Source organism: Papaver somniferum, chromosome 9 (assembly GCF_003573695.1).
Source record: "Papaver somniferum cultivar HN1 chromosome 9, ASM357369v1, whole genome shotgun sequence".
Lineage (NCBI taxonomy): Eukaryota > Viridiplantae > Streptophyta > Magnoliopsida > Ranunculales > Papaveraceae > Papaver > Papaver somniferum.
The window spans coordinates 42,850,460-42,922,548 of NC_039366.1; the positions used below are offsets into that span (position 1 = coordinate 42,850,460).

General features: G+C 37.0%; 2 protein-coding genes, 1 long non-coding RNA gene, 2 other non-coding genes and 1 pseudogene across 5 annotated transcripts; all 6 read right to left on the minus strand.

The window, feature by feature from the left end:
* Positions 1-7,996: 7,996 nt before the first annotated feature.
* Positions 7,997-9,527, minus strand: LOC113311878 (probable inactive receptor kinase At4g23740). Its single transcript, XM_026560672.1, has 4 exons — positions 9,434-9,527; positions 9,079-9,273; positions 8,172-8,736; positions 7,997-8,078 (listed from the first exon to the last, which is right to left on the minus strand). The coding sequence occupies exons 1-4, from the start codon at positions 9,525-9,527 to the stop codon at positions 7,997-7,999; spliced, it is 936 nt and encodes a 311-aa protein (XP_026416457.1).
* Positions 9,528-28,870: 19,343 nt separating this feature from the next.
* TRNAP-UGG lies at positions 28,871-28,942 on the minus strand. The gene has a single exon. It is a non-coding gene; the product is annotated as a tRNA-Pro (tRNA).
* A 1,689-nt stretch (positions 28,943-30,631) lies between these two features.
* TRNAP-UGG lies at positions 30,632-30,703 on the minus strand. The gene has a single exon. It is a non-coding gene; the product is annotated as a tRNA-Pro (tRNA).
* Positions 30,704-42,880: 12,177 nt separating this feature from the next.
* Positions 42,881-44,305, minus strand: LOC113311879 (zinc finger MYM-type protein 1-like). Its single transcript, XM_026560673.1, has one exon. The coding sequence runs from the start codon at positions 44,303-44,305 to the stop codon at positions 42,881-42,883; it is 1,425 nt and encodes a 474-aa protein (XP_026416458.1).
* A 23-nt stretch (positions 44,306-44,328) lies between these two features.
* LOC113309483 lies at positions 44,329-45,294 on the minus strand. Its single transcript, XR_003340622.1, has 3 exons — positions 45,199-45,294; positions 44,675-44,803; positions 44,329-44,527 (listed from the first exon to the last, which is right to left on the minus strand). It is a non-coding gene; the product is annotated as an uncharacterized LOC113309483 (long non-coding RNA).
* An 846-nt stretch (positions 45,295-46,140) lies between these two features.
* LOC113311880 lies at positions 46,141-55,119 on the minus strand (annotated as a pseudogene).
* Positions 55,120-72,089: the final 16,970 nt, after the last annotated feature.

Here is a 72,089-nt window from a genome sequence, read left to right on the forward strand (position 1 = left end):
ACTAAATCGAGCAACTATTCTTCAATTATTCAACACCAGGAAAAAGGGAAACATTTATTCAACATGATCGAGGTACGAAATGAACTTACAAGGTCTGGTTTGATAGGAATGGTCATCAGGGAGAACTCCATGACATTTCAATTGCACTTTAAGCAGAAGTTAGCAGCCTTTACAAGAAACAGAGAAATCGAGGCTATCAAGCAAGTGGATTTGTACTTCATTTTCAGAAATAATACCATTATCTCATTCTCCTCTTTCCATTTTGAGGAGTTCTTCTTTTTGAAAGATCAGAGAAGTGATAGAAATTCCTGAGACTAAAAACTAGTTTAATTTGCTTTTCTAACTCTTGATTAGGTCCAGAGATTTGAATTCTAAGAGAGAAATATGACTTCGGAATCAGTGGTTAGGATTTCTACTTTAAATTTCAACCAAAACTCAAAGTTAGGATCTTTCTACTTTCGTCGTCGAGGTTGAGGACTTGAAAAATTTGAGTTCAAGCTTCTGAATCAGTTGTTGGTTTTTACTTTAACTTTCCAAGAAACCCAAAGTTTTATTACTGTCTAAATCTAGGGCATGTTTGTTTTTCCACTCAATAAGTTTTTTTTTTTTTTAACTAAAATAAATTTTATGACCACTATCCTCCTCCACTATATTCCTCAAAGTACTGTCAAAACTTCTTGGGTCTACTTCTACAAAACTGGCACTAGGATGAATGCTTGCCAGATGATCAGCTTCCCTGTTAGTCTCTCGAAAAACATAAGAATATCTGATTGCCTCAAAGATCAACCTTAAGTGAACAAAACGTCTCCATATGTGAAGAACATTCCAGGCAGGGGAAGGCTTCTGAGCGGAGAGTAACTTATAAACCACCATTGAATCTGTACTAACATGGAGAGGTTTACATCGTTTAAACTTTGCAAGTTTAAAACCTAACTCTGCAACCTGAAGTTCATGAGCCGTCACAATAGAAGGAACTGAACCTCCACAAGCTGCAACAATAGTGATGCCTGAGTGATTCCTGATAATAGCACCACTGCCACCTGAAGCTTCCTTTCTTGAGCCATCTATATTGATCATAACTTCATCCTCACTGGGAGATAGCCAAGAACATGGAACAATTTTCTTTAAATGAAAAGTGCAATTTATCCCCCATCCATCCATCAGTTCCCTTACCTGAGGTTTGTTTAATTCTATAAAATTTGCAGAGAGGCATTTCAACCTGACATCATTAACAATGATGTAGCTAACTCCATCTGCACTGGTACTTTGATTGGAAAAAATTCTCTTGTTTATTTCCCCCTAGATGTGATAGACAAAACTATTAAGGCAAAGTTTGCGCATACAAGACACATCTCCATCCCCTATAAAAGTTGCAATACACCACTGAAGCTCTGCCTCCCAATTTATTTCTGGTTCTCATATACACCCCATTTTGATTAAAAGCCCATTCCAAATAGATTTGGAGAAAGGACAATCAAAGAATAAGTGGTCTTCATCTTCAATGCCAGTTTCACAAAGCACACAACTAGCATTTTCAATCAAACCCCACCTTTGTAATTTATATCTAGTTTTCAATCTTCTCAAAATAGCTACCCAGAAAATAAAGGAATGCCTAGGGATTCTGATCTTGAACCAGACAATTTTATGCCAAGTTACCTCAGCAGAATTTCCAGAAAGGGCTTTCTAAGTGTGATGCATTGAAATTCACCATTAATACTTGCTTTCCATATAGGGAGATTAGCATCTCTACTATCAAATTCCTCTCCCAGCAGCTGAGAAGAACTAGGGCAATCCACATTGTGTCTGCATTTAGAAAAATTCCAGTATTCATCCTCCATACAATCAGCAAGAGTCATCTGAGCATCATCACACATATCTTGTATACATTCTGCAGGCAACCAATCACAGAGTCTTCCTTTTTGGTGCCAAAATCCATGAAGAAGACTGGTTGTGTCTCTCCATTGCCAATGCATACTCCTATGAATCGTTGTGCATAATGTCTACACTCAAGAATTGTTCTCCAACTCCAAGAACAGTCTTGGGGTACATTTAAAGACCAAAAATCTCTGCCCTTGATAAGATTTGCATGAATCCAAGTTGTCCAGATTGTCTCTTTACCAGAAGTAATGTCCCAGATATGGCGTAAATTTGCAGCAACATTTGTAACTTCCAAATTCTTGACTCCAAGGCCACCCTGTGCAAATCTGAGTCCAACTTACTGGATTATGTTTCTTCCCTAAATCAGAGCCTGCAGACCAAAGAAATTTTTAAAAAATAGTATTTAGCTCTTTTATGACTCTCTTAGGTAGAACAAAACATGTGAACCAGAAGTATACCATGCCACTTAAAACATGTCTAATCAACATTAATCTGCCAGCAAAAGCTAAATGTTTAGCTTTCCAGGATTTAACCCTTTTAGTTACCTTATCAATGAGAGGAATGCAATCCATATAAGAGAGTTTTGTGGATATTAAAGGAACTCCTAAGTATCTCACTGGAAGGTTTGCTTTTGAGCAAGATAAGCACTTAATAATAATATTCAGAGACCTCTCACCAACAGCAGAAGCAAAAATAGAAGTCTTCTTTTCATTAATGACTAAACCTGAGAACTTACTGAACTTTGTAAGTACATTGGCAAGAACCTGAGCAGACTGCACATTGCCTTTAAAGAAAACTAGAACATCATCTGCAAAACAGAGATGTGTCAGTTGAGTGAATTTGCACTTGGGGTGAAGACCATAAGAACAAGTAGAAACTTGCTTCTTCAATAAGACACTAAGAACTTCCATCACCATCACAAACAAATAGGGAGATAATGGGCATCATTGTCTTATTCCTCTATTAGCACAAAAATACCATAAGGAACACCATTCACCATGAGAAAAAATCTTGAGGATGAAATGCAAACCATAATCCAATCAATAAATTTACTTGGAAACCCAAATTTCTTCATCACAGCTCTTATAGCCTCCCAACTTACAGTGTCATAAGCCTTTTGAAGGTTTATTTTCAAAGCACGTATAGGAGTCCCTTTAGACTTATGATAATTCCTTACAATCTCATGAGCAAGTAGAATATTGTCTTGAATTGATCTTCCAGAAATAAAAGCAGATTGATTTGAGCTGACTAAACCTATAAGACAAACTTCATTCTTGTAGCAATAATCTTTGTAATGCATTTATATATAACATTACAACAAGAGACGATGGGTCTAAAATCAGAAATTGAAGTAGGATTTTCGCATTTAGCTATTAATGTAAGAAAAGTATTGTGTACCTCCTTCAGTAATTTGCCTGATTTGAAGAAATTCATAATTGCTGCCAAAAGTCATCTCCAACCACAGACCAAGCTGTTTTAAAGAAATAACTTTTAAATCCATCAGCCCCAAGAGCCTTAGAGGAATGAATATGGAGAGAGAGCAGCAACAATCTCATCTCTAGAAACAGGTCTATCTAACTCATTAACATCATCAAAAGAAACCAATTTCTAAAACTCAATATTTGCTATAGTATCCTCAGACTCAGCTGAATAAGTGTCTTCATTAAATAAGTACTTGAAGAAATCAACACACTCACCCCCAATGTCTCTATCATCTTCTAGTCTAAAATTATCTCTAGAATTGAGAATTAAAACACTATTTCTAGACCTTCTTTCTTTTAGAGAAGAATGGAAAAAATTTGTGTTAGAATCTCCCACTGCCATCCATTTAACTTTAGATTTCTCTTTTAGAATAGATTCTTCATATCAGAATAATTTTGCATAAGATTGAACAACCATCTTCTCTTTCTTTGCAATATCTCTATTAAAAGGAAAAGATTGAAGTTGAGTTTGAAGGTTATTCATCTGAACTTTAGCAAGCTCAACCTGCTTAGAAAATCTTCTAAATCTCTCATTCTTCCAAGCTATCAACACCTTTTTAAGTCTCTTTAATTTATTAACTAGAACCATCATAGGGTTACCATGAATAGGATCTTTCCAAGAATTCTTGACAACTTCTAAGAAATCAGGTTCATTAGCCCAAAAACTACAAAATTTATAAGGGGGAGGACCATGAAACCTTCCTTCAAAAATGCTGACAATGGATGGGCTATGATCTGAGATATCAGGATTAAGAAATTCTGCACTTGATTCAGTAAAACAATCCAACCATTCTAAATTTACCATTACTCTATCAATTTTAGAAGAAATTTTAGTTTGACCCTCCTGCTTGTTGCTCCAAGAGTAAAAAAAAACCACTATATCTAAGATCAGAAATATGACAATCCTGTGCACAATCTCTAAAATCAGAATAATGAGAAGGAGTAGTAGCAGTACCACTAATTCGATGTATAACCTCCAACATAGAGTTAAAATCTCCTAAGAGTATCCAGGGTTTCCCATTAACACTTCCAAAACCCCTCAAATCATTCCAGAGAATTATTCTTTGAATATTATCATTACTACCATAAATGAAAGTGGCTATAAAATTCTTATTTTGAAAAGTTGTGATATCAAGAAAAATAGCCTGCGAAGAAGTATGAATAACTGTTACAAACATAACTTCCTTATTCCATCCTACCCAAATTCTTCCAGAGGAATCACAAGAGTAATTATCCACAAAAGTCCAAGAGTGACACAAATTATTCCTTATTCTACTTTTATTTACTTCCTGAACATGAGTTTCGACAATGCCTACCATAGCTAACTTATTATTATGAATAAGATTACTAACCTCCACCTGCTTTAAGGGGTCATTTAAACCCCTTATATTCCACATTCCTAATTTTATCATATTAACCATGGGGAGGATTAACTTTCTTAATCTTCCCAGTCTTCTTTTCAGAAGCCTTCACATTTAACAAGTTCTTACCTTGAATTGAAGATTTAGGCAGAAAATGAGCTTTTGCACATGTCATCTCCCCTTCTTGCTGAACCACATCAAGTTTATCAACTTGGGCTTGCACAAAACCAGGACCTTCAGTTAAATCCATAACAGACTTACCATCAGTTCCATGAACTCCATTTGATGTTGTCTGTGTAGGTTTAAGCCCAGTACCATTGTCTAAAATAATAGGAGTAAGCACATTATTAGTTTCCTTAACTCCAAACTGCATTACCACTTCCATATTGTCTCATGCACCATCCTCTCCCAACTGATTAAACTTATTCTGAGTTGATAAAGTATTTTCCTTCATATTAGAAGTTCCACTACTAGAAGCACCTCCTATATTTTGAGCAATATTCTCTTTATTGAAAATTTTACCCCTTCCTATTTTCAAGTTCTTTACCATCCAACCATCACCACCATTATTCTTACTTTTTTCCAGATTTGAAGCAATAAGTCTAGCTGCAGCTTCATTAGCAGCTATGGTAGCAGCAACAGCTACACACTTATCTTGTGAGTGCCCAAAGACTGCACAATGAGAACACTTCTGTGGTTTCCATGTATATTCAACAAAGACTTTAATTTTAGTGTTACCTACTAAAGCATCAATATGACTGGGCAAATCAGAATCCACAGTAACTTCTACACAAACCCTAGCATAAGCCATACGAGATCTAGTAGCAGTCTGTTTATCTAACAACAATGGAACACAAATAAAGCTCGCAAGCTTACCTAGCCCTTTAGCTTTCCACAAGTGCAAAGGAACATTCCTCATGTTGATCCAAATTGGAATAGTCTTCAACTCAGCTAATTCCTGCTCAATCAACAATGACCATGGTCTAACAACAAAAGGCTGACCAGCAATGAATAAAAAACCATGTTGTAAAGAAGCAGACCTATCTTCACCTGAATCAAATTCAAACACAAACACTGAATCTCCATGAAAGGTCATTTTCATATCCCCTTTTAATTTCCAAACCCTTTAAACAAAATTCTTCACCATTAAGAACGACAATCTCTTACCAATAAAACACCCAACAACTAAATCTTCACATCGATTTACTTCCTCCGCAATTTTTTCATCAGAAAATACAGTAACCTTAGCACCATTAACTACACCAGGAGGTGTATAGGAAAGATTCTCCTGAATAACATCATCCTTTTGAGAACCCAACATTTCATACCATTTAGGAATACCATAACTCTTAGGAATAGTCCCAAAAATCAATTCAGATTGATTATTAACCCTATCGCCACCGACCGTCGGAAGAACAACATCATTCTGCTTACCACCCATAATTAGATCGAGAAAAAAGAAAGAAGAACACCAAATGAAAGAGAGAAAAGAACTATAAACCACCAATCATTGAAACAGTGAAGCAAAAGGAAGAAGAAATCTCAAAGAAGAAACTCAGATCTTGAAGAAATTAGGAGCTTGACTGCGGTCAACGTAGCCAGAAAAATCGCCTGCACTACCCTTGACTTTCTCTCTCTCACTTCACTCAATAAGGTGTTAGATGATGGATAAGTATGAAATAACTTTTGATTAAATTAAGTCAAAATAACAAAAGTTAGTATGACTATTTTGGCTTAATCCAGCAAGTATTCGGAAAAACTTAAGTTAGAAGTAAAAATAGTTTGCTTTACAAAAAATGAATTTGTTTATTTCTAATAATTGTTTTGAAATTTACCCAAACTTGCATTTTGACTTTTAGAGACCAAAAAATTGCTTCTAGAAATGTAATCAATATAAAAAACAAATCCGGAGTTATTCAAATTTGCTCTTCACAATTTCGTCTATTAAGTGATCTGGTTTTCAAGTCAAATGAATTGAAAATTTTCGAAATTAACAAATGATTATATAATCTTAGACTTTTTGCAGCGATCAAAATAAAAGCAATATATCAAAACACATAGAAAAGGATACCCACTACCCGTACCGAAATACAAAACCAAGGTTTTTGCAAAGATATATGATATAAAGGCTACATCATTTTAACATGTGTATAAAAGTTCTTTTTGAAAGCATATATACCATATTGGTCTTCCAATGAATCCAATCTTTTGCTGACCAGTGATCGTTGTCTTTACTTAATCTCATAATCACATTAGTGACCCAGGATGTATGAGTTTGTCCACTTTTCAATTTTCTCCAATATCTTAAGACATGCAGATAATGAGAAAACAGGGAATGCTCAAGAAGTTATGAAATATCCTTATTAATATAAGATGATATATCCATTCATTCCTCTCTCTGTCTTTCTTTGAAATGAGAAGCCAATTTATTTAACGGAAAATGGGTCATTTGTCCAAATATTTTTAAATCACGGTTCAAATAGACGAGTAAAAAATAGTTTGGGTGAAATGGCCAAAAAAAATAGCAAGGATGAAACTGGATTCATCCTAGCTTAAATTTAAAAAATAGCAAGGATGAAACTGGATACATCCTGTGTAAATTAAAGATAAGAAAAAATATTTGAAAATGGGCACGATGAAACTGGTTAAATCCTGCCTATTTTTACATTTTTGTCCATTTAAACAATATCAAAATCTAACTGTCCATTTCACCCAGGAATTGTTGATTTTGGTCTTTTTAACCAATTTTGTGTTTATTTAACTTATGATGTCTTAGATGCGATTAGTTACACATTCTGGAGAGTTAGTATGATCGACAACACATTTCTTGTGCCTCATAAAATAAATATTCATAACAAATTGCATGATGAAATATACTTAGTCGGAGACAGCCGCATGGGAGATTGAGCTTCGGTCTTCAAGAGATATGGGAAGAAGAAGTATTGGATACTAGTACCAACCTGCAGAACACCTGGTTAGATATTACTTCCTCCATTTCTAAAAGATAAGTAAGGTTATGTCAAAGGAAATTGGCTTGTTCCATAAAAAGGAAATCAAATGTTTTAAGATTACTAGTTTGCACATATAAGGGCACTGACGGACTTACAGCTGGGCTAACCTGGGGTTTAGCAAAATGTAAAAAATTCCATGGACAAGCAAAATGTAAGGACAACCAAGTTTAGTGGTTTTATAGAATTCCTTCCATTCATGACAAAAATCCAATCCCTCTTCCTCCAATACCCGTATATTCCCCTGAGGACAAGTCTTGCATTCAAATCATTTATACACTAAATTGTATCTATCATGCTCAAACAGATGCAGTAGATTGGTCACATGAGACTGGCCCAACTTTAGTTGGCTGTAAAAGACATTACAGAAAAACATGGAAATCTAGTTATACAACCTCTAGCGTATAATGTGATCAAATAAGATTGTGGAATGATCAACTTACACATCTTGGACTGGATGTAGAAATTCGAGCGAGAGTTCTAATTGTCCAATACCCTCCAACCTTTCCACCACATCACCCATCCCCCGTGTGGGAAATGTAACACAATCCCATGCTATCCATAGCATCTCTATCAGCTGTCCTTTAAGTTCTCCATAATGCTTTACTAATTCAGGGTCCAATAGTTGAAAACAATGCTCTTCTTGATTTATTTTCTCACGACGAATGAAGTACTCAACCTTACTACCTAATTGGTTCCTGCTACCAATACATGTCTTAAAGTTTTCCCCGATGCCATATTCTGGATATTTCCCAGTTACTAGTTCAAGAAGTACATCTGATTCTTGGAGGCTTCCCCTCCTACTCTTCACGTAAGGTTCTCTATGTCCGGTAATGCATTTTCCAAGTTCTGAAATGCAACCATAGTTTCCAGCATTGAGGAAAATATTCTCGGATTTTATACCTCCTTGGAAAAAAGTTCCGTTGTCTTGTCTGTGTATAAAAGCAATTCCTCTTGCTACTCCAATTGCAACCCTTAGGCGAGTATCCCAGTCAACCTTCACTTTTCCTACAAATATTCACCAAATCACAGAAATTAGACACGCTTTAAGTTACATAAATATGATGGTTTCTTCTAAACAAACAAACAAACAGAAAATTTTGATTATTGATCATTGCAGAAAATTTTCTAGATTTCAGGTGTTGACGAAGCTAGAAGAGTGTTTAGCTAGTGTCTAAACAAACCTAATTTCTTTGATTCTAGGATTTGGAATATTCAGGGGTGCGGATCCCAGTAACCAGATGCATAGATAGTGCTATGGTTAAAGTAGAAAGACAGGTAACATCAGGGCATGACAATGCCGACCTGACACATGTAACTAGCAACTAACTACAGAGAGAGAGAGACTACCATGCAACATCTTATGAACACTATCCTTTTTGTAGTAATCATACACAAGAATAATCTCCACTTTCAGGAAAACCAGTTGATCATTTGGAGGAGCATGATAATAATATGCCCTAAGCGGAACCACGTTTTCGTGCACTCTGAACCAATTCCATGTGTCGGTGATGTTGCCTATTAACTCTATCACAAATGAAATTGCTAGGCAGCAAGTAAATGTTATGACTTGTTAGTACAACCAGCTGAGCAGCCTTGCAAAGAATCACGGTCCTAGTTGGGCTTGAGATATTCCAATGATGCTCATATCCATTTTTCCTCGATGAATTTAGCTTAATCTCTTCGGAATCACAATTGAGCAAACACATCAAATTTAATCTATCTGATAAACTTGTCCTTGCAACTCCACCAAAAGATTCACCATACCGTGCAACACTATCATCATGCCGAAAAGACATCACCCCCGATGCAGCAACAGCACCATCAGTGCTAGGTGTACGTGCAGTATGTTAATATATATCCTTATTTAAGGATAATATATTGTTTTCTAGTATATAGGATCTTTGCTTTATCATAATATATTGGGCTCTATATATATTCATGAGCTGTGTAACCAGAATTGATAAGATTATCATAATAAGAATTATCTTCTTCTTGATCCTATATTTGTGAAGATGGTATCTATGAGCTAGGGTTCTTGAATCATGGGTGGTGATTCAGAATTATACCAAAATAAATCAAAACAAAAAGGGAAGATGGAAAACAAATTTGCTTCTATTATCGTTCAATCTGAAGGTGCAGTATTCAAGTCTGGGATTGTTTTTGATGAAACAAACTATGATTTGTGGTCACAAATCATGGAGATGCATACTGCTGAAAAAGAAAAAACCTCCTTTATTATGGGAAGGACAAGAAAACCTACCGAGGAAGATCCAAGATATGAGAAGTGGCACACAAATAATCAAAAAGTCAAGAGATGGTTGTTGATGTCTATGTCACCTGAAATCATGGAGAGATATGTTCGGTTACCTACTGCTAGAGAGATTTGGGATGCATTATCTAAAGACTTTTATGATGGAGATGATGAGATGCAGGTATTTACTCTAAATAAACGAGCGTTTTCGGCAAAACAAAATGGCAGAGCACTCTCAATTTATTATGGAGAACTAACTGGAATATTTGGAGAGCTGGATCATCGTGACAAGGTGGTTATGGAGAATTCTAATGATATTGAAGCCTATCAAAAATCAATTCAGCGCATAAGGGTGCATATATTCCTTGCTGGATTAGATGAAAGTTTTGAACAAATCCGTGGTGAAATCTTGAGAAAGGATCCTATTCCTGATTTGGAATCATGTTATGCACTCGTTCGTCGTGAATCTGTTCGACGTACAACTATGGAAAAAGAATCGGAAGAAGTTGAACCTGCTGCTATGGAAACTCGAAACCGGTACAATCAAAAAAGGTCTTTTCAGAGATACTCAAAGACTAAGGTGGACAAGTCATCACTTAAATGTACACACTGTAATCAATCTGGACATACAATTGACATGTGTTTCGAGTTGGTTGGATATCCAGATTGGTGGGATCATCATCTGGAGAGGAAGAAGGAGACAAAGAAAAATTCTGGTGCTCCAATGGCTTTAACAAAGAAAGGAAAGGATTCCATGGTAATATCTGCATCAGTAGCAAGGACAGGTAACAATGGTAAGTTTTTAAATGTTTCTTCACTTGTTTCGAATAATTCATGGATAGTTGATTCTGGTGCCACAGACCATATGAATCTCTCCCCTTAAACCATCCTTACAAAAATCAGTCTCTACTGCAAATGGCTCACAAGCTCCAATTACTGGTGAAGGGTCAATATCTCTCACTGAAACTTTAAACTTAGATTTTGTCTTATTAGTTCCTACATTATACTGTAATCTCCTATCCGTTTCCCAAATAACTAATACTTTACATTGTGTAGTGATATTTTGGCCTGACTGTTGTGTTTTTAAGGACATCACAACGAAGCAAACGATTGGTTATGGTGTTAAGCGTGGGAAGCTGTATTATCTGGATTTGGTGTCAAGTAGTTCGGATAATATGCGTCAAACTCTTCTTGCTGATGGTTCTGAGGGGGAGAGACAAAAATCTCAAATTTTGTTATGGCATCGACGATTGGGACATGCGTCGTTTGGTTATTTAAAAAAATTATTTCCTAGTTTGTTTGCAAAACTTGATATTTCTAGTTTTCATTGTGAAGTATGTGAACTTGCAAAAAGCCATCGTGCTTATTTTCCATTATCATTCAATAAGAGTCCAATTCCTTTTATGATCATACACTCTGATGTTTGGGGGACATCTAAAAAACTAATACCCTGGGTGGTTCAAGATGGTTTGTTACTTTTATTGATGATTGCACTAGAATGACGTGGGTGTGTCTCATGAAAAACAAAAGTGAAGTTACCGCCTTGTTTCAAAAGTTCCATAAGATGATTAACACTCAGTACAACAAACAGATTCAAGTACTTCGTAGTGATAATGGTGGTGAATATATGGATTCTGACCTTCAACATTATTTTGAAGGCCACAGGATTATTCATCAAACTACTTGCTCTAATACTCCTCAGCAGAATGGAGTAGCAGAGAGAAAGAATCGTCACTTACTGGAAGTGGTCTGTGCTTCATTGATAGAAGCACATATTCCACTGATGTATTGGGGAGAGGCACTTACTTATGCAGCATATCTTATCAATCCAGTGCCATCCAATACCATTGTGTTTTAAACACCCCATGAGTTATGTAACCAGAATTGATAAGATTATCATAATAAGAATTATCTTCTTCTTGATCCTATATTTGTGAAGACAGTACTCTGCGGGGTACAAATAATCTCTTTCTGAAGACCTGCCAAAGTAATTGGTATTGCCGCTTTCAGATCACGGTCCAGCTTAATTGGATTGATTAGTACATCCCTTTCGGATTGACAATCTAATTTCTCATAGGCATTAGCAGAACTTGCTTTCTGAGGAACAGCTGAGGTCATTGTCATCTTCGGCTTAGTTGGTGCAGTAGCATTGGATCATTAACTCCTCCATCTCTAGCTCCAACGCCATTATTACTACTACTGCCGTTATCCCTTTCTGTTGTCAAATGCTTTAATTGCTGATCAAAATCATTAACCTTACTCAAGATCTTTCCGACATCTAACCACATAGCTGCATGTGCGTCCAACTGAAAGAACCTGATCAAGTTATTATCCAAATCCTGTATTTTCCCAGAGTACTTATTTTTCGAGATATAATTCCATGATTGTATTGCTGAACATTTTTCTACTAGGATTTTCCCTTCTATTAGTAACATTATTAATCTGTTAAGATCCGATCCTTTTGGACTATCAGATCTTTCCCTTTCTTCATCATCTAAACGTTTGATCTCTTCAACTTTTGGAATTACTGATTCGAGTGTGATTGTGAGTTTTTCCAAGTAAGGTTTGAAGCTCGTGGATTTAGCTTTCTCCTGAATAACTGCTTTTAGTAATTCTGATACTAATGCCCCTACCAGAGCTCCTCCTATTAACTCCAATGACATTTTTAATAAGTACTAAAAGATGAGATTTCCTAAGAAAGAAAGAATGAAAGAATTCTCAATGGACCTCAATCAGAAAGTAGAAATTATCAAGAATACTCTGTGCTACATATCAAAATGTTGACTTTTGTTTTAGTGTAGAAAGTTTTGTAGGAGTAAAATATCGCACACGTTAGTAATCAAGCGAAGTAAAGAATACAATCTAAGCGAAGAATATCGCACACAACAAAGTTGAGATGACGCAACAGATGATGTCAGCAAAGTCACATGTAAAGTGTGAAGAACTGTGCGAAGAGGTACGCTATGCGAAGATGAACGATTGTATATGAGTGAATGTGTCGCATAGTGATCCCGAAAATAATGGGTTTCTTAGCTGTCACCACTAAGGAGAGAGGTCATTACTTGTAGGGGGTTCTAGAGTGAGTCTTGGTCAAGAAATAGAGAGAGAGAAAGTAAATCTAGGGAAAAGAGATCATTGTAATAGTTTGATGAATCCTTATAATTCTACCTACATTTCATATAATAAGAATATGATTACCTAAATTCTCATTTAGTGATAGTGGAATGTAATTGTCAGATTTATGACAACTACATTTTTGGCGCCAGAAACAGCTCTGGATGATAATTCCTGATAGTATCTCATAGATTTTAAGGAAAAAAGTGAGATCTAAAAATTTAGAAATGGTACGGATTGAATCTGTTGTTCAACAAGGGATGACAACTAGAAGAAGTAACAGAATTGCTGAACAAATATGAATTACAAATCTTGAGCAACAAGAAGAAAGAGTGGACGAACATCAAAGAACAAAAATTCCAGTTGGATCTCAGCGAGAACAAGGATAGAATAATGATATAGATTATGATAGGGTGAGTGTCCACACTGAAATGACGGATTCTACAGGGAAAAGACAGAGAATCGGGAACGAATGACCAATTACAACGAGTGAAGGAAATGTGACGATTGCAGAACTTAGGCAAAGATTAATAATTGAACGAAGAAGAGAAGAAGAAGAGCGTGCGAATCTAATCCGTCAAAATGATGATTTACGAGAAGAGAATCTTAGAATACAAGAACAAAGGTCAAGGAGTGTTGCACGCTCAAGGTCAAGATCAAGTAAAAGTTTTTCCCGACAGAGTCAATCTAATCGAGGAAATGATAGGCGAAGGAAACACATGGAAGTCATTGAAGAAAACTCGCAAGAAAATGAAAATTTGGAAGATCAAAGGAAAAGGAAACGTATAGTTTACTTGGCAACTAATCGGTACGAACATCCACGTGAACTTCTTCGTCGCGCATATATTAATTTTAAAAGGGAAGAAGAGGACAAATGATATTACATGGAAGAGAAATATTAAGAGACGAATATGAGTGCGAACGAGAGACTGCACGTGCGAGAGATAGACAAAGAAGAAGGGAAGAATTAGAAGAGAGAGAATTACAAAGCGGATTGCGTCAAGTTGATTATGATGATCGGGGTAGGAGACGCGAGCGTCATCACATAAATGATACATAACAAGGTCGAGTTACACCACAAGAAAGAGAGATATAAATACATCGATATGATCACACAGGTAACGAAGAAAGACATGATAGAGTACAAATTGAAGCAAATACTGAAAGGCATGGGCGAAGAAGAGAAGAGACTGAACAACAGGAGATACAAGAAGCAATACGCCAAAACAATCATGAGAATAGATTGAGACAAGCAAGATTAAAAATACCCATGCGAGAGGATTTGGATCAATCATAAAGCAAATAAATTCTTAAGGAGATGGCAGAATTAAGAGAAATGACAACTACAAAAAGAAATGATGGAAGAAGACAACTAGAGGAAGCAGTGGAGGAAGCTGGAAAAACTCCATTTACAAAGGAAATTCAGAGAGTACTGATACCATATAAGTGCATTTTACCGGCGTTTTACAAGTATATTTGACGGAAGTGCATCTGCGATACAACATGTGAAAGCTTATGCAAGATCTTTATTGCAGTGGGAAAATAATGATGCAGTAATGTGCAAATATTTTGCTGCAAGTTTAGCAGGTGAAGCTTTGAAGTGGTTTGAAGGACTACCTGTAGAATCCGTTGGTTCGTTTGATCGCTTACAAAATGTCTTTCTGGGGCAATACATAAGTAATAATCTATCCAGACCGAGAACTGAGACAACATTCAGATTTCGCAGAAGAACAAATGAGAGTTTGCGTCATCTAACGACACGTTGGAGAATCATGTATAGTGAAATGGGAAGACGGGTGGATGAGCAACATCTTATTCTTGTATTCATTAATGCTCTCTTTGCAACAGATCTATTATATACCCAAATCTTCAGAATAAAGGATACAATAACAATGTCGGAGCTGGGCGAATTTCAAGAAGAATACATAACACTTGAGGAAAAGCAAAGAGATATGGATTCTTACCCAGTCGCTGACAAATGTTGTTGCGAGTACATCGCAGGGAAATCATGGGAGGAATAATGCAGAGATGGAACAAAAGTTAGTGGCTATGGGAAGTGCAGATCAAGTAGAATTTGATAAAGAGTACAGAGACAAGCAACTTCAAAATCGTGAAGGTACTGATACGGTTTAACCAGGAAGTTCTGCAGGACAACAAACACATTATAACAAGAAAACTGGACGGATAGTGTGGAAACAGATAAATTTGCCAAAGTTGAATACTACAGTGGATATAGTATGATCCGCTCTCCTAATGGATGATATTCCAGAACCACATAATGTAGGCTAAGAGCCACCGCCAGGGAGGAGGAGTAAAGAATTTTGTGTCTATCATAGATTCCATGGTCACACAACAAGCAACTGTAGAAATGTGAGGAAGATTATATTGTGAATAATTGAGCAAGGAAAGTTGGGCAATTTATTACTAAAACAATCAAGGAATTTACCACCACCACCACCTCAAGGAAATACATATGCAAAGGAGAAAGACAGGAATACATTTGTATTGAAGTGGGCACGAAGGCAAAGAATTTATATTGTAACTCGATCATACACTCGTTCAAAAAAATTGAAGATTTTCATGATAATGTCTTAAGTCGAGCATATGCAAGAGATGCTGAAGGAATGGAAATTCTTAACCTGGAAAAAATATCACCCTTGAAGGAATGACAAAAGCAGAAAATCTCGTTCAGCGCAGATGAAACACCAGGAGGAGGAGAATCACATGAGTGTCCACTGGTAGTGCGATTGGGAATTAATCCGAAGCCATTGGAAGAAGATGAGGAAGAAAATGAAAAAAACACCTGGGCGGTAAATATAATACTTATAGATACTGGAAGTTCTGTAGATATTCTGTTTTATCATACATATAAAACCATGGGTGGAAGAGATGATGAGTTAATCCCTTCAACATACAAAATCTATGGCTTTAATGGTTCTGCGAATAAACCAAAGGGAGAAGTGACTATGCGAATTCTTCTATAAAATTTACCAACAGATATCACACTCTGTGTAGTGGATGTCGAATCGCCTTATAATGCTCTCATTGGAATACCATGGCTGCATAGTATATTAGTTGTTACATCAACATTTCATCAATGAATCAAGTTTCCTTTACCTCAGGGTGTTGGCATTATAAGAGGGATACAATCGAAAGTAAAAATTTCCAAGAAATTGATGTTGACAAGTATGAAGAAAGAGAATTCAAGCGACAGAATTGGAAAACATATGCGGCAGATAGTCAAAGAGAAGAGAGACTGATGGTTGATGCGGTATACGAAGTTGGGGAAACAAGTATGCGAAGTGATGGAATAGATTCTTCTGCGAATAAAGAATGTTAATCAATATTAGCAACATGGTTTCTATGGAACGAAAAAGAGTAGAGGCAAAATATCAAAAATTGGAGGGTATAATGACTTTCGCACAAAGCCAACTGAATGGTTATGCGAATGAATATTCTGGAAAACATACACAAACTTAAGAAGATCCAAAAAATGTAGAAGACAAATGAGTAGAATGAAGTGTATCTGATTTTCTTAGAACAAGATGATTCGATAAAAGCATTTATGTATTAGAGTTGTACGAATTAAAATATTGGAATGAGATATTTTAATTTCATATGGTAAATCCATAATAAGAAAACAAAAAGAAAACTCTTTATAATAAGACTTTTATAAAAGGCTACAGAAAATGATATTTATTATCAGATTGGCTAGGAATCTGATGTGGCGTGCACCCTAGTTCGCTTATATGCAAGAGGAAATATAGTAAGACCTATCACACGTCATAATTGGAGAAACCTAGAAGGCATGACTCAAGGGAAGGCTACACCGACCCCGGAACTTGAGTTATGGAGATTTGGGGTGAGAATAAAACGATAATGCCTATCCGGGAGAGATACCTTAAATTTTCAGTTTAAGATAATAATCTTAGATTTAGAGCCTAAGGTGAGAAAGGCTCTCCCAAGGAGTGTAGAAACTCGATCAGGGCGCTGAGGTACACGGTTGAGTCAAGAGTGCCCGGGACTTCTGGAGCGTACCTTGCCACTCTTTACAAGTCTTGACTATGATGCACTCGGTCCAAAGAAACCCCACTTAGGGTGCAATCTTGTAGATGAAAGGTTACAAGACTGCGAAATCAACTGGTTGTTGAAAAACTGGATGGGAAGAGCCATAATCTTAACCCGATAGAGGTACGCTTCTTTGAAGGGGCAACCAGGGGAAAGATAAGGACGACACCCTCCATTAGGGAGCTGAATTGTGTCAAAAGTCGTAAATGTCACGAGACTTTTAACTCATACGAGTATTAAGACTTGTGATATTTATGCGAATTAACCTGAAGAGGAAATAATACAAGAAAATGATAAGACGAGATCAATGGGTCAATACACTACGGTGTAAAGACTTCCTGCGATTTCGTCGCACATAAACAGAGGCAGCGTAAGACCTTTACATAGGAAGGCAAAAATAAGACCTCATAGATAATACAAGAAAAGAAAAGAAAAGAAATTATTCATGAAGTTCCACATGTGCTCGCACCAAGAGAAGTTTATGATAGAGTATAAAAATCACACTTGGTCTATGAAGATATGCCAAATAACAAGAGGCAAGAATGGGAATACAAAGGAAGTGTTATTTGCCCCATTTTGATAGTCTTATATGCATATGAAGAGGTCATAAATACGAAGCGAAGAAAAGAAGATTTATATTAAAAAGATGAAAGTTGAATTTACAAGAATTTACAACAAAAAAATTACAACAATAAGAAGCAATCAATTTTCATCTTCCTCATTTCGTTCAGTTTCAGAATTACTAGCTTCTTCTTCGGAATCTTCTTCAGAGTCTTCTTCTCCATCAGAAACTTGGATATCATGAATGGGTACATTTTTAGGAATCACTGGAAAACTGTACTTTGACAAAGGAATACCATTCTCCAGACAAACTCTTTTAACAACAGCCTCACGAGAGGGATTAGCATCGTTACTGTTGTTTTGGACTAAGTTGAACCAATTTTCCTTCAATTGCTGATACTTGGAGTTACGAGCGGATGATTCTTCTTCTTTAGAAGCTAAGCCAGTTTCTAACTCTGCAATTCCCTTTTGATACTCCTTATCTTTCTCTGCGAAGTATCAACAAATGAGTTAAAATAACGGAAAATTATTCTTAAAAGTATGAATGAAGATCAAAGAACAACAAATGACCTTCATAATTGGAAATAATGTCTGCGACCTGTGTGCGATGCTCATTTTGAAGACTAACATTTACACCTAAATTATTTCTAGCATCGTCCAGAACTCTAGCAGCCCAATTAAATTCAGCTTCACTTTCTATAAGGAGTTGAGATCTAATTAAGTTTATTTCCTCGATAAGCATGTCCCTCTCACGAAAAGCTGAATCACGTTCCATTTTAACTTCAATAATAAATTCTTGAAAATGTTCTAGTGCCTTCGCACCCCTAAGAGCGATTTCATCTTTTTCAATAATAAGTTTGTTCTTCTTCACCTCCAATACTTGAATTGCTTCCCCCCTGATTAAAAGATTTTCCGTGGTTGTAGTAATAAAGGTTCGAACTCTAAGATTTGTGAAGGTGAAGGATTTTTAGATTTATAAAAATTATATACAAATATAGACAAATTGGTAGAGAGGTACTGGGACTAAAGATTCGGCCATTTTTCATTTTCAAGTGGTTCAGAAATTAATTCTAGGCAATTATAATTTAAAACAAAATGAAGATTAACTCTATTCTTTGCCAAAGTAGATTTTATAAAATATTACTTGTATTTCTTAAGCATGGCATATCAAAAATCCCTAGGACTAAGCATAAACCATCAAATGAAATCACAAATAATTAATTAAAATCTTAATTCAATTAAAATTGGTGCAAAAAGTAAATATAGAATTAAATAAAATTAACCCAAGTATGAAGTTTGGCCTCCTCCGTCGTCCCAGTGTTGGGGTTTATCTCATCATAGTAAAAATGCTCTCAAAATATTTCATTGATGCTCAAAAGTGTTTTACAATGAAGAGAAATACAAGAAATTGATGAAAAACAGAACTCTGCGACCCACAGAAGGCGTCCAGAATCAACCACAGAGCTGAGTTGCTGTTGTCGTTGAAGAACTACGACCCACAAAGGACAGTCGATGTTTCTGTTGATAAACGACTGCTTCTGCGAGTCCGTTCTTCGTGTTCTTCAGGCGTGTTAATGGCAGCAGCAGCAGCAGGTAACTTCTCTGCAACTCCTCCTACGCCTCTCTGCTCGCCTCCAAACCTCCCCAAACTCTCGACAGCCTCTCTGTAGCACATTAGGAACATATTTATATGTAATTGAACCATTGAATCTCCTCCATTAATCCAAAAAATCTTCCCATTACTCGGCGGTGAATGAAAATATTCCCGATATTTTTTTCTTTAATTCTCTGATTTGTTACGGATTGTTCCATGTTTTATCTCTTCTCACGCGTCATCCTTGAGCTGTAGGGATTGTTTCCAGCCAATAAAATCAACCCATGCACGTCTCTTCCATCCAAGAATTCCAAGAATAGAATATTTTTCTTATTTTAGAATATCTTCCCTGATTTGATTACCACCGGTTATCTCACCAATTTTGACCGAATCCAACACCCATACCAGCTCTATCTAGGCCCTAGGAACAAACCCATTTAATTTGGGCCATTGAATCTCCTTTAATCCCGTCCAAACTTCCAACCCTAAATATGCCAGTTGATAACAATTTTTTCCCGCCAATTTTGTTTTTTTGAATTTGGGAAGAAGATGTCCTCCCCCTAACCAGAAATTGGGTGCGAATAGCAGCTGCCTTGGGGTGACCTGGAGGTGCCCCTTAGTAATTAGGTTACCCCTTATCCAAAAGCGAGAGCCCGAATAACACTTGTCCTCCGGGTGACAAAATCAACTTTTCGAGCAGAATTTTCCAAAAATGTTTATTTCCAAAAAATACCTACAAATACATAAAATAACAAAATTAGTACAAAATCGAGTGCCAACAATATATAGTATTGAGATCAAATTAGACACAAAAATGTGTCTATCAAATACCCCCAAACTTATTATTTGCTAGTCCTCGAGCAAAATTTATTCTTGAAAAGTGACCGAGTTAATCTCGGGTGGGTTTATCAGAGGTGTACCCACAAAAACCAATACTCCAGACCCCAGCTATCTACGCAGAACCTTGGAAAGCACTAAAGAACCTCCTTGGTTGGCATACAATTATTGAATTTAAGAGGAAGAACCCTGATGCGAAATTCCAATTGCTGTACACGAGTTTGCACTCAAGCATACTAAAATTCATATAAGTGACAGAGCTCTACTAAGATAGTTTCACGATGGACATCATACTCGGAGTCAGACTAATCACATGAAAAGATTAAGAAGATGGAAAAAGAAAAATGTAGATGGTTGAAAAGTGAACGGTGTTTCTCATATCTGTCTGAAGGCCTCTGCCAAGGTGAACCTAACCTAAATGACTGAGATACCGGTCTGACTAATATTAACACACTGGCATATACAAGGGAACCAGTGGTCAATAACTTAAATCTAGATCAACAAACTGGCAAATACAAGGGAACCAGCAGTTGACTACACATAACAATAACCATTTTTTTTTTTTTTTTAACTTAACGGCATGAATAGATCTTTTGGATCCAAGCACATGCTTCTTGTCAGCAGATTACACGATAGTTCCCACGGGTCCTGCATTCCACGCTTGCTTAGGCGACGGAAACAGGGAGAACACACGCATATTGCTATCCAAGTGTTAATACTTATTCCGATTGGTCTAACTGGTCCGGTCTTTTTTTTTTTTTTTTTTTTTTTTTTTTTTTTGAAAAAGGTAACTCAGTCACTCTATTTCACCCTAGCAAAGGTAACAACTTGAATCGTGTGCCCCACCAAATCACTTGAAACAAAAGAAAACTAAAAATAGAAAGTGAAAAGGACTCGACAGATATGGCGAAACTATCATGTTATTTCTAACACCTGAGCTCTGTGCTTTTATGAATAGACTCTATAGATGTTTCCATCTAGTCAGATTGGTTCCTCAACTCCTAAAACAAAAATGTTTCCATCCACTTAGATTGGTTAGTGCTATCCTTACGCATAAATTTCTAGGCTCTGGAGTTTATTTATTGCAACTAAAAAGTTTCTCCCATACCCCCAAACTTAAATCTAACATTGTCCTCAATGTTCTAAAGATGAAACTAAAAGCATGAACAAGGAGAAACTGTTACCATTGAAGCAAAGAGTAAGGAAGGATATTACCATGTCGCAGATTGGGTTACCTCCCAAGAAGTGCTAAGTTTAAAGTCTTCAGCCAGACGTAGGAAAGGTTTAGTCAACTCGAACCGTATAAAAGTAGCCGGAATAACTGTGGGTCTTTAAAACCAAAAAGAGCTGACAAAAGGAAACTGCAGTGAACCAAGAAATGAACAAACTAGCATGCCCTTACCTAGTTTCCTGATAACTATCGCTAATTGTGGTTCAGGTTCAGGTTCTATGAAAGGGTCTAAATAGAATATTTTCATTGGCTGCGTTTCTTCATAGGTTGGATCCAAATTATTAGGTCTAGAGTCTGGAAAAACTCAAATAAGAACTTGAATCACAAAGTAATAATAACCTAAATAATGAGGATCCTCTAAGTCAATCAGATATGACTTACAAATTGACCACAGTGAGAGTAGTGGTCATTCTTAAGCAAATGTGTCGATTCTAATTTCCTAAATACTTAGGTTTAGTCTCACAACTTAATATTCGACACATTTGAATATAGTTCCCACATTGGAAGAAAACTATTTGGTGGGAAAAAAAATCAATCTTGGTATTATTGCCTGGGTTAACCACATCAACCAGAGGATGGGTTTCTAACATTTGAGACTCTTGTTGGATATCATTAGGTTCTGGAAAACGATTATGAAGATAATCTTGTAAGATGGTTGAGGCATTGATGTCAAGTCCCAAGTGAGGGACCTTACTAAGAGTTAAAGCACATGGAGAATGATACTCACCCCCAAACTTAGAGTTTTCGGCGTCTCTAGATAGACTGGTCATAACCTCCCTAATTTCTAGGTCGGCAATTGATTTTTCTAAGTCAGGTTCATCCTCGCTAATCTCTACGAGTTCATCTAAGACTATTGTTTCTAAATCGTTTGACTCGATCTCAAGATAAACTGGTTCCTCTAAACCATCATCGGTTTCGTAAACAGGACATACTACATCGTCTGAAACGGGGGTATCTCTAGTCAAATCCTCGTCCTTTTGAATAGGTGAATAATTTTTAAAATTATTAGGATCTGAACCAGAAATAATATAATCATTATAAGGCTCAACTGGGGTAACAAATTCCTGATCACTATTCCCACATATTTCAGATTCTTCATCATCACTATCCTCATCATCATGATACAATTTTTGAAATTCAAGAATTCTCAATCTTTGTTCCAAACTACATGGTCTATGTTTATAATATTTCTCATAGATCGTTAGAGGTGATTCCTCAATAAAAGTTGGAGTATCCATATATCGCTGCCCACGCATATTCACCAAGAGTCATTTCCGAAGACGTCTCTTGATAACGAGAATTTCTAGACATATATTCTCGCAACGTCATCGCAGGTGGCGTCTCCTCAAAAGGATTCATCACCGAAGAAAATAAACTACAGAGGGATTCTACAATCACAAACAAGGCCGACTCGACTCCACCAAAGCAAACCTAAAGATTTCTAGCAAACAAAAAGCATGATGGCTCCACTTAGATTGTTTCTAGACCAGCTTCTATCTTTCGAAAGGGAATTCGTTGCAATTTGAGCAAACCCCTCTGGAATCAATCCGAGTCAAAGTAAGTTGAATTGAGGCGAGGGAAGCTCAGTGGAGCTTTGATACCCAAGGCCTCACCGCTATCACAAGGCGGCGCAGTCACGCATTCAACCCACAGAAACCATCATGAACTTTGGAGTGTGCTTAAAGAGCAACCAATATTTTTCGAACGAGTTTCCTATTAAGCTCGTTACCCTATCGGTCTCGTTCTATTCCAAATTTTAAGCTTGGGTTCGCGTTAGGTTTCGTTTTCCTAAGGCGGGCAAGAAGGGAACGGTGATGAAATCCGAACCCTTATCTTGTTTAGGCCAGGCCTTGCCCTTTACTAGGAAAATAAAGACAGTCCGGTTCGTCCTCAAACAATTATCACCTTAAGGCAGACAGTAACCCGCTTGCAGGAGATTCGCGGGTGTTTCGATTGGACTTACCTCCCGTACCAGACGGGCGATGAACCGTTGTCGTCGACTCGGGCCACGACTCCTATGCCGTGTGCGAACCCGAGGGGCCGAGACGATATAGTAATCGTCGTCCTTCCCTGCACACAGTTTATATAATATTTTTTTTTATAATTTATAACCCTTCCGTAGGGTTTTAAAAAAATAAAGTCCAATTGTTTAAAGTCCAAAGTCCAAAATAAATAAAAAAAATTACAGTTTTCCTCACACACTCTAAAAAAAATTAAAAATTAAATCCTAAAATTGTCCTTTTTTTTCTTGTCTTTTCGCTTTTCGCTTTAAGCTTTTTCCTCTCCAAGTCCTTAGTGCTCCACTTCGAACCTGTAAATCAAAGACAAAAAGACAAAGTAAAAAGGAACAAATAATAAAAAAAAAAAATAAAAATAAACCTAAAAATTCTACCTAAGCACAAATCCGCGTCGGCGGCGCCATTTGATTAGATTTTCTGGTTGTAGTAATAAAGGTTCGAACTCTAAGATTTGTGAAGGTGAAGGATTTTTAGATTTATAAAAATTATATACAAATATAGACAAATTGGTAGAGAGGTACTGGGACTAAAGATTCGGCCATTTTTCATTTTCAAGTGGTTCAGAAATTAATTCTAGGCAATTATAATTTAAAACAAAATGAAGATTAACTCTATTCTTTGCCAAAGTAGATTTTATAAAATATTACTTGTATTTCTTAAGCATGGCATATCAAAAATCCCTAGGACTAAGCATAAACCATCAAATGAAATCACAAATAATTAATTAAAATCTTAATTCAATTAAAATTGGTGCAAAAAGTAAATATAGAATTAAATAAAATTACCCCAAGTATGAAGTTTGGCCTCCTCCGTCGTCCCAGTGTTGGGGTTTATCTCATCATAGTAAAAATGCTCTCAAAATATTTCATTGATGCTCAAAAGTGTTTTACAATGAAGAGAAATACAAGAAATTGATGAAAAACAGAACTCTGCGACCCACAGAAGGCGTCCAGAATCAACCACAGAGCTGAGTTGTTGTTGTCGTTGAAGAACTACGACCCACAAAGGACAGTCGATGTTTCTGTTGATAAACGACTGCTTCTGCGAGTCCGTTCTTCGTGTTCTTCAGGCGTGTTAATGGCAGCAGCAGCAGCAGGTAACTTCTCTGCAACTCCTCCTACGCCTCTCTGCTCGCCTCCAAACCTCCCCAAACTCTCGACAGCCTCTCTGTAGCACATTAGGAACATATTTATACGTAATTGAACCATTGAATCTCCTCCATTAATCCAAAAAATCTTCCCATTACTCGGCGGTGAATGAAAATATTCCCGATATTTTTTTCTTTAATTCTCTGATTTGTTACGGATTGTTCCATGTTTTATCTCTTCTCACGCGTCATCCTTGAGCTGTAGGGATTGTTTCCAGCCAATAAAATCAACCCATGCACGTCTCTTCCATCCAAGAATTCCAAGAATAGAATATTTTTCTTATTTTAGAATATCTTCCCTGATTTGATTACCACCGGTTATCTCACCAATTTTGACCGAATCCAACACCCATACCAGCTCTATCTAGGCCCTAGGAACAAACCCATTTAATTTGGGCCATTGAATCTCCTTTAATCCCGTCCAAACTTCCAACCCTAAATCTGCCAGTTGATAACAATTTTTTCCCGCCAATTTTGTTTTTTTGAATTTGGGAAGAAGATGTCCTCCCCCTAACCAGAAATTGGGTGCGAATAGCAGCTGCCTTGGGGTGACCTGGAGGTGCCCCTTAGTAATTAGGTTACCCCTTATCCAAAAGCGAGAGTCCGAATAACACTTGTCCTCCGGGTGACAAAATCAACTTTTCGAGCAGAATTTTCCAAAAATGTTTATTTCCAAAAAATACCTACAAATACATAAAATAACAAAATTAGTACAAAATCGAGTGCCAACAATATATAGTATTGAGATCAAATTAGACACAAAAATGTGTCTATGACACCCTCTCATAAAAACGTCGTTTAAAATTGGCAGAGGATAATGCATTTCTATCGCATTTTCTAAGGGTAGTATATTTTAATTTTAATTCTTCCAAGCTAAGGTTTTCAAATCCTCGAGTAGGATAATTATTTAAAGAGGAATTGAGGTGCTCTAAAAGAAATTCAGCATTGGGAAGATTAGCCGCTTCATCTGAAAGGTCGTACATGTCTGCGAAGATAACTAAATAAGAAGTGTGAATGATCGCATAAAAGAAAAGGTGTGAGAAAATATAAGTTACATACCAATGAGTTCCTTGTTTCTTTCTCGGGTTTTGAGAATCAATTGAGAATTAGTTAAATTCTCATTTCTAAGTTTTGTATTCTCGCTTGTAAGACTAGCATTCGCATCCGAAAGATTAGACTTCTCATGTCTCAGCTTGGAATTCTCATCTTGCAACTTGCGAATCTTTCTTTCATTGTCTAAAGAAATTGCATAAGATATGCGGGCATTCTGTGAAAATATAAAAGAAGCATTATAAATAAAAGAAGAAATATTAAGGAAAAGATAAAAGACAAATGTTGCAGAATATTACCAAGCCATTCATCGCAAATTGAAAATATGGGTTTATCGCAGAGGCAACTCCATGAAGAGATCGATCTTCCCAATTAGAAGCAGTACAAATCTTTGAGACCATCTTGAAGGCACGATCCATTTCATCATCCTCAAGAGTGGCAAAAGCATCTCCAGAAAAAAGATCAGATAACTTCTTCCGATACAAATCAATTGATATCTCTTCTTCAGAAACAAAAGTATCTTCATCTGAAGATTTCGAACTTGAAGAATCATATCTCGCACGCTTCCTAGAGACATCTTCTTTTAACGAAGTTATCTTGGATACAGATTTTGAGGTGGGTTTCTTAGGAATGTTCTTGCCCTTGCCTAAAGTTTTGTCATTCAAAGAATTCACCTACGTGAATAATCAAGATAAGAAACAAAGGAAACAATATTGTTAAAAATAGAAAGAGTGTTTCTTACTTCCTTATTCTGCGAAGTTGATACATTGCACGAAGTATTGACCTTTTTGGCAGCCTGCGAAGGAAAAGAAATAAGAGATAAGAAGGAAGGTTATGAGAAGTTACAAATTGGATCAAGAGGATCGCATACCGCTACTTTCTTTTCCTCATTTTAGAGTAATTTAAACTCCCAAGGTTGGTAAAGAGGGAAATCTTCGGGCAGAGGATTGTCAGAACCATCCTTAGTTTCACCAGATACAAAGGAACCTTCTAAGATGACAGAGAAATTAATCCAACTAGAATCATTGGATCTGCGAGCATCTCGGTTAGAATTTGAATTCCAGTCAACATCTCGCATAATTTTCTTATCTTCCATCTAATCTTCTTATGCGAACAACCCATTTAGTTACGTTACTTTTCATAACAGCGACGTAATAGTTATCAAAGAAATTATCAAGGGTATACTCAGCGGGATCTATAATTTTATCACGATGATCCTCTTTTCGCACTTCATCAGGGTAAGAATTTCCAAGACCAGCTGCGCGACGAGCATACTCTAATGGTATCCTAATAGCATCACCACTCAACTGAAATATTCCTTGTGCGAATCTATCATCGGCAAGAATTCTATAGAAGAGAGAAATCTCAGGGTTATATAGAGGAATTGGTAGAAATTGGAGTTGACCTAACGCGACGATGATTTTTCGATTATTCCATTGATCAGATTTGATTAGAACAAGGTTAAGTTTTGATGCGAAATTAGATGAAGGAGGAAGAGAAAGTTCATAACCCCTCTGATTTGAATTCACTTTTTAATCTGTTAAATTCAATCTCCATCTTTTTACCAGCGGGAGCCATTGATGAATGGGAATGAAGAGGAAGAATGGGAATGAAGAGTATAAACTTGCATAGAAGGTGAAGAAGAATAAAAGAAATAAAAGGAGTAAGGAAAAAGGTAGAAGAGAGTATATAGGAAAGCGTGACCCGTTTTTCGATATTTATTCTCATTAATGCGAAGAATTAAACGGATAGGAACATACTGTTAAAAGGACGTGTCGGAAGATGAGTGGTTAAAAGGACACGCGTACATAAAGAAAGCTTGAAATCAGGGAAATTGTCGGTAAAATAAAACATAGAAGGATTAACATGTGCGATGACATAAGATGGAAGTTTCTCATATCGCTCACTTTGAAGAATAAGAGAAATGAGAAGAGGCAAAATGTAGGAGTAAAATATCTCACGCATTAGTAATCAAGCGAAGTAAAGAATACAATCTAACCGAAGAATATCGCACATAGCAAAGTTGAGATGACGCAACAGATGATGTCAGCAAAGTCACGAGTAAAGTGTGAAGAACCGTGCGAAGAGGTACGCTATGCGAAGATGAGCGATTGTATATGAGCGAATGTGTCGCATAGTGATCCCGAAAATAGTGGGTTTCTTAGCTGTCATCCACTATGTAAAATCCTATATAAAGGAGAGAGGTCATTACTTGTAAGGGGGTTCTAGAGTGAGTCTTGGTCAAGAAATAGAGAGAGAAAGTAAATCTAGGGCAAAGAGATCATTGTAATAGTTTGATGAATCCTTATAATTCTACCTACATTTCATATAATAAGAAGATGATTACCTAAATTCTCATTTAGTGATAGTGGAATGTAATTGTCAAATTTATGACAACTACAAGTTTTATGAATGCTTCAACCAAATTATTAGAAATCTAACCTTTTCATTTTAGTTCTAAGCAAGCACATCTGCAATAGTTAGCAAGGTGCACTTCAGTTTTTCAATGATCCAAGCAAGGTAGTAGGTGCAAGCGTTGCCCAGTCACTATTCAATCCATTGATTTGTCTTCCTATCGTGCAATCCAGTGAGGAACCACATTTCGAAACAAGAAACCCAAGACCTCAGCCCCTTGAGCCATTCAATTTGCAAAGTCAACTCCTTCCCATCTGACCTAGTAATCTAAGTGTTTATTTATATGCAGAATTATGAGTTTTAAGATAACATTTTTGCTCGTTTGCTGTCATTTTTCCCTGCTCTTTCAAAAGGGACAAAAATAGAATGCAGAAAAAACTACAATAAGTGACACTTACATGGACAAACAACAAACTGGTGAAAACATCATTGCAACCAATTACTGTCATTACCAAAATGTTCTGCAGAGCCAAAGAGATATCAACTGCAAAAAAGTTATTACTCGTAAAATAAGCATTTGCATATCTGGGACTCCATTCAACCACAGCCGCTTGGGATAGATTCCTTCATCCTGGAGAATGAAAACGTCAAGATTCCAGTTCAATTAATCAAGCAATAGCCTGATACAACATGCCTTTTTAATATAAACCACTCTAGACTGCATTCAATAACAAGAAAAGGTGTATGGTGTACCTATGCCAATTAGAAGTGCTGAAACTGGAGTATGTGACTTATGAGATCTTAAAAAGTTAACACTACTGTGCAGTAGCACATCCATATACAAAATGCAAAATTCAGGTAACTTGATAACTCTAAAATGCTAGACAATCACCAAAACTATGAAAAGAGATCAGGGGCATTCCAAGAATCGAACTCGGGACCTCTCGCACCCAAAGCGAGAATCATACCACTAGACCAAATGCCCAATTTATACAGAAAAACAGAACTTATTGAGTATTATTTTTAACACGGTTAGAGGTCAATCTGTGCACAGCCTGTCAACACATCAGGCATGATCAAACTGATACATTGTAAGTCAGTAAACTAAGTATGCCGGATAAATTTCAGTTCTATTATCGCTGCACATTTGTGTAAATTTTTTTAAACAGGTTCAAAAATATTTCAAAGAAGCACCATCAACACGCAGTGTTAAAGAAAACCAAAATTTTAACTTGCATTTATAATCAAATAATCAGGGTTTATCTCGAAATAGAAAAATGAAACAATTTCAATTAGTAACTCTAATTTCATGAATTTGATAGTATTACAATTTCAGTGGCCAGAATAATATATTCAGTGAAGCCGTAGTATCATGAAATTACTGCAGAACATACCTTGATTGACTCCATTACCCAGTGATACCAATCCGATCCACTGCATCGTATAACAAAGCGAAGCCAAATCAAATCAAGAGAAAGAGAGAAATCTCTGATTCAAATCGCATATGAAAGAAGTTAGGGTTTACGGAAGGAATTAGGTTCTCTCACAAGTCATAAAATAATACACTTCTTCGTAGACAATGCCGGAGCAGGTGGAGGAGGCCCTGAGGGTCTCCTCTCAAAGAAGAAACGACGAACTGATAAAACCCCCTAACCCCTGAGCTATATCCCAAACTTTAAAAAGGCATATTTGGGCACAGTCTTGAACTAGAAATTAAGCTATCTTCCAAACACCTAAAGCTGTATTTGGGCACAGGTTTTTAAGTAATTTAACTTACTCATTTACTAATTTCTGTAACAACAATGAACCGGTTACTAAATCGAGCAACTACTCTTCCGTTATACTGTTTATTATGTATAATATCACCAGGAAACAGGAAACATGTATTCAACAGAGCGAGTGAGGTATGAAATCAACTTACAAGGTCTGCTTTAATAGGATGGTCATCAGGGAAAACACCATGACATCTCAATTGCACTGCAAGAACAACTGAAGTAGACCTTGAATCAGAAGTGATTGTGCTTGAGAAAGAGGAGGTAATTCAGAGTGATAAGAATACCATACACTTCATAAAGCTAGAAATCTAAGTGGCTTTTTAAAGCAGAATTATGAGTTTTAACACAACAAAGTTATTTTTCTTTTACCTTCATTTTTCCCTGTTCTTACAAAAGGGACCAAATTAAATATTCAGATGACTTACATAGACAAGCAACAAACTGGTGAATGCATCATTCAAACCGAATTTCCTTACTGCAATTACAAAGGGTGGAGTAAACTTACCAAAATGATCTGCATAGCCAAAGAAAGATCAACTGGAAAACAAAAAAGTCACTAAAACGTAACCATTTGCACATCTGAGACTCCATATTCAACCAAATATTTTGTTAATATAACCTAGGCTGCATTTAGTTACAAGAGAAGGTGTACCTATGCCAATTAGAAATGTGAAAATGGAGTATGTGTCTATGCGACTTATGAGATATTGGCAACTTAACACAACTCTAAAAGGCTAAACCAGCATTGATGACCACTACATGTAGAACATGCTGCACATTCATAGGAAAAATGCAAAATTCAGGTGACTTATGGGATATAGCAAATTGTGGCATAACTCTAAAATGCTAGACAATCACCAAAACTATTTTGGGTCAATCTTTGAAGGAAAAAAAAGATGGGGGCATTCCGAGAATCGAACTCGGGACCTCTCGCACCCAAAGCGAGAATCATACCACTAGACCAAATGCCCGATTTATACAGAAAACAGAAGTAATTTCTTATTAATGATCAGAGGTCAACTTGAGCACTAGTCCAACGAACCAAGTATGGCTGATGAATTTCACTTCTATCCCTGCACATATGTGTAATAAATTAACCAGGTTTAAAAATTATTCAAAGAAGCGCTAGCAACAGCAAAATTACAAGGTGTTACTACTATCACCCGCGGTAAGAGCTCAAAACATTTTTCATTTAAATATTTGCATGTAATGCTGATCTTAGAAATAATGCAAAATAAACAGATCACTGCATGGAAGTGAAAAATGGGAAAACTATGAAGAAATTTCTTGTTCTCGACCATAACAGTTGCAAGAATGCAATATCTAGACATGCATGTTTACTAACTGTTCACCCCAAGTTTATTATCAATCTGAAAAACACTAAAGAATACCAAAATTGAAAATTTTAACTTGTATTTATAATCCATATTACTACACTAGTAACCTACTCCAAATTCAAATTCAATTGACAGTACAATAAATTCAGTGAAGCTGTATAACCAGTATCATGAAATTACTGCAGAACATACCTTGATTGAATCCATTACCCACTGATACCAATCCAATTCATTCCACTGTATACCAGAGAGAAGCCAAATCACATCAAGATAAGGAATTTTTCCAATTGAAGAAGTTAGGGTCATACGAGTACACGAAAAAGTTAATTTTTCCAAAAGCTATGATTTGATTATCCCCCTTTATGAAGTGAAAATATGAGTATGCGAAAGAAGTAATTTTAGTCCCACGTCTGTAGTGAAATCAAGAGTTAGTATGGAAATCTAACCTATATGGATAATCTCTTAATCATTAACAACATAATCACTCCTCATCTGTTAGAATAACGGCATCCAACTCAAAACCAATTGGCAATGAGTGGAGAGGCCCCAAAGGATTATAAACCGCAGGATCTTAGATTGCCCAACAATGTGGGACTAATAATCTCAACACGCCTAGCCTCGTTGGGTCTAACACGTGGACAACAATTAAATCGGGTGACGCGAAGTAAAGGCGCGGTTAAAGACTCGTCGCGAATAGCCTGCTCTGATACCATGTTAGAATAAGGGCATCCAACTTAAAACCAATTGGCAATGAGTGGAGAGGCCCCAAAGGATTATAAACCGCAGGATCTTAGATTGCCCAACAATGTGGGACTAATAACCTCAACACCATCCACCTGTATGATTGTCTCACAATCATTACGACTGGCCTATATTTTTTTCAAGACGATACGGCATATTTCAATACCAATATGGATTCAAGAATTGGTTTCCAGGTTCCATATCTCTGCAGACACACACATAACAATGCACCATAACACTCAATCTCAAATCTCCTAACCAAAGCAGGCATCAGAGCTAATCCACTGCAAGGTTAATTTCTTCATGCAACTATCATTTGCCAGAACTGCTTTAAACTTTTCATGTGTTTCCTCAAAAGTAAAATATTTTACAGAGACTTTGCAATCCAATAGTTAAATAACCCAAAGTGGAGCTCATAAAAGCTTCTGCAATACTTTTTACTTTCCGTAGCATTACTCGGAACAGGTTGCTCTCACATCTCACATAACCAGAGTTTAAAGAGTAAGTTGGTAGATTACAATCCTAAGACAAACTATCCACTAGTCTATCTGAACAATTAAGAGAACCCCGCTGCGAAATCAAATCAAGCGAAAGAGAGAAATCTCTGATTCAAATTGCATATTAAAGAAGTTATGGTTTGTGGAAGGAATAAGGCTCTATAACCTAAAGTTGAGATTTGATTATCCTCTCCTATGAAGTGAAAATACGAGTATGTGAGAGAAGTTAAGAGTGAGTATGAAAATCCACCTAATTACTACAACATAATCACTCCCCGTCCAACCACATGATTGTCTTCCAATTATTATGACTGGCCCATATTTTCCAAGATGATACAACATATTTCATTTCCTATTAAGAAGCTAATTAGCTATCACTTCACCACCGAATGACAAAAGAACTCTGACCAAAACCTACTTTTCTGTTATGTAAACAAAACTGTCAAATCTCCCACAAGTTTCAAAATAATACCCTTCCACAGAGACAATGCTGGAGCAGGTGTTAGTGGTGTGCAGGGTCTCCTCTCAAAGAAGTCACTAGCAACTGATTAAACCTAAGGGCCTAAACCCTAAACGATATCCCAAACTCTCAAAAGGCATATTTGAGCAAAGTATTGAATTAGAAACTAAGCTATTTTCCAAACCCTTAAAAGCCTATTTGGGCACAGATTTGTAAGTAATTCAAATAACCCACTTACAAATTTCTCTAACAAGAATGAACTGATTACTAAATCGAGCAACCATTCTTCCATTATACTGTTTATTGTGTGTAATTTCACCAGGAAACAGGAAAACATTTATTCAACAAATCGAGAGAAGTACAAAATGAACTTACAAGAATCGGAAGTGACTGTGCTAGAACTGAAGCAGCCTTTGCAAGAATCGGAAGTGATTGTGCTTGAGAAAGAGGAGGTAATTGAGCAATTACCTCTGGTTCATAGAGAGACAAGAACTCCAGCAAGTGGATTTGTACTTTATCCATGTTTAATTGGCTTCTCTTGACTGCATCGAGTACATTTTCAGGAATAATGCCATTATCTCCTCCTCCTCCTTCTCCTCTTCCCATTCTGTAGATTCTTCGAAGGGAAGGATGAGAATATCGAGAAGTGATGAGCTGAGCAGAAATTTCTGCGATTAAAAACTAGGGTTTGGGATTTAATTTGTTTTTCTACCTCTGTTTAGGTCGAGAGATTTGAGTTCTGAGAGAGAGAGATCCGACTTCTGAATCGGTTTATACGGCGTGTTTGTTTTTTCACTAATAAAAAGGTGTTAGGAACAGGGCCGGCCCTCAAGATGATGATCCCCGAAGCGAGCTTCAAAACTATTGCCCCTTCTAACGTTGATTTCTAGCCATTTGACCAAGTCAACGTACGTGGACAACTTGAGAGTTCGAATAACTTTTAGCTTAACTAATAGCGCATTCGGATACAAATTTGCTTCTAATTTATACTGTTACAGAAGTCAAAGTCAGAAGTTAGTTTTACTTCACGAAAAGTTAAATTTTCGATTTCTAAAAGTCTTTTTAAAATTCGACAGTCAAACTGAATTCTGGCTTTTCGACTTCTAAAAGTCTAAAAACTACTTTTGATATGCTATATAAAAAGACTATTAGTAAAAAACATCTCAGAGTGTGTAACGAACAAGGTAGTCAATATCTGTTGTACATGCCGATATTAAAGGTTTTTATAGGATATCAAAAATCTTTACGATATTGAAAATATCGGCGATACGAAGGAGAAACGATAAAAACGCGTGTATCGTCCTGTACGGACCGATATATCGGTTTCACTTATACACCAATAATATAGGTTTCACTTGTACACTGATATATCAATAATGTATTTTGTCTTTTGATTATAATTTCTTAAACTTTTAGTTCAAGAAAGTAACTCCACTAATTTTGGTAACTTCATATATGATTATGGTGGATGTAATTACTATAAATGTGATGTTGATGGGATAACAAATATTCAATGTTTGGTTTTGTTGTTGATGGTATAAGGCTCTAATCAACCACCTCTTATTTTGTAAGGTCGAAGTATGTTTACTACAATTATTATTTTTTGTTATGGTATATCAATATATTTTTTTGTTTAATAAATAATAAATATTAAAAAAATCCTAATGATGTATCACCTATAAAACACAGGTACTATCATTTGTATAGGTGTATAGGACCCGACCGATATGATACCGATACACGATATTAACTATCTTGGTAACGAACATGGAAAATTTGTCTATATTTTTCTAAACCCTCGAATGGAATCTTCATAGTTATTAAGGAAATGAAACATAATAAGTCTTCGGATCCAGATGGCTATCTAGTAAGTTTTTTAAGAAACATGGGATATTGTAGGACCTCAGGTTACTCTTACGGTCCAAAATCTCCTCCAAGCAAAACAGAGAAACCTTGAAACAATAAAACACATTTTTTTTCTAATTATGTTATTAGAATTGTTAACTCCATACATAAATCTTTTAGATTCGAGCAATTCCGTCCATCGGTCCATCGGATCTGTCAAGTTCAAAGGATTATAGGTTACCCGGTTTATCCAAGGAAGGAACTGCAGATCCAATCACCTCTGTCGAACTCCCTGTCAAGCTAAGGCCTCTCTTTGGTGGTTTCTTTGCCGTTTGGGAGGTGCTGGAGCATTGAGACCAGGATATAGTTTATCCTAGGGTAGTGTGATATGCCATATAAGAGCAGTTCATATGCTAATGTTCAAACTCAAAATTTTGTTGAGCCATATGGATGGTTAAACGGGTTTCTCCACTATGGTAAAGCAGGGCAAAATGAACAGATTTGGTTTTCTAAGGCCCCACTAGTATTTCTTTTTAATATAAAATGTTTTGTAAGATAAAGTTAAAATATAAAATATAATATTTTGGTGAGATAAATAGGATGAAGTGAGATAAAATAGAATAAAAGTGAGATAAAATAGGATAAAGTGAGATAAATATTAATAAAATAACAGAATCTGCAGTGGTCGTTCGTGGTAGAAACGCCGGAGTTTGTGGTAGGAACGCCCGCGTTTTTTCTTGGCTCGCGCGAATTACATAGGCTCGCGCGTCCTTACCACAGATGCGCGCTGGATGTTCCGACTCAATGTTCAAAGCAACAGATTTGTTGATTTGAACATCCATTTTTCATGTTTGTGTCATTCCATAGTGGGAGCAAAATGAACAAACTCTGAGTTTGTTCATTCTATAAGAACTGCTCTAAGGGACCAGAGCTACCACTTCAATCAATTAACCAAGAATTTTACCGGATACGAAATGACTGGTGCTCCATCTAGTGGGAAAACCGCGACAAACGATCTCTATAGGTAAAGTACTTAAAAGACGATACATTGAGCTTAGGAAGATTCATTTATATCCCTTTGTTACGATCCACCATTACGAAATACGTCTTGAAAGGCACTGCCTATGGAACTGGTGTATCGCGTGGATCCCCGATGTTGATCCAGGCGAAAATGAAACAACCAAAGGACCCTAGTAAATTTAAGCCAATTGCGCTTTGTAACATAGTCTACAAAATAACTTTCGAATATAATAGCAAATACAATTAAATCTCTTCTAGACAAAATAGTGTCACCATATCAATCGACATTCCTTTCATCAAGCTAGACAAATTTCAGATAATATAATAGTAGCTCACGGAATACTCCAACACTTTCAAGAAGAAAAAGGCTAGTACAGGAGGGTCATAGGATTCAAAATAGATATGTCCAAATTTTTTGATAGAGTTAACTCGGATTTTCTTCTTAACACTTTAAAATCCTTTGGTTTCCATTCTTATGTATGCTCTCTTATAAACTAATGCATCTCAACTACTTCATTTGCAATTCTTCTAAATGATTCACCGAGAAACTTCTGTAATTCTTCCACGGGCCGTTGTCAGATAGATCCTTTATCTCGATATATTTTTATCATATGAATGGAAGTATTTTCTGGACATTTACCATCTCAAGAAAATGAAAAAATACTTCATGAAATCAAACTAACTCTGAAAGGTAGTCCAATTTCCCATTTTTTCTTTGCTGACGATTTCCTTCTATTTATTAAGGTAAATCTTATTGAATGCAAAAACTTACTTAGTACAATAGATACCTTTAGCAAAGCTTCGAGTCAACTAATTAGTAAAAAAGTCCATCACAAACACCAAAGAATGATGTCTAAACTATTACAGATTAAACATATAGAGTTAAAAGACTCATACTTGGGAGCACCTTTTTCATAGACAGACCGAAATAAATTTGAAAACATAGTAGAAAAGATGAAACATCAATCACAAGGCTTAAAAAATAAAGTCTTGTCTCAGACCGGTAAAATGGTTCTGAATAAATCAATTCTAGCAAGTATTTCGACTTTCCAAATGGAATTTTTTGTCTTATCAAAAAAGTATAACAAATAAAATAAATATAATTGAAAGAGATTTCTAATGGGGAATAGAACCAAATACGAAAGTATATTAGAAAAACTTAAGGTTCTTTTAATGGAGAATAAAACCAAATACCAAAGAATATTATCAAAACTTAAGGTTCCAACCTTGGTATGCAATCTTAGCCTCAAACTTAAGGTTCCAATACTTGGTATTCCCATGGACCTTAAATTGGCCTTAATCATTTCATCACATTAAACACTTAAGTCATCGAGGTCTACTTAATTATCGGCCCTCTACAACCATAATTGATCTTCATTTTTAATATATTATTTTTTTCGCTAAATAAATTTTATTAAATATGAGAGAAAAACATTCACAAAAAAGTTACCACAATTACAACCAAACCAATCTAAAAAAAAAGTGCAAAATCCAACCACGGAGTTGACGTTTTATTTGATTATCAATGGTAATTTCTTGGACCTGTCAAGAGTTATTTGTTGGACCCATATTTTGTAACTACAATCTATGCGACTATCATACAGTTTTCTCAAATATCTCAAGACACGTACGTATCATCCAGTACTCGATTTCGCCATAATAAATTATAAATACCATGTATAATTCTTCAAAAATAAAACATGTATAAAAGAAAATATCCATTCACTGTTTTCTATCTCACGAAAGAGTAAATGAAGCCATTAGATATAAAACTTATATTAGGGCAGAGGTGATTGATTTTATGATAAGGTTTGGTACGGTCTAGTTGAAATTCAGGAAATACAATATACTAATGAATACTAATGAAAATTGCATGAAATAAAATTTCCGTGTTAGTTGTGATTTATTAATTGAGTACTATAATTTTCTTTTAACAAACCGAGATAGAAAACACCAAAAAGGAAAAAACGACTCTCCTACTAGTTTTCGGGTAAGTAAAAGCAGCCAATCCAGACTACACCAAAAAAAAAACGGGAAAAATAAAAGTGTACCAATATGGTATACCAAGTTTATGGACAATTATCTCCACCTTTAAAACACCACCCCTACAAATCCGAGGGTGGGATATCTGGTATACCAAACTGGTATACCCGAACGAGGACCCAAAAAAAACATTGAGCCAGGCTTCCCTGGTGCCTATCCAGGACTGACTTTAAATAAAAAAGGTTTGTACTTTGTTGTTCTTCGAATCAACATCTATGAGCGCCGGGTGTTATAGTTTAAAACATTTGAAGAACAAAGTGTGAAAGTGTGAAATGATTTTGCACTTTCGCGTGAGACCATTTAACGTACATAAGTTCATTTCCCGGAATTCCAACAGTGGGTCATGTTCAGTTCCTGGAATTCCAACAATGATTAATTAGTGTTAATTTATCGTTTTAAGTGTTAATTAACTGTGTGAGATGTAGGATCAACTAATGTAAATCGATCTTCAAAATATCAAACAACTGAAGAAAAAAATTGATTTTTTTTCCGAAAACACTACACAAAATTGCTTTATGTTCATGCACTCGTAAACCGAAAACTGATTCTAGGTTGGTGTTTTTGGTATTCAACAATGACAAAAATTTGGTTAAAGTATGCATAGATAAAATCTGATTCCCATAATCGAAATTTTCGGTGTCATATATAAAGCGATTGTTTAGTTTTTGTAAGAAAAAAAATGCATTCATGCTTTCATTCATTTCAAATTGACTCATTTTCGTAGGAATCACAGATGCACTTAGCACGTGCATCAAGCCTTTGAACCCATAGGTGACCCTATTGGACGAGTTATAGTCTCGTGAGTGTTGACATAAAGATCTATCCACAAAATCTACACAAAACTCCTAAAACTATCAATCTTCGTCGGAGGAATCCGATTCCGATTCACCCACCATAAAGTCCGGGCCGTACTCCAAAATTTTGGATACCATGAAGTGATAGCTTTCATCAAATTTGATTGCTCCCCCCTTTAAGGTAGCGCGCTTTCACAGCTTCATGCTCCAAAAACAAAACACAAACTTACCTTGTTAGTTACAAATTGATAATAGTAGATTATGTAGAATAAACCATAAAAATACTTACAAATTGTTGAAGGGACATGCTAAAGTGGCTAGTGTTCAAAATCCGTTCTTGGATAGCTATAAAAGTAATTACTTTCGTACCCAAAAAAGGCTATGTTGAAACAGTGAAAGATTGTAGGCCTATTTGTCGTCTCAAAAACATGTATAAGATTATTGCTAAAATTCTTGCCTCTACAATGAAAATAGTTATGTCAAAACTCATCTCACCTGTTTGATGTGCCTATATTGAAGGAAGAAACTAATATATCGTACCTTAATTGCAAATGAGTTAGTTGACTCTATACTGAAATCAGGAAAAGCTAGTATGATCAAAATTGATTTTGAGAAGGCATTTGATAGAGTAAATTGTAAATATATGGAGGCTATTTTTATAACAAATGGGTTTTAGCAACAAGTGATGCAATTGGCTCAAATTTTTCCATTCCACAGCTACTTTCTCAGTGTTGATAAATGAGTCCTCTTTAGGTTATTTTAACAGTTCTAGAGGTGTCATACAAGGTTGCCTTTATCCCCTTTACTTTTTTATGTTTCTATGGAGCGTTTCTCAAGGTGTTTAGACACGGAAGCAAGTTTGAACATGTTCAGTGGATTTAGTGTATCTCAAAATGGCTTAGTTGTAATCCATCTGTATTATGATGATGACATCATATATTTTGTTGAGAATAACAAAGAGGAGCTCACATATCTCTTCTCCATACTTCACCATTTTGAGTATATTGCAGGTTTAAAAGCCAATACCTAGAAAACCAAAATTATTGGAATTGGCGATATTCATCTTATAGATGAGGACAAGAGAATTAGGATATGCAACCGATTTAATGCCATTTATGCATTCGGGTGCAAAATCATCTTCTGAGGATATTTGAACCCTATAATTGAAAGGTTTGAGGATAAATTTTTTTATGTGGAGACAGGAAAATTTATCAAAAGGAGGTAAATTGGTTCTTCTAAAATATATATTAACCTTTCTACCTATATAATATTTCTCCTTATTTAAGGCACATATCTGAGTCATTATCATTTAAAAAGAAGATGTGATGTTTTCTATGGAGCATAAATCTGGTTCGAAAGCTTCTCATCTCGTAAATTGGGAGTAGTTTTTCTTTCTTGAAGAGAAAGGTGGTTTGGGTGTGTTAAATCTAAGAGTTATGAATCAAGCCTTATTAGCTAAGTGGTGTTGGAGATTTGGTCAAGAGAAATCTTATCTATGGTACAAAATCATTATGGAAAAATACGGTTCTTTTTTCTCTAGTTGGGTACCTGGAAAAGTTAATATAGTTCATGGTGTCTCTTGTTGGAGAACAATTGCTGAAATGAATAATATGATACTTTCAAACTCCAATTTATATCTCCATTCGGGGTTCACAAACATCCTCCTGGAATGATAAGTGGGTAGGTGACTCAAGTTTGGATGAGAAGTTCTCATTACTCTGCAAACTTGATAGATTGAATAATGACACTGTTGCAGCTCATACTTTTGAAGATGGAGCTTGGAATTTTGAATCCAAAATAGTGCTATCAAATTATGATACCAATCAGTTAGCTTCTCTTTTTCTTATTATTGGTTTCTACAATTCTACTCCTCCAATTCTGGACAGTTTACCTGACACTCGAAGATGGCTCTTAACTCTTCTGGTGTATTTTATGTCATATCTTTGTATGCAAATTTGGTTGCAGATGATGGTATGGATAATTGTCTGGCAAGCGTGCATTCCTCCAAAAATATTTTTCTTATGTGGTCTGCCATACATGGGAAGCTCAAATCTATGGATATGTTGCAACGTGTTAGAGCATTGCTCGGTTGAACCCACCAAGCGTTGGTATGTCAAGGTTGGTTGTCATATTTTAGTATCAAAACTCAGTTAGAGTCGCTTGATTAAGATTACTAGAGACAACTTCGTTTAGTTTGACTAGAAAGTTTAGGAATTTTGAGACATACAAGTATTACTCCGAAGACCTGAAAAACGTGAAGACGTGACGACTACAACGAAGACATCATCCTTCCACTTGAGGTTAGTTTTACTGACCTGACTTGTTTCAATTCCTATCATTTCTTTCAAGTCATTTAAGATTGAAAACATAACATGCGAGGTATACATGATACTCTAGTATAAGAATTGGTCATATATTAGTATGATGAAAGTGTCAAGGAAGTATATGAATTACGAAGTATAACGTTTATCTTTTGAACTTCGTAAAATCGACGTGGACATAATCTTTTTTTTTTTTTTATCAAAAGGGAAGTTGTATTAAGAAGTAGAAGAATGTACATAGTTTCTACCAGAGGTAGATGAAAAAAAGAAAGCTATAGATTATATGAAGATAGAATCTCAGGTATTTAACACAGAACTTGAGAAACTCAAGTGAATACGATGTCCTGTTGCAGCTTCCCAAGCTACGACTGCAGATTTAACTTCGTTAACCAAGTCATCATCTGTTTTATAAAGATATTGAGTTTCGAAACGTCTGCAGTTCCTTTCTCTCCAAGTCGTACTAACAATTGCTGTCGGAATCAAATCCCAAATATAATTACCAGAGCTTGACAATAAATGGTGATGCCACATATCTGTTAAGATCTTCATAGAACCAGGCAGAACCCACACCCAACCTGTTTTAGGGATCAGGCTAAACCATATCTTGTATGCAATCTTACAATCAAGAAATAACCATACATAATCTATTTTCATTTTGCAATATCTTTGTTACCATTTCTTATTTTTGTTTGCTTTCTCCACTCTAAATTTCTTGTCAACTGTTCATTTTATTAAGATGGTGGAGAAAATAGGAGATTTATTAGAGTATCATTATTCTCAGCGCAATAACTTAAAAAATTGTTTACACCGGTATCCAGATGAAGATTTTCTTACCTTTTGGTCCAAGAAGCAGCTTGAGAATGAAATGATAGAACCGAAGTCTTGATAGTCCCTTCTGGATAGTCGGATGATGAAAAAGCTGAGAAGCTATAAAATTGTAAATTGAGATCAGATACGAAAGCATATTCGTTTCCATGTTATTAGTAATCAATATCCCATACAGACACCAGACTTTTCCACCATAGTCCATTTTTATGGATTTTTCATATTCCCATGGGATTTCTCGTTCTTTCTTACTGAACTAGAGGTTTCATTTCTGCGTCCCACAATACTTCAATTTACCGTCAATTCCAGTTATCGCCTTTTTGTTCTGTTTTTGGTTCAATAGTTAGTATGCTAAATATTGGCTTGAATCTAGAAACATGTACACTCTTTTAGCCCCGCTCACATTGTGGAGTGAATATTTTGTTGAACTGGCAAGCTCTAATATCATTTGTTGAGGCTAATGCAGCCACGCTGTAAGAATATTTTGTATGACTAGAAATATTCCCTTCGGCCCATGTTATAATCTTGGTAATCAAGATTATTGCTATACTTATACCCGGTTTCATCTATGGGATTATTCCTTATATCTCTTCCTTGATGGACGGTCGATATTTAACGCCAGTACTAAATCCTAGGAACTTGGTCCTCCCAGTGGCGGAACTAGGATTTGAGACTAGGGGTGGCTTAAAAAAAAATTCTGCACACACATAAAGAAAAGAGAAAAAATTACCTTCTATTTTCGAGCAATTGAGTCTTGCTTCCACCTGACCTGGCGCAGCGGCTCCTTAACGTAGTTCTGGTTGTTTTCTTGCCTCCTGTGAAACAATTCAATCAAGACAACACGACTAGCAAATGAATTATAATAATTGCATAATCAACATACACGATATTCAAACGATTTACCTGATTAAAATGCTTAGCCTTGTCATTGCGTATGAACTATTAGCCTGCACTTGTTAGTAAGAAGTAACAACGTATAAATATATCGAGACCATAAAAGACCATGTATCCAAAAAAATGGTTTTCTTTATCATATATATATATATTATATCAATTTTTTCAAATATACATGTCAAAATGTTTTACCAAAAAATATCACCAACCCACATTTATATTTTACCAAAGAGTGAATATCATCAACCCATGGCTAGCACTTAAGTTGTACCCTACGATTGTATAAATCGTCAAACTCATCTATGATTGAATCAGTATGGATAGCTCCTGCAATGTCTTGTTCAATGTAGAGCATCATGCAATCCCTAACTTTAGGAGTCACTTTCGGAAATACTTTGTGCTTCACCAACTTTAGGAGTCACTTTCGGATCACTTGCGCCAATATGGTCGATAGTTGTGCAGGTTGCTTCGAACTTATCTATCAAACTGCATACGGAACCATAATGGGAACTCCAACGGGTATCAGTAGCACGTGGCAAAGTACCTATTTGGTTTGCCCCTTTCCCTGTCTCAAGTTCACCACTAGATAACCTTTTGGCAATCTCATCTTCTTGAGCAGACTGAAAATCACCAAATCGATGTGAAGAAGATGTAACAAGATTGACAATTGATGATAACATAGAATAAAATTTCCAAACTGGACCCAAAGTTTCAGCTGTTTTCACAAGTGCTAGCTGAAGGCGATGTGAAAAATAATGAACATAATATGCATATTTACATTCCTCACGAAACAAGGCTTGTAAGCCATTCCACTGACCACGCATATTACTTGCGCCATCATACCCCTGCCCTCGCATGTTTTCAACTTGAAGATCATAATAATTAAGAATTTTTGTTATTCCATTTTTCAGAGTTAAAGCACAAGTATTTTCAACATGTTGAATATCAAAAAACCTTTCTTGAACATAACCATCAATATCCACATACCTTAAAACAATCACCATTTGCTCTTTCTTGGAAGCGTCCCGCGACTCATCAACAAGGATACAATATTTGGCATTTCCAATTTCCTCGCGAATCTTGCTTCTAACTCTGTTAGATATAATATTTAAGATCTCTTTCTGAATCTTGGGTGAAGTATAAGTGGCATTTCCAGTGGCATTCTCCAAGACGACTGCATTCACATCTTTATTAAGTGATGCTGAATACTTGATCAATTCAATAAAATTCCCACGATTCCTTGAACCTTTTGACTCATCGTGACCTCTGAAAGCACATTGTTGACGCGCAAGCCATCTTAAACAGTCAATTGTTGTCTTGAGACGCAACCTATGTCTCGTTACAGCCTCTATTGATTGTTTCTCTACCAAAAGACTTATTCGCTGAGCTGAATTCTTCAAAGCTTCAGAATTTCCTTGGGCAGTAGAGTGTCCAGAATCAACATTTTCAGAGTGTTTTAGAAATGCACATGCTGATCCATTATTAACAGAACACCATCTTTTGAAACCTTCACTAGTGAATGCTGAGTGTTTTGGAGGATCTGATTCAAAAAGAAAACACTGAAAACAATATGCAGCATCTTTAGAAGGTGAATACTCCAACCAAGGATGTTGTGCGAACCAACTAAAATTAAAACCACGGTATTGCTTTCCGAATTTAGAGCGGGGATATTTTAATCTCGGCTGATAAGGTCCCAACAATAAATATGCTCGCCGAACTTCATCACGCTTGTTAACAGGATGTTGCATTACTGGAATTCGTAACCCCGGATCACGTTCTAATGGAGTAACATTCATCACTTCAGGTCTGTGTTCTTCTATTCCAGTTCTTTGGGTGTGCAATTCTTCGGGTTCAACTGCATCAACAACTACTTCATTGAGTTCAATATTTGGAGCAAGAGCAACACTTTCTGATCTATCTACTCTGGGAATAGGGTTGTAATATGCTTCTAATCTTCCTCGTTTGCTTGGTTTACGATTATTCGGCATCATATATCATCAACCTGTAACAGAAGTTTTCTGTAACACAATAACAAAAGTTGATTCAATCAATATGCATCACTGAAATATAACTCTTATAGGAATACATTTGACAAAACAAATCCAAGCTTGAACCTGCATTCTCACGATACAGATTAGGCATAAAAAAGAAGGAAAAATGATTACAGAGAAAAGGCTTCCTTCAAGCTCCACCAAGAATGACTTTGAGTTGTAGCCGTAGGCCAACACTATTACACGTGTTGGGTGTTACCAAAATTGAAGATTGAACCAGTTCTAAAACTTGAGCCAATAACACTGATCAATGCAAATATTGAAATTTAAATTAGTTGTTCAATTGAGCCCAAATTCTCATAAACACCCATACAATTAAGTAATCTCAAAACCCCAAAACAAACATTCCATACAAATCCCCAAATCAGAAAATCCAAAGCATCAACAAAATTAGGTTAAACAAAAATTCAATCAACTACTGATTAAGAATTTAACATCAAAGATTAACCTGAAAACATTCATCTTTTTAATCACACAAAACAAAATTATAATTTACCAACCAAGAAACCCTAGTGAATAATGATAGCAAATTAACAAAAACCCATACACGATTCATGAAATTAAGGGAATAAGTGGATAAAATTTCATCCAATAACCACATAATATAACATCAAATTCCAATTATTCCATCTTCTTACCTAGCCTAGGGTTTTGGCTTTACGGTTTTTCCAATCTCCCTCTTTCAGTCTTTCTCCCGCTGCTCACATAGACACAGAGAATAATGACTTTTTGTTTTTTTTTTTTCCCGTGAACTCTTTTTCTTTTTTTTTTCACAAAGACCAGGGCTGGCTTGGACTGGACTTACTTAAAATTGGGCTTGTATTTTACTACTAAGTAGGCCAAAAGAATTTGGCTAGGGCTGGCTTGAGCCAGTCCTAGTCCGGGCATGGTTCCGCCACTGGGTCCTCCTTCTACCTATAAAAGGAACACAATATCCATCAGTATTGGGTTCGGGAATTTTACCATTCATAACGTAAGAGGTGAAGAAGGAGAAACCAAGAATTCCACAAGGTACTACGACTACGGTAAGATGATCGATAATGTATCACGGATTAGCTCTACCAGGTATTCCGTATAAACTATTCTTGTATATAATTATCGTGTGATTATCATGAAGTTCAACGATCCTAAATAACGTACCTATAAAATTAAATCTTATAGAAGCTTCGATACCAAACTCTAGAGAGTTAGGACAGAACAATAGCTATATTTCTAAACAAGAAAAATCATTACATAAGCTCTTAAAACACACCAAATTCTTAACAATACTTGCATGTTCACTCCACTCTCTTACGCAAAAATTACTTGCACTACTTGCGCACACACTCACGCCATCACTCTGGCTAATGGTAAGGATAGCCACTTGCTCTCTTTCTTAGTACTTGTCCAGTCGAAAACCCACTTTGTTGCCATTCTTTGGTAATACGATCAACGGCAACGGAAACTGCAGGCACTTACAAACCCTACAAAGAGATTCCACCGCACAGTGAAACTGATTGTAACATGTCATCATCTCTTTGTTATTATCTTGGTCATTGTCAGATTCATCCTTAAATTACCATTTAAATTCCAAAGCTTGATCATGTCTCGAAACTAGAACTTGATCTCGAGCTATACTCTGCCACGAGTTTTGAAAACGAGGAAGACTTATTTTCTAGTAATTTAGTCGGAGAGTCATATTCCACAGCAAGCCCTGTGCGCACATGGGAAAATTTCTTGTCAAAATGAGTATGACTATAGGAGTTCAATCACTTGATAAGTTGTCTTTTTGAAACCACCAATTAAAAAGTTGTACTTACCATGATCTAGTAGCAGGACCATGTCGCTATCAACTACAGAAGTTATTCTATGCGCGATGGTAATAACAGTACAGTTCCAAAAATGTTGTGTTAGTGTTTGCTGGATAAGATTATCAGTTGCAGTGTCGACAGATGCGGTAGCTTCATCAAGCACCAAGTCTTTACTCTTCTTAAGAAGTACCCTCCCTAGACAAACTAGTTTCCTCTGGCCCATACTCCAATTCCCTCCATTCTCAGTAACTGCAGCATCAAGCTTTAATCCCTTCTTCAGCACTTCTTCTCCGAATTGGCATTTATCTAGAGCCTGCAAACAACAAGCCTGCTCTGTCATCCAGTACTAAATGAGAAAATCATCATACTGATCAACAGTAATAAAGTTACCTCCCAAATCTGTTCATCGGTGTACGCTTCCAGTGGATCTAAGTTGCTTCGCACGGTGCCCTCAAACATTACTGGATCCTGTGGAATTATACTTAATCTTGATCTCAAGTCGAGCAGTCCAATGGTGGAGATGTTAGTACCATCTATGAGAATCTGACCAGCAGATGGATCAACAATGCGGAACAGTGTCTGAATGAGAGTTGATTTACCACTTCCTGTTCTCCCAACTATCCCCGTCTTCTTTCCTCCCTGAAGTGTGCATGTAATACCCCTTAATACGAGAGGCATGTGCAGGGCATGCCGAACCTACACCAGATAGTTAACCTCATCATTTACAAAGTGCAAGGAAATTCGATTTTTGTCTGCAGTTGAGTTATTACCTGTAGATCACGAATAACAACTTCTCCATGTGCCGGCCAGTCGTGCATCGGAGTAGTTTCTTCTATAGAAAGAAGAGGCTCACTAGGGATGGATGAGTATTGCAATATTCTCTCAACTGATATAATTTGATTCTCGAGATTGCAAAGATGCCAAATAAGCGTTACTTGTAATATGTTTAAATTAAGGCCATATGTCACCGCTAAACCCGCAATACCAGGACCAATTACTCCCTGTGGTAGGGAAATCAAGAAGATCAATGAGAAGGCAAATGTAATGGATGAAAACAAGTCCAGGCGAAAGCATAGCCACTCCATTGCAGCAGCAGCATAAAATTTAGGTCGGGAATAAGCATCCGTCAACTTCAGGTTTGTGTCCATAAATCTTTGTTCTTGATTAAAACTCCTTATGGTTGTTGATCCCAATATAGTTTCTGCAAAATGTTGAATGACTGGAGCTTTGCAGACTCCAAATAGACGAGCTAGTTCTCGTGCACCAGATAAGTAATATTGCTGGCCAATGAGATTGCAACTTGTAAGTGTATGCCAAAACTTACAGTGTTATCAGGTATTTGATACAGGGTTAGCTCATAAAATGAACTCTTTATTTCGAGAAAATATGGAAGGTCGGCTTACCAAGTAACAAATGCATAATGCAATCACGGGGATAAAAACGATGAAGACCTGCCATGCAATTTGTGACATCACTGCAATAATCCCTATGAGTTGTATTACTGAAATGACAAAATATCCAATTTGATATGGAATGTTGATATCCGCTGCACTTTGATCTGTAGAAGCCTGAAGAAGACAGCATTGGTTACTTCAATAAGAAAAATAGCATGGATCTGAAGGGGTATAAAAGGAAAGTACAAAAATGACTGTCCATGTTTACTCACTCTGCTTAGTATCCTTCCACTTGGGGTGGAATCAAAAAATGACATGGGAGCTCCAAAAATGCAAAGATGCATTTTGTTGAAGAGCAGAGTCGCGGTCTTGTACCCAGCCGTTACAACAAGAGTGGTCCTCGCAAGAATGCAAAGGGAGCTTCCTACAGCCAACGCAACGTATACAAGGATGAGAGTTGAGTCTTTACCTGGAGATTCTACGTTTTTTGACATCGGGGTCGCCCAAGCCATCCAGTAATTGCTCCCGATTTGAAGGACCTCAAAAATAGCCTGCCCTAGCAGTATGAATGGTACAAGGGCTCCTGTTAGATTTTATGAATATTAAGTTCTGCCTTTCTCATTCATTCACCTTGATATTAATACAAGACCCAAAAATCCTAATAGAGTTTAAACCTACATTATTGGACTTAATCTAAAGACCCACATTATTGGACTTAATCTAAAGACTTACCCTTACGGTCTCAATATCCCAGACCATATCCATGGGTCTTAATACCCTCCCTCAAGACGGAGCATGGAGGTCACACATGCCCATCTTGGACATAAGAAACTGAAATTGAGCTTTCCCTAAAGATTTAGTAAAAATATCCGTCAATTGCACTGTTGTAGGAGTATACGAAGGCGTGATAATCTTCTGTATTATAGCATCTCTAACCAGATGACAGTCAACTTCAATATGCTTCGTTCGCTCATGAAAAACTGGATTCTGAGCAATATATAAAGCCGACTGACTATCACATAGAAGGTGCATTCCATGTGTATGATGAACTCCCAAATCACGCAGTAATTGTTTCAACCATTTTAATTCACACGTAGCTGCCGCCATAGAACGATATTCCGCTTCAGCCGATGAACGAGAAACAGTATGTTGCTTTTTAGTTTTCCATGACACCGGTGAATCTCCAAGAAGAAAAAACCATCCAGTCAATGAGCGTCTAGTTAAGGGACAACTCGCCAATCTGAGTCACACCAACCTTTTAAATTAAGACCACTATCAGAGCGCAACAGAATTCCCTGTCCAGGATTCTTCTTCAAATATCAAACCACACGAAGAGCTTCTTCCCAATGTGCTAGTCTTGGCCGTTGCATAAATTGAGACAAAATATGCACGGAATATGCCAGGTCCGGTCTAGTCACGGACAAGTAAATCAAACGACCAACTAGTCTTCTATACTTCTCCACATTTGTAAACCAATCTCCTTTGTCCAAAGAAAGACGATGATTTGTTTCCATTGGAAATTCTGCAGGTTTTGCACCTAATAAACCTGTTTCCATGATGATATCTAATGCATATTTTCTCTGACATATATAAAAACCTTGTTTACTCCGAGCCACCTCCAAACCCAGAAAATACTTCAGTTTTCCCAAGTCTTTCATCTTGAAACATTGTCCCAAATATATTTTGAACTGATGAAGCGCAACCAAATCATTGCCCGCAACAATCAAATCATCAACATAGACCAAAAAATTAAGCTGCATCTTTCCCTTGGTCATAGTAAAAAGAGAATAATCCGAATACGATTGTCGAAAACCATAACTCTTCAAAGCCGCAGACAATTTTGCAAACCAACACCGAGGAGCCTGTTTTAAACCATATAAAGATTTCTTCATCCTACACACCATATTAGACTTATCTTTAGAAAATCCGGGTGGTATCTTCATATACACTTCTTCCTCCAAATCTCCATGAAGAAATGCATTATGCACATCCATCTGATGCACTTCCCAGTTCTTAATCGCTGCAACAGCTAGAAAAGTCCGCACTGTCGTCATTTTCGCCACTGGTGCAAATGTCTCATTGTAATCCAACCCTTCAACTTGATGATTCCCAAAAATAACCAGTCTATCTTTGAGTTGCACCAACTGTCCCTTCTCATCATACTTTTCTGTATAAATCCTTTTACTGCCGAGTTCCTTCTTTCCCGGCAGTAATTCTTCTAATTCCCATGTTCCTTGTTCTTCCAAGGCTCGTATTTCTTCTGCCATTGCTTTGCGCCATCCTGGATGCTTCATAGCTTCTTTGAAGCTTGCAGGTGCAGACCCAGCAGTAATTGCTGCAAGAAATTTTCTATGAACTGCAGAAAATCTATCACAACTAACATAATATGTCAAAGGATACGGCGTACCTGAGGATGATGATTGTGGAGAATGAGTACAAGATGGACTATTTTCTCGTACGGTGTGCGTCACAAAACCTTTGAGTCGACTATACGGAATCTTCTGTCGCTTTCCTTTACCCATCTCACCCAAATTAGCTTCCTGCACCTCTTCATTTGAGACCACACGGTTCTCAGTAATATCTTTAGGGTTCTCAGTAATGTCTTCTGGGTTCTCAGTAATATATTATGGGTTCTCAGTAATGTCTCCTGGGTTCTCAGTAATATATTCTGGGTTCTCAGTAATGTAGTCTGAGTTCTCAGTAATGTCTTCAGGGTTCTCAGTAATGTATTTTGGGTTCTCAGTAATGTCTTCCGGGTTCTCAGTAACTATTTCAGCCTCTCTCTGCACCATTTCTTCTACTCCTATTTCTTCGTCATCACTCCAACACACATCATTCTTAGACCGAACTATCTCAGTTGGCTTATCAGGTACCCTGGATATGTAAGGAAACTGATGTTCATAAAACTCTACATCTCTTGAAACCAGAAATTTTCTTTTATCTAAATCATACACTTGCCACGCCTTTTTCCCAAAAGGATAACCAAGAAACACACATCTCCTACCTCGACTTGCGAACTTATCCCCTTTACTACTTTGATCATGCACATAACACAAGCAACCAAACACTCTCAACTGATTGTATGGGGCCGGTTTCCCAAATAAAACTTCATATGCAGTTTTGTTGTTTAGAATAGGTGTAGGCGTACGATTAATTAAGTACGCAGCCGTTAATGCACATTCTCCCCAAAAACGGATCGGTAAATTTGCTTGGAATCTTAAAGCTCTTGCCACGTTCATTATGTGTTGATGTTTTCTCTCAACTCTTCCATTCTGTTGAGGTGTTCCTACACATGACGTCTCAAAAACTATCCCATTAGTCTTAAGATATCCACGCAACGCATGAAATTCAGTTCCATTATCACTTCTAACAATTTTGATTTCTTTACCAAATTGACGTTTCACAAGAGCAACAAAGTTAAGAAATATTGTTTCAACCTCAGTTTTGCTTTGAATTAAATAAATCCACACACCTCTTGAAAAATCATCTACTATTGTCAGAAAATATTGAGCTCCAGAAGACGAATGCATCTTATAAGGGCCCCATAAATCTATATGAACCAAATCAAAACTACAACTGGATTTACTCAAACTACTAGCAAAGCTACTTCTACGATGTTTTGCACGCGGAAAAATATCACACGCATCATTATTCTTCTTCAATACTCTACCCACACCTGGTAACTGTTGTCACACTTTCTCTGATGGATGTCCCAATCGTCGATGCCACATCTCATACGTATCATTACTAACCGCAAGCACTTTAACTGGAGGCACACCACAGAAAATATATAGTCCACCTCGTCGCTCACACACTTCAGTCACCTTCCTCGTCAACCACTCCTGTATAAGACATAAATTGTTAGTACATTGGACATTGCATACTACCTCATCAATGAGCTGTGTAACTGAAATTAAGTTACAAGTTATCTGTGGCACATAAAGCACATTATCCAATCTCAAACCACCAGGAAGAACAACAGTTCCTATTTTCTCAGACTGGGCATGTTTTCCGTCTGGCAGTCCCACAGAGCATGCTCTAATATCTTTCACATTTATCATATCATCTCTTTTACACGTGACATGATTTGTAGCTCCTGTATCTATAATCCAGGATGTTTGATTTGTCTTACCTTGTAGCTGGGAACTGAATTTTCTTGAATTTAAATATTCAAGCACCTGCTGGACCTGACTTGCAGTCACGCCCGTCAATCCTGATCCATCTACTGAAGAACAAGTGCCAGAATGAGTTGACGCTGCTGCTGAGATGTTCAAATTATGCGCACGTACATTGCCCTGTCCTCTACCTCCTCTGCTGTTCTCTACAACTTTTCCTCTTTTTGATGATTTTGTATCATCCGCCATGTTTACTGGATTAGGGTTCTCGGGTTCTTGTTAATCAACTCTGGCTCTTGATGCCATGTTAGATTTTATGAATATTAAGTTCTGCCTTTCTCATTCATTCACCTTGAATATTAATACAAGACCCCAAAACCCTAATAGAGTTTAAACCTGCATTATTGGACTTAATCTAAAGACCCACATTATTGGACTTAATCTAAAGACTCACCCTTACGGTCTCAATATCCCATACCATATCCATGGGTCTTAATAGCTCCTCCATATGCAGTAGTAATTTACTTCCAATAAACCGAAAACCCAACTTTGCCTTTTTCCCTCTCTTCTTCTTGAACCAGGCGGCCTTGTGGCACTGATGTATCATCTCTTCTAGTGTCTTGCTCTTCTCTTATATCGTCTCTTTTATGCACATCCTTCAGAGAGCCATCTCCACCATCACTTATTTTCATTCCTAGCTCATACGAATCAAGAGTCGACATGGCATTTTCATGTGCACCAACCAGTTCCATAAAATCTATTCCTGAATTCAGAATATCTTCGTACTTCCCTGCTTGAGTAATCTTCCCGTTTTTCAAAACCTGACATTGGAAAGTGGAAACAGCTCAAACAAAGCAAGTTCAAAGAATCAAAATGACGAGAAAGAGATTAGAGAAAGAAAGAAAACAAGAATATACCAAAATGAGATCAGCAGACTTGATGGGTAACGTAAGTCACGGTTTTGGAATTCAAAAGCCGGAGTAGACATTCCTGTTGTGCAGACATTTGTTAGTGATACAAACAGCACGGATTAAAATCGCGAACTCGATGAAATTCTTTATAAACAAAATTCAGGTGTGTAGGTGCGGCTTACTCAGAGACACATGCACCCAATAACTAGAGTTGAAAGATGAATGAGTTACCTTAAATATATGAGATCCCGTGTGAGCATCCACAGCACTAAAAGGATCATCGAGCAAATAAGTATCGGCATCCTGGTATATCGCACGAGCAATTTGTATTCGTTGCTTTTGTCCACCACTCAAATTGATTCCCCTCTCCCCTATAACTGTCTGATCCCCGAAAGACAAAATTTCCAAGTCCTTTTTCAATGAACACGCTTCGAGGATGCTGGCATACATATTCCTGTCCATCTTCTTACCAAACAAAATGTTCTCCTCGATCGTTCCACCCTGTATCCATGGGGACTGAGCAACAAAAGCCGTTGTTCCACTAATCTTGATAGTACCAGATACCTTGGTTACCTCCCCTAAGATGCAGGAAAGCAAGCTAGATTTTCCTGAGCCGACATTACCACAAACAGCTACTTTCATACCGTGATTTACTCGAAAATTCAGATCTCTCAATATTAGAGTTAATGATGAGAGATCCCACGAGAAATTCCCGTTTTCTATCTCTACTGCAATATCTGAAGCACTTCTTGGAAGCTTCTCAACTATATCATATCCAAGGTCATCGAGACGGAGGAATGAGGCAATTCTTTCAAGTGAAACTTTAGTCTGAGCTATCATTGAAATTGTGTCAGGGAGAATATAGATAGGTTTTTGTAGTATCATGAAAGTTGCAAGCGCTGATAGGATCTTCCCCGACTCAAGTGGAATCCCCATAACCATGCACGCTCCGAAAGTGACTACGGACACAAATGTGGGCGCACCACAAAGGACGAAGGTGGTCATGGCTGATGTATACACGTACTTCCTCAACTATCCTTCTTCGCTCTTTCTGAGATCAATAATCTTAGACAAAAACTTCATTTCCCAGCCTTGGAGCTTGAGAATTCTCATGTTCCTCAGAATCTCTGATGTTGCCTTCATCCTTTTATCTTTTGACGCCATCAATTTTTCTTGGTAATTCTCCTGCATTCCACCCAAAGGAACATTTGCCAGCATCAGAATGACAGTAGCCACGAAAGCTGCAACTGAAGCTAACCCAAGGTTCTTGTACAAGATAATCAAGGCTAAGCCGACTTGAAGTGGAGCCAACCATAAATTATGCATATTCCAACTGAAATCCCCAATCCTCTCAGCATCCACGGTCATAAAATTAATGATCTGCCCGCTCGTGTGACTCTGTCTTGACTTGCTTGAAAGGGTCAGACCCTTCTGATAGATAATCCCAACCAGCACCTCCCGAACTCTTATCCCAGCCTGCTGCATCCTAAACAACCACTGCCTCAGTGCAAGGCACTCGACGAGCTTTACGATGAAGAATGCAGACACAAAAATATAACCCTCGTGATTGAATTTTCGATGGCCTTTGAGGTATTGGACAAAGGTATCAACAAGGTATGGGCCAACATAAGAAGCACATGTGTAAGTTAGAGCCAGCAAAGCTGTCCCTGCAACTTCTCGCCAAACAGAATAGATTAATGCCTTGACGAGTTGGAAGGTCTTTACTTCACTACCGGCAGAATAAGCTTGAAGCTTATTTTGAAAAATTGGGTAGACATCACCACTAACACTGTCAGCAATTCCTAGTTCAGGAACATCCTCGAGGTCTAACGTCTTCCTATTACCAACAGCAAGCAAAGGGCTCATCCAAGAGAAAGTAAGAAGACTTAAAAAACTTGCAGTAGAAAAAGGAGTTGCATTTTCACCATTTCTGTTCTTACTTGACTCATTACTGCTACTAGTATTGCCAATCAAAAGAGGCTCATTCAGGGTATCTTCTGCATCCTTGCTTCCCAAGACTCCAGCATAAAAGATGAATAAACCCACCACAGCAGATATAACATTCAAACCCCAGAATTGGGTAGGCAGTGTTGGACCTTTTCGATACGCACAGACAAGGTCGATAAGTAGAAAATAACAAGACATAAAAGAGTAGAAACCCCACCAAACCCTTAACAAGACTGGAAACTTCGTCCGCTCGTTTGAATGATGTAAGCAAGCAAAAATTGAACCCCAAGCAAGCACTCTGAGTAGTAAATCGAACTGAACCAGAATCTTTTCATCAAACGATGAACCATTTATATACCAAATAAGTTGATTGAAGATAGATATCATAACATTAACAAGTGATAAACTCAAACAAGATAATAATAAAAAAAGAGTTGCTGGTTTATAATACCAAAACCTGGTTTCCTTGGAGGAGCTGCTTTGTATAGGACTACTACCACTACTGCTAGCTTTAAGTTTCTTCGACACCCAATACATAAACAAGGCTAGAAACATAATGAAGTGTAAACACGTAGAAAACCCATGTAAAAACATGGGTTTAACCAACTTCATAATAAGAGATGAAGCGCACATCATGATGACGTGCACTTTTACTAAAACATGTAAATTTTTTCCTGGCTTTGTATTGTTAAGACAGGAGGGACTAGAAAAGATTTTACAAATGAAAAATGGAGTTGAATTTTCTGAATTTATAACATACAAAGTTTTCTACCATGCTTTTGAGTACCGTGGTGTGCAAGCACTTCGGATTCTAACGGGGAAACAACCAAGTAGAAAAGACAGAGAAAGGGATGGCCGCACTTTGGTGGTTTACTCTAGAGTCAGAGTCACTAAAAGACGGAAGACAGTGAAGAAAGTCAGAGTCGATCAGATTCATGGGCCTAATCTATTCTTTATGGAAGTTTGGGATGCACGTTTAATTATAGATTTTTGTTATAGGGAAACCTAATTTGTTTAGGAGAAAAGCTTTTTAAGGTGAGAGCTAATATACTAGAGATGTGTTTAGGGGGAAATATTTATTGAAATTGACCAAACTCATATCCAACTGAGTTTGACGACAGATTTTTCAGCAACTAAGCTTTTGTAGCTTCACTGTAATAACAACTAACAACGAAAAAAAGAATTTTGACGACAGATTCTTCTTTGTATTTTTTTTCATGTTTCTTGATGGCTTAATCAAAGAATTTATCTCATGTACTTCTAGCTCTTTCTACCCGTCCTATAGTAATTCTTGCAACTAAATAGTTGTTCTAATCCACGAAATGAAGTACTAAACTAACTCTTTTTCTGAATTTACTCTAATTTAATCCATCGTTGACGTATTAAGAGTGGTTTTGAAGAAAATTTTAGTTTTTGGAATTTTGTTCATATGTATGTGAACTTTTGTGTTTATGCATGACAAGTGTTCGATAAAATGTATCACAGATTGTTATGAGTGAGTTTTTGCACATGTCGTAGAACGCTCTTCAGTGCGGTAACTATCAACCTAGGTAGTATCCAATAAGAAATAAGATTGATTAATGCAACGCATGTCATGAAATGTTTGTCGCATTCAAATGCAAACATAGGAAATTATATTTGAGCTCAAAACATCCTTCACGTACCTACACAACAAAACTCTGTATATAATATATTAAAAGTGAAGCCCTTGGATAATAACACATGTTCAGGTTCATGTTTATGAGTATTTTTCTGAAACCGAGGCTATATTTAATGAGGGCAGAGTGGTAAAAATCAGTATTTTTGTCAGGGGATAGACAATTTTCTTCTCCTTCCCTTTATCGACCGAATTCGAGAGAAATATATCACAGTCAAACTATTTTCCCCTAAACAAATCACCTTTCCCTATCACAAAATTCTAATTATAGTGAAACTGAGGGATCATACTGAAATATTGAGGGTGGAAAGTGGAGTCAAAGTTTATCACTAAAAGTAGGAAAATGATAGGAAAGCACCGAGGAATCTCCGGCAACAAAATTTAACGGCTATAAAAACTTGTAGTGGGTCCATCATCCCATGGCATTCAGTCAATGATTTGGAAATGATTTATATTCCATGGTCCATGAGAAGGTGTGGGTCCCACACTTAACCCACCCTGTTAAACCGGTGGATCATAAAGGGGACCACCCTTCCCTCTCTTGCAGTACACACGATGGGATCGAGGCCCGGTGAGTGTATCACTTTCCGTCCATGATTTGCAAAGCTGGTCAAAAAAGGTTCACGGGATATCCAACGGCCGGGACATCCGTTTCCCATGTAAAGTCATATCATTGTCTTTCGTTCATAATTTTTTTTATTTTCTGCATTTTTCTGATTTCAGTTAGATCAAGCTAACTAATTCTAACACAAAATGAGTCACTTCCAGCGGAATATACACAGTTTCGTACTTTATCAAGAAGTAGAGGGCCAGACCAAAGCGAGAATCATATCACTAGAATGACAATCACCAAATAATTTAGGGTTAGATATGAATCTCAAAAGGAAAAAAGGAGATGGGGGTGGGGTGGGATTCCGAGAATCAAACTCGCGACCTCTCGTACCCAAAGCGAGAATCTAACCACTAGACTAAATGCCGGATTTATACAGAGAGCATCCATGATTTATTATCAACTAAGTTAGAAGTCACAGATGAATTTCAGTTTTATCCCTGCACATATGCACAATAAATTAAACAGGCTTAAAAATATTTCAAAGAAGCACTATGAACATGCAGTATTACAAGGTGTTACTACTATCTCCTGGCATTGTTTAAAACCCTAAAGCCAGCATGTAAACTTGCATGTAATGCTAGTCTAAAAAGTAATGCAGAATAACAATTTGCCATATTGAAGCCAAGACAAGAAAAGTTCAAAGATATCTGTTGTTTTCAGCAATAACAGTTGCAAGTATGCAATATCCTACATATTCCTACCAAATTTAATATCAATCTGAAAATACTAGAGAAAACCATAAGTTTAACTTGTATCAACAATCATAATTAGGGTTAAAAATCAGACACTTGAAGTTCAAATTCAATCGACAAAACAATATATATTCAGTGAAGTTGACTTACCAGTATCATTACTGTTGTGGGTGCAAAGTACCATACACTCATTAGTTACGCGAATTAATATATTTAGCACTATGCGAAGACGAACGCACATTACATATCCAAGATGACGAATTTGATGATGTCACTAAGTCACGATAAAAGTGTGAAGATTTATGCATCCGCAAAGAACCTGTGCGGCAATATAAATGTCCAAGCGACGTCGACGCACGTCAGATCCGAAAATAGGGGCTTTATTAGTTGTCCTCCACTATGTAAACTCCTATAAAAAGGACCAACCATCATTGTAAAGGGAGAGATCTTTTTGGCCAGTAGAACTTAGAATTTTAGGAGAGATAATATTATTTACTTCCCAAGTTAGGGTTTCATAATACCTCCTTTGTATTTGTTTTAATTTTTTAATAACAGATCCCTAGTATTTCGACAATGGTTTCTTAATTTATTTGATAGATTATCATTAGGGTGTAGTTGTGGGATTTCCTGCAACTACATTTTGGGGCTAGAATACAACTCGGATGAGTAATTGGGATCATCCCTGCCTGTTTCTATTTCTAGAAAAACTAAAAACCTTTTGTTAATCTTGCTTTTTACAAAAGAGATTTTATTTGCTGCTTTTATGGAGTTTTGAGAACTTTCAGCGTAGCAAAGATTTCTTAAGAGTGCTTAAACACACATATTTGAGTTTAAGAGTATATTTTGTGAAGCATCTCTACTATTTCGGTTTACTATAGGAAATCAGGCGAAATCTTAGGATCTAACAATCTATTTCAAGAAAAGGAACATAAGATCCGCTGATGAAGGAGGCGGAACAACAAATTGAAACAGGGTTATACAGGAACGCGTAGAGTCAACAGGAACAAAATGAACTAGTAAACACAATAAGGATCATAGGAGAAAGAAGAGGAAGCAGACGTCTGCAGTGCAATTCAATAACAAAATCGATTTTGAATGTTGCAGATTTTCACGCAAGAACTGTAGGAAAAATACACAAGCGCGACTATGAAGGAAGGAAGATCCTGACTGTTGATAAAGAAGCACCCCTGAGCGACTGGGAAAAACATAAGATAACGTTTACAGCAGATGAAATACCAGAAGAAAGCTTAGGGCGAACAAATCCATTGGTTGTCACTTACATGTCAGGCAAAGAGAAAGCGAAGACGGTGCGAAAACATCAGAATAATGGGCGATAGATCGAACTTTGATAGATACAGGGAGCTCTGTGGACATCCTATTTTACATTGCATTCAAAAACATGGGATATAGTGACGAACACCTAATGCCGCCTACATACAATATTCACGGTTTTAATAAGGCGATCACAAAGCCAAAAGGTGAGGTGATTATATGCATACCTTTGGGAGAAATTGAAACATAGGTAACGATGTGCGTAGTAGACGTAGAGTCACATATAACATGCTTCTAGGAAGACCATGGGTGCACGGAATAAAAGGCGTACCATCAACTCTTCATCAACGCATACTCTTTCCGCCAAGCGGTATAGGCGAAATCAAAGAAGATACAGGGGGTACGAAAATTTGCAATCTAATAGATGTGAAGAACTTTGAAGGACGCGCAAAGAAGCGAAAAGATCGATGGAGAAAGGCAAAAGAATCAAGAAAAGAAGAAGAACTGAGAATATACATGATAATAGCACAAGAAGGAAATGGGATACCAAGCGAGATCCCAGAAAAGGAAGGAGAACCAGTTCATCAATTAAAGGAACCATCGCCGTTGGGGGAGCCAAAAGCGAACTTTACCGCAACAGAACCGACAAAAGAAATAAATATATGGATGGAGGAAGAACCGAAGATATTAAAAATAGGAACCAAGATGGACAGAGAAGAAGAGGAAAGAATGATTAACCTTCTGCGGGAATATAAAGACGTATTCGCATGGATTATGGATGAAATGCCAGGTATAGATTCTTCTGTTGCATGTCACAGGTTAGATATCAACAAGAATATAAATCCATTCAAACAAAGGATAAGAAAGATAACAACCGCATATCATCCTCAAATAGAACCAGAATTGAAAAAGATGTTAGACGCGGGAATAATCCAGCCAGCAAAAAATACCCAGAATGGATAGCAAACATGGTGGTGGTACCGAAGAAAAACAAAGGAATACGGATCTGCATCGACTTTAGTGATATAAACATGGCTTTCCCAAAGGACAGTTTCCCACTCCCAGATATACCACAAACGGTGGAAGCAGGTGCAGGCTATGACAGGTTATCATTAATGGATGGATATTCAGGTTATAACCAAATCCCTTTGGCATAAAACGATCAAGAACACACGGCTTTCTTCGCACCAAGGGGATTATATTGTTACACTAGAATGCCTTTTAATTTAAAAAATGAAGGTGCAACTTACCAAAGGATGGTGGAGAAACTTTTCACAAAATGGGTACACACAACACTGGAGGTCTATGTTGATGACATGTTGGTAAAAAGCAAGAAGGCTAAAGATCATGTTGATAACTTGAGAGAAATATTCGAGCAGATGCGTCATATTAAAATGAAGATAAACCCAGCAAAATGCATCTTTGGAGTAGCATCAGGGAAATTTTTAGGCTACATTGTGTCAAAGGAAGGAATACCGGTAGATCCAAAAAAAGTGCAACGGTGCATGACATGCCATCACCTGACACAGTAAAAGATGTACAGAAGTTGAACGGACTACTAGCTTCATTGGGGCGGTTTATTTCGCGCTCGTCCGACAATTGCAAGCAATTTTTCAACATCTTGAAGAAGGGATCAAAATTCGAGTGGACAGATGAATGTGAGAAAGGGCTAAAAAGTATTAAGGATTATCTGATGAATTTATCTATTTTGCAGAAAGCAGAGCCAGGAAAAGAATTGTTGATATATTTAGCATCAACACTGCATGCATTAAGTGTTGTATTACTCTGCTTAGATGAGGTAATTTCAAAGACAATTTACCACATCAGCAAAACTTACAACTCCGCAGAAAGAAATTATATAAAGATCGAAAAGCTTATCCTCGCACTGGTCTATGCAACAAAGAAGCTCCGCACTTACTTTCAAGCTCACCCAATTAAAGTGCTAACAGAAATACCAATTGAATTTGTAATGAAGAATTCAAGAGATCGGGAAGAATACAAAGATGGAATGCACAAGTTGGACAATTCGGAGTCAAATACGAAATACTGTCTTCCCAAAAATCTCAGGTTATTGCGGATTTCTTGGCAGAATTTCCATTAGAAGAAGACGAAGGCGTAGAAGAAATGATCGACATAAATGAGGAGAAAGGAAATCCCAAAGACCTTCTACCATAGCGTAACTCAAAAAGATGGGAAATATTCGTAGATGGATCAGTAAATGGAGAAGGCAATGGTATAGGGATAATGATCATATCACCGCAGGGAGCAAGAGTAGTGCACACATTCAGATTAGAGTTCACATCCACTAATAATGAGACAAAATATGAGGGAGTTGTACATGCGTTAATACTCGCAGTAGAAATGGAGTTATATGACATCATAATAACTAGTGACTCACAACTGGTAATACGACATATACAAGGGATGTACAGTACAAATGAACCATCTGTACAAAAGTACAAACAGCTCGTCATAGAACTCTCAGCAAAAAAAAATGTGGACTGGAGGCATATATGCAGAAATCACAATAGATTCGCAGATGCACTGGCTTTTATCGCATCTATGTTAGTGGACCCTACCGCACATTACATTAAGATAGAGACGCCCTCTCTTCCATCAATCAAGAAAGAAAAACAAGACGCAGACTTTATGATGGTAGAAAATGAAGAAGAAGATTAAGCAGATAAGGAAGAGGACTGTAGAAAGCAACTCCACTTATATATGAAAAAGGAGAAGTACCAAGAAACATATTAGAAGCGCACAAGTTGAAAAGCCGAGCGACAAATTACGATCTAAGAGAGGGCGTCCTTTACAGAATATCCTACCTTGGACCATCATTCAGATGCCTGAAGCGAAAAGAAGGAATGGAAATTTTAAAGACGATGCGCTATGGTGATGTAGGTAATCATAGCGTAGGAAGATCATTATCTCACAGAACAAATATGCAAGGATATTATTGGCCTTACATGCATGAGGATGCGAAAGAAGTATCAATATGGTGCGAAGAATGCCAGCGACATGGGGAAGAGGATACATGCACCAGGAGCGGAGTTAAGCTCATCGATGTGAAATGGGTCTTGGACATTGTAGGACAATTCATACCAGGAACATGGCAGATGAGATATTTAATTGTTGCAACAGATTACTTCACAAAATGGGCAGAGGTCAAAGCAGTTCAACATATCCGAGATAAAGATGTGTTCAACTTCATATTTGAAAATATAATCTGCAGGTTTGGGATCCAGCGCAAATAGTCTCTGATAATGGAAAACAATTTGAGGGTGAAAACATCGAGATGCTACTCAACGCGTTCAAGATTCAAAGTGGAAAATCAACTCCTCTATATACTCAAAGCAATAGGTAGGTTGAGGCAACTAATAAAACAATTGCGTATATATTGAAGAAGAAGTTGGAAGGGCACAACAAAGGCTGGTGTGAATAAGTGCATAATGCAGTGTGGGCGTATTGAACAACGCGGAGAGAAGCTACAGGAATGTGACCTTTCTGTCTAACATATGGTGTAGAGGAAGTGTTGCCAACTGAGGTCATCATACCAACCACAAATAAATAAGCATGGGAGAAGAATTTAAATACAGATTTAATCTTAACAAATCTTGATGACTTAGAAGAAAATAGAGAAGTTTCTCTACAGCATGTGGAGAACTATCATAAAAGGCAAGCCCGAGAATATAACAAGCGCGTAAAAGAAATAGAATTCCATCCTTGGGAGTTAGTATTGAGAGAAATACGGCACTATCAAAGAGAAGGAGATGGAAAGTTGGAGAAAAATGGGATGGGACTTACATAAGAAAGAGGATAGTTGGAAATTGAGCATATGAGCTGATGGATCCTGAAAGGAAGAACACGGGCCATAAAATTGACCATCCATGGAACCGAATATATTTGAAGAAATATTATCCATAGAACATGCGGCAGAATGAAGAAAATGATATGTATGCGTCAAGAATGGAAACTGTATGAATCAGAAAGAAGAATAAAAATGAATTTTTTTTTCATTTATGCGAAATAATGAATATTTCATTAAAAAAAAATACAAGCAGAAGAACGAAGCAACAATAAGACCTCATAAATAAGTCCTTAATATGAGGCAACAAAAATTAAAACCTCTACCTAGGGAAGCTAGGCATCCATTTTTGGCGTGCATCCTAGTTCGCATAAATGCAAGAGGAAACAATAAGACCTAACGCGCGTCATAATTGGGGCAAACCTAGTAATGTATGGCTCAGGTGAAAGCCTTACCCCCTGGAACCTGAGTCATGGAGAATTGGGGCGAAACAAAAGTCTATCCAGCAGAGACTTCTTAGTCGAAAGACTAAGGTAATAAGCTCTCTCCTAAGGAGTGTAGAAAATCGATCAGGGCATCGCGGTACACGGTTGATTCAAGGGTGCATGGGTCGTCTGGAGCGTACCTGGACATTCTTGACAAGTCCTGACTCTGATACACTCGGTCCTCAAGAGACCCCACTTAGGGTGTGGTCTTGTAACCATAAGCCATATCAGCGGAGGGATAAAAGGCCACGAACACAACTGATTGCTGGCATCACTGGATGGGAAGAGCCCACCCTAAACTGGCAGGGGTAAGCTTCCTTGAAGTGGCAGTCAGGGGGATATAAGGACGACACCCTCCACTAGGGAGCTTAATTGTGTCAAAGGCGTCAATTTCACAAGACTTTTACTCACGGGAGTAATTAGACTTGTTATATTGACGCGTCAATATATCCTGCAGAGGCAATAATACGAAGGATGATAAGGCAAGATCGATGGGTTATTACTTGCAAAGGTAATGACCACCTGCGGTCTTGCCGCACGACCAAAATAATACCCTTGAGCAAAAATAAGTCATATCAATAGGGGGGGGGGGTGACTAAGACCTCCACTTAGGGAGGCTCAATAAGACCTCACTATAAAACGCATAAACCAATTTAACTATAACACTTATTATATTGCAGGTGATACATATATATGACGCATGAAACAAATATTGCATGTGATGTATTTGACGCACAAAGCAAGAAAATATGTAGTTAATGCTTAAAGAACGCATGAAATGAATGTCGCAGAAGGACAGAAAGAAGTGTAGAACATGCTCAATTCACGCAAAATTTATTTCTCATAATGCAAATAACAGAGGCGGGAATGCGAATAACATAAAGGAGGTATTATTCGCTTTCTTAGAAATAACTTTGCGTAGAAATAGAAATGTGTTTCGTCAATGTGCAGCAAAAACAGATAAACAAGACTAGAGAATATCTAGAAACATAAGAGACAAAAGAAGAAATGAAGCTAAAGATCTCTTCACTAAGGATCCTTTTGAGGCAAATCATAACTTGGTGCGGAAATCTCAGCTTCCTTACTGACAATTACAGCATCTTTTTCAACATCTGGAACAACGTCAGGATTTGGGTCTCTAGGAAGAGCATTGCCAGCATCATCCTCTCTAGGTGGATCATTGAGAAGAAGAGCTCCTTCATCAAAGCTATCATAGTCATAATCACTGTCAGGTTCAGGAATTTTATCATCATCTGCCACATCAAGAGGATCCACATCCAACAAAGGGAGTGAATTACTGAGAAAAATTTGATCGGCGAAATACTGGGCCTTGAAATGGCATTCCCGTGCGATAGCTTTCTTGGTATTCTCCACATAAACCTCCATCAATATCTCAAGATACGAGCATCTTCTATTCTCCCTGTCTCGGGAAGAAAAAAGTGACACAGAGAGCTTCCCGCGCTCTATTTGATCTTTAGACAGGTCAGATCTCAACTTTTGGATGGTAGACTAGTAGGATCTCTCAGACACTGCGAATACAAAAGACAACAAATTAATATAAGAGCGACAAAATCGCGTCAAACGAGGAAGTTTCAAAATAAGAGCCGAGGCAGTCAGCCCAATGTGACTACCTTCCTGCTGAGAAATAAAATGTTGGGACAGGGCAAGACCACTGTTTTTCATATTTTCCATACACTTATCAAAATCATCACCTACTAAACCTTGAAGACGAGACCGGATTTTCATTTCACCTTGGTAAAGAGAAGAGTTCTTCTTTGTCAGAATATCATGAGATGCCTTTAATTGTATATGTTGTTCACGCAACTTATTCATGTTCACATTTATAGTTATTTTACTCTTCATAATCTTGTCATTCTCCATAGTTAACTTCTTCATATCCTTGTCATACCGATTTCCAATGCGCGAATAGATTCCTCCTGTTCAGTGAAAGTCTTCTGAAGAGCATGATATTGGTGCGTAAAGGTCGCCTTCTCACTTAAGAAAGATCGCTTTTCTTCGGTAAGGGTGCGATTCTCATCTGACAGAGTTCGATTTCTCAAGTCAGCACTATACAATAGCCCTCAAAGGCTGGATACTTGGGAACCCAGAAGATCATTTTGACTATAGAGGCGGAGATTTTCGTTCTTTAAATTATCAATTTGGTCAAGCATATATGAGTAATTGTTAATTAATTGGTCAAGTTGGCTCTGCAACCTCTCATTATCCGCACGGCATCCTCGGCAGAATGCTGATAATTATACCTTTCCGCGACACGCTTCTGGTTTAAATCTTTACGAAGGTGCGAAAAAATTTAAAAAGAAGCATGCGAGGGAACATGAAGAACGAACATAAGTGCGGTAAAGTAAAATCTGTTCAAAAAGAAAAATGTACCTATGAGATCTTGATTTTTATTACGGAGATTTTCAGTTACAACAACTTCAGCAAGAAGATCAACCTTTAACTTAGCAACTTGACGAGAAAGTTCTAGAATGATATAACTAGACTCAGAGAACCCTCCTGCCTGAAACAAGCAGCGACGAGATTCCTAAGAAAGAAATAGTTTTAGATATGAGAATGCGAAAAGATAGCACGAGTTGAAAAGATACTGATAAGGAAACACTTATCAACAGATCAAAAGCAGTATTAGCACTAGGGTCTAGCTGGGAGAAGATTTCGCTCCTAGTTGATTTATCTGGAGGAGACTCACTTAGTAATTTAGCAAGAGCATCACAAAGACGAACTTGAAATGGATCACTGATAGATGAACGAGTGGTACTGAAAAAATCCAACAGGGGTTTGGTCCCAGAGTCAACCCCTTCAGAAACACTTCGAGCGGAAGTAGAAAGCATGGGGAGAGGGGAAGTAGTCATAACAACACTCATAGAAGGAGTGACAGTGATACCCTTTGAAACAGGAATTGATGAATCAACCACGGGAGCGGCAACATTCGCAGAAGCATAGGAACAAATATCCACTATTGACGCGGATACATCTTCAGAAGTGAAAACGACGTCATGCTCACTTGGTGCGACATTCTCAAACCTACTAACCTCCTTTGAAGACGCAGAAATATCTAGAGAAACTGAGGCAACAACATTTAACAAGGAAGCGACACTAGGATCATCAAGAAGGGAGGTGCTCGTCAATGATGCGGAAATATTCACATCATCATTAGGGGGAAGACCCTTGGTGGAAGAATCAATAGCCTCACCAGAAGAGACCTCTGGATGAGTGCGAGGTCTACTTTTGAGCTCTGGCAAGACAAGAGAAGTATTGATTGCAGGAGGACGACACAGTTTATTGGCCTTCTTCTTCTCACCAATAACTTCGCCCTCCGAACCCTTCGAATGACAACGTAGATAAGAAACATAGGCAACAATATTGTTTTAAAGAAAAGAAAGTATTTCTTACTACCTTGTCATGCGAGGATTTCCTCTTACGAGATTTATCTGCGGTATTGTCCTTAGAACCAGAAGAAGAATTGGGGTTTGAAACCCTAAAACGGAGAACACCCGACGGGGAATCTTTGCTGCAATGAGATCAAAAGAGGAATATGAAGAACAACAGCAGATATGAAGAAAAAAAGCAAGAAGAGAAGCAGCAGAACAACAATGGCGGACTAGAAAATTAAAAGAAAGAAAATAAAACGACAGTGGTAGTAAGAATAAACTAACCTTTGTTGAGATTCCATGAAGCTCCAAAGAAGATCAAAACAAACAAGATTTCTGGGAAAGTAAGGATTGTAGAGTTCGAGCAGATGAAGATGAAGGAATTTTACAGAGAAGAAAGAAAATGTAAAGAGAAAAGTAAAGTCTTTCTCCTCACCACAGATAATAAGTAAGAAAATTGAGGAGAGAGAGAGAGAGCCGGTTAAATCAAAACGTGTCGGTTAAAAAGGTAAGAGTCAATACGTGCATACGGTTAAGCTGAAAACCTGGGAAAATGTCGGTTGGAAGGAATACGAAAAGATGAATAGGTGCGGCAAGAGGAAAGTTAGTTTCTCTCATCGCTCCTTCTTTGAAGATACGATAAGAGAAGAGGCAAAATGTGGGTGCGAAGTACCACACACTCATTAGTTACACGAATTACTATATTTAGCACTATCCGAAGACGAACACACATTACATATCCAAGATGATGAATTTGATGATGTCACTAAGTCACGATAAAAGTGTGAAGATCTATGCGTCGGCAAAGAACCCGTGCGGTAATATAAATGTTCAAGCGATGTTGACGCACGTCAGATCCGAAAATAAAGGCTTTATTAGATGTCCTCCACTATGTAAACTCCTATAAAAAGGACCAACCATCATTGTAAAGGGAGAGATCTTTTTGGCGAGTAGAACTTAGAATTTTAAGAGAGAGAATATTATTTACTTCCCAAATTAGGGTTTCATCATACCTCATTTGTATTTGTTCTAAGTTTTTAATAATAGATCTTGAGTATTTCATCAATGGTTTCTTAGTTTATTTAGTAGATTATCATTAGGGTGTATTTGTGGAATTACCTGCAACTACAACTGTAGAACATACCTTGATTGACTACATTACCCACTGACACCAATCCATTCCACTCCAATTATACCAGAGAAGCCAAATTAAATCAAGGCAGAAAACTCCGATGTGAGTATGAAAATCTACCTTACACGAAAATGCTTCTCTCCCTCAAATTCCTCCCACAAGTTCCCCCCACTCACATGCACATAAAAACGCATGTTTTTCCCATGGGGTGAGGACACTCGTTGGATGTGTGGTTCAGAATGAAGCCACCCACAGGGGGAGGAAGTTGGGATGAATTTGGGGGAACTTGAGGTATTTTTTTTTTGCTCAGAGAAAAGATGAAGAGGGAGACGGAAGAGGCAGTATGGATATCGATTTTTAACTTTATCATATGGGTACTTAGGTAAATTACTAAAAATTAGCTGCCTCTTATCAATTGAAACAAATCGGGGAGAACCTTGGCGGAGAACCTTGGCACACTCCCGTTGAGTATGATACCCCATTAGCAGCCTTGTATGTTAAGAGCATCTCCAATACTTGGGGTCAAGGTCATCTTATGTGGAGGTCTTATTAAGATCTTTTGAATGTGGGTCATTCACTACATGACAAAAAATAATAAATATAAAATTTTGTACCTTAAATTCCATCTCCAATCCCCAAAGTCTTACCCAACACTTTTTGTTTAAATTTAGAGATAAAAGATGATGTGGACTTAAGACCTAGGATCATGAAGAAGGTATAAATAAGACTTTCTCTTTTATCTCCATTTGGTCCCCACATGAACATGTCATCTTCCTTTATGACCTCCACCCTAGTATTGGAGATAAAAAATTGGTGTAAAAGGTCTTAAATCATGTGTCATATCAATTTATGATCTTGACCCCTAACATTGGAGATGCTCTAAGGAAGCGGGAACTCATTTTACATTGGGTTGAACCTCAACATAGTGAGGAGGACGTGAAGCCACTGTTCTATAGAATCTATATATACAATGGTTCACGCTTCACAACCAAAGACACATATGGCTACAAAAAAATATATAGTAATAAATAAAATAATACTATAATAGTTATATCCGGCTTTAAGCGGGTAATCCATTGAACACAAAAGTTCTTTTGAGCCATAACTAGCATTTTTTAAGTTTAGTTGCTTCACGGGACTTGCCCTTATTACTGGAACTACATAAGGCTAATTTCAGAATTTATTGATCTCAGAAGACTTGATCAAAAGAAAACTTACTATAAAAGTCATTGAAAAAAATAATCTAGACCCGCTAAGAAGCGGATCAACAGGACTTCCTTCTTGAAGCGTCAAATCTCAAGGAGCAGGAACCTTTGCCCATTTCTAACAAATACTCATGAGTAAATAGCATGAGAAAATAATCGTTTGGTCCTGTGTTTTATGTGATTCCAAGTTAATTTGGTTCACCAATAAAAGTGGAGTGCTGTTTGGTCATTATTTATTCAAAAATATTAAAATATCTAAAATACCCTTTCTCTCTCTTTCTTATATTCTCTCTTCTTCTCAAAATATAAGTCGAAAATTAATAAATTTTATATATTCGGAAAGGTCTCGGCGAGATCTACACAATGAGTACCTATTATACTATATTCCGAAATTTTAATTTTTTCGGTATAATAGTAGTTCATATCCAAGAATGAACACTATTTGAGAACATGGTAGTTCATTTACTTCTAGCAGTTCATTTCGTAGAATGAACTCGTATATGCTAGCAATTTTTTTTGTAGAATGAACTCATAAAAGTACTTCATTATTAAGAATGAAGTCACAATAGTAGTTCATTATTATAGTTCACATTGTAGAATGAACTCGTGATAGATGTTCTTATTGTCGAATGAACTCATAATGGTTGTTCATATTATAGCAGTGATAATTCATGTTGTAAAATGAACTCGTAATGATAATCAAGTATGGTACCTAGTTCATATTGTACAATGAACTCGTAATACGTGTTCATTACGGTAGTTTATATTATAAAATGAACTCGTAAATGATAGTCCATATTGTAGAATGAACTCGTGATATGTGTTCATATTGTAGAATGAACTCCTAATGATATTTAATATGGTAGAATGAACTCGTAATAGTAGTTCATTATACCAGTTCATTTTGTAGAATGAACTCGTATGTTATTTAACCATGACAGTTCATTCTGTAGAATGAACTAGCTAGTATGGTAGTTCATTAAATTAGTTCATTTTGTATAATAAACCCGTATATAATTCATGTTATAGTTATTTTTTAGCTTTAGGATAAGGTAAAATATTAAAAGCTCTGAAACATAGCAACAATGGTACTCGTTGGAAAGCTCTCGTCGAGGGTTTTCCGAATATATAAAAGTTATTATTTTTGGACATGTGGTTCAAAAGATATTTCAATTTTAAGTTTTTATTTATTTATTTTTATTAAGAGAGAGAAAAAGAAAATAAAGGGCATTTATGTAACTATAAAAAGATTACGACATCATTGATGACGTTATCATGCGTGGGTACTGTCCACCTTAGGACCAAACAATAATATTTATGACCAGACAACGATATATATTTTAAAAACGAAAATGATTCATACACAACGTTGTGTGTGTACTGTGCGAGGGTGGGGTATGGCCCACTTCTGCCCACCCCTATCCTAATGCAGAGAGGGTGACCTTTCTGCCGTTGGATCCCCTCTCGATGCACACGACGTTGTGTGTGTAGCAAAACCGTTTTTAAAAAGGACCTAACAGATAGGTGACTGGGTCAACTGGACCAAACTAACTCTTATATATTATTATTAGGACTAAATGGTATTTCCTACAAATAGCATTTTGTGGAACATGAAATAGGGCATTTCTTTATATACCCGCAGAAATACTAAGGGTACCCCCAATAATTAGTTACGCTAACCTCTATGGGCTAGATTGGCCAAAAAGTGTTGCAAATAAAAAAAAGTGTTGGAAAAAAGTTAACACTACTTCTCTCTCCTAGCAAGTGCTCGCAGTTCAACTAGCAGCGAGATTGAAACGCTGAATGATTCAGCGCTGAAAAAGTGACATTAGCGCTGAACGGTTCAGCGGTCACAAAAATCACACGGATCACAAAAATCACAAAATTCGATCTAGGGGCTGAAATTTAAGGTGCTGAACCAAACATCGCTAAAAAATTGACCTTAGCGCTGAACGGTTTAGCGCTCACAAAAATTCAAAAATCGCACGGATCACAAAAATCACAAAATTAGATCTGACAGCTGAAATTTAAAGCGCTGAACCAAACATCGCTGGGTAGTGCTCCCAGCTGACGTGGACTGCTAATCTAGCTGCTAGATTAGCACTCCCATAGGACTTAGGAGGTTGTCCTCGCTGACGTGGACTGCTAATCTAGCTGCTAGATTAGAAGACCACAGGACTTAACCTTAAGTTAGTTATAGTTTAGTTAACATGAAAACTGTTGAATTATTAAAAAAAAATTATACCCACACCCCCTCTTAGAATTTGGCGTTCCCTAATTAGGGCACGAATCACCGTTGTTAAAAAAATTGCGCGGACGATCAGTGCAGAGACTTAATCGACAAATTTTGCTTTCGACTTTGAGAGTATGACTTTCATTGATTTTTCAATTGCATGTTGGATCACATTGTCGATTACTTTTGTTCACTGTTTGAGCAAGCCCAATAGGGTGATTGAAGTACAGAGGACGAGAGGAGCATTAAAAAGCTTGATATATAGAACAATAAATATGAGACAGACCCGTTGACAGCTCTTTTCTATCGAAGTTGATTTAATTTCGAAGACTTGTATGATAAAGGAATAGGTTCAGAGATTGAAAATGCGAAAATCCCAATACTTAACAATATCAAACCGATCAAAGAAGATATACGATCATCACCCATAAATCAAAGAAATAAATGGTAAAGATTACATCTTTTATCAATCCGATGATAAGGGTTAAGAGTCGTTTCTTCTTCTAAGAATTGTCAAAGAACACTTGGAGCATTAATCTTTACACATCCAATATATGCATGAAAGGACTTGTACATATCAGTCAATACTTCTTAATATAAAGGAGAATAAGTGTGCTGACATGTCGAACCAGATTAAATTTAAGTTTTTCAATCTGACGTGTCATCACCAGAATATATTTAATTGGCAATCAGATAATGGTGAAAAGGCACGACGCTTGGAATCGTGTTACTAAGTAGCAATATAAGACACATTCTGAAGAGACGTTTCTCTTAGTTCCAAAGAGTTATGCTTGAAACGTTGCCTCCAGCAACTTACTTTTATATGTAAGGCAGCCAACGGATTCAACATAACCCTCTAATTATTAGAAACAGGGCAACAACAACAACA

Coding starts and splice junctions, on each gene's coding strand:
- LOC113311879 (XM_026560673.1), bottom strand. CDS start 44,305: ATGAATGTTACTCCATTAGAACGTGATCCGGGGTTACGAATTCCAGTA.
- LOC113311878 (XM_026560672.1), bottom strand. CDS start 9,527: ATGTCTTTTCGGCATGATGATAGTGTTGCACGGTATGGTGAATCTTTT. Junction 8,737..9,078: donor TGTTCATAAGATGTTGCATG/GTAGTCTCTCTC, acceptor GAATATTTGTAG/GAAAAGTGAAGGTTGACTGG. Junction 8,079..8,171: donor CTACATCCAGTCCAAGATGT/GTAAGTTGATCA, acceptor TGTCTTTTACAG/CCAACTAAAGTTGGGCCAGT.